We start from the raw sequence: 72089 nt of genomic DNA on the forward strand, positions 1-72089 counted from the left end.
GATGGCGGCGACCATATGTGACACATGGCGTTTCAAGCCGGAGAGTTCGGCGGTTCTCTCCGACAGAGCCTTCTCCGCCTGTTCGGCCCGGCTTACAAGCGCAGCCTTCTCTTCGGCCCAAGTCTTCCTTTCAGTTTCAAAGTCCTTCTTCAGCTTCTCTTGAGCAGCAATACTGGACACAAATTTGGCGTTGGCTTTCCGGGTTTCGGTTTCCTGCGTCCTCAGGCGGGTCTTCAGATCAAAGATGTCAGCCTCAAGCTTCTTGCAAGCAGCCTGCACAATTTCTGGGTTATAATATAAACAGTTACTATGCAAGTTTAAAGTCCCAAGCGCTTTCCAAGCAAAGACACTTGGCACTTGGGGGCTAATGCATGTTGAAAGTCTCTATCTACAAATTACCGGTTCATGGAAGTAAGCCGGAAGTTAAGTCTACAACATATTCTGTCATAAGTAGTAGACTTGGGGGCTAGAGTATGGTAAAGAGGATTATGCAGTAAGCAGTAGAGTGGTACCTCAGACTTCTGCTATATCTGTTTCACCATGTCGATCTCCAAGTCCCGGCTGCTGTGCACTTGATTGACATAGCCGGAGATGATCTCTCCAATGCTCAGGTTGGTGTAGTCGGTGACGTCCAGCTTGGCCCGGTGGCGCACTAGCAACTCCTCCTTCGCAGAGCACTTAGCCAGCGCAGTGGGTCTCCCCGGCTCGACAAACTCCGTCCGGGTGATTACCACGTCCGGGTTGGTGGAAGTCTCCATGGCCGGCTCATCAGCTGGAATGGTGGCGTCAGGAGCAGAAGCAGCTGGCGGCTCTTGAACTGAAACCTCCGGCTCAGGCAAGACCGTCTCTTCGACCGGCTTATTCTTCTTTGCTCTTTTACTGAGCTTTGCTTGAGCACTGAAAGGACACAAGATTAGTACAAAAAAGTATGAGTAAAGATAAGCACAACAAGAGAGGATCATCATTACCCGGGTACGGTCTTGAAAGCCGGAAGGTTTGATTGCATAGAGTCGCCAGAGGAAGGAGATGTTTCCTGATAATTTGAATCAGAAGAATTGAGAGGTTGACGTATAACACCCGTCAGAGGATGAAAAGGATATAGGTTGGACATAACCTCGGTCCGGCGCTTCCTTGATGCCTCAGGTAAGCCGGAGGAGAGGTCAGCATCCTTGTTGGTCCGGGTGTGCCGCCGGCTCTCATGAATCTGTTGCTTCAAAAGAAATTGAGGATCTTGATAAGCTAAAGGATGTGAAAATCTTACTTTCCGGGTTACCCTTCGGACTTTCAGCCTTGGCAAGGGCTCCGAGTCGGAGGAAAGTGTCATTACCTCTTCAACCACCGGGTTACTTGCTCCGGTGTCATCCTGTTGATGAACAGTATTGATAAAGGTGGACAGAAATAAACAAGAAATGTAACAAGAGCTCACAGGTTCAGGGGTTACCTCTGACTCGGAGCTATCACTCAGTTGAAGCAGCTCTGAGGCAGTGGGCCTGCTTCCCTTCTTGCGGGGAGCGGCTCTCTTGGCGGCTTTCTTAGCCTTCCTGGCCTTCTTGGCCGCCTCATGGTCATATTTGACCTTCCAGAATTTTTCATCAGCCTGAAAAATACAATGATGATTTCTTAAGGTTCAGATGAAAGCTATCTACAGAAGAAAATAAGATGTTCAGATCAGCGGCTTACCGCTGGGGCCGGGTTGGTCTTGCAGAAGGGGCTTAAGCCGGTCCTCCCGCAGTCTGCCAAGCTCTCGTTCAAGAGAGCCTTGGTCATGTCCTCAGCAACGTCTTCAGGAAGATCGTTGCGGCTGTGTCTCAGGGGGTCATCTTTCCGGCCCGTGTACTCACACATTAAGCCGGGGCGGCGGCTTAAGAGGATCACCCGCCACGAGATCCAGACTCGGACCAGATCAATGCCATTAAGGCCATTTCCCAGGAGAGCCTTGATTTTGTTGATGGTGGGGATCAGAGGTTGGCGCTCCGCCTGAGTTAACTTGTCTGACAGAGGGTGAGTTGGTTCCAGACGCGAAGGACGAAAGCCGGGCAGCGGGCTCTCGTCAGCCGGCGACGTGTCTTGGCAGTAGAACCACGTCTGGTTCCAGTCCTTTGGGTGGCTTGGCGGCTCGGCGTAAGGAAAAAGGCAGTCTCTCCGTCGCTGAATGGAGATTCCACCAAGTTCTAAGCTCGGCCCGTTGGCGCACTCGTTCTGGCGGTTCAAATAGAACAGCTCTCTAAAGAGCAGAAGGCTGGGCTCCTCTCCAAGGTAGACCTCGCAGAATACTTGGAAGTTGCATATGTTCGACACCGAGTTGGGTCCTATGTCTTGTGGCCGCAGGTCAAAGAAATTCAGTACATCTCTGAAGAACTTTGAGCCGGGCGGTGCGAAGCCCCGGCTCATGTGATCCGCAAATATTACCACCTCCCCGTCCTTTGGCTGTGGTCTCTCCTCTGACGGGTCAGGGGCGCGGTAAGACATGACGTCCTTCTTGGGCAGGTAACCCGTCTTCACAAAATCTGCTAAGGTTTCGTCGGAGACGTTGGACCTCATCCAGTTGCAAGTGATGGGTGCTTTGGGAGCTTTGGGAGGCATGGTGAAAGTCGGAAGCCTATGATAAAAGGAAATGTCCGGTTTAATTATAAGCCGGAGGGAATTTACAGTTCAATGTTTAAAAGTGGCGGCTTATGAAGGGGCCTAATGACATATGGCTAAATACATCGGGTTATCTAAGCCGCTGCAGGTAGCGAGAGTAATACAAATTGTCTACAGCTTTATCATAAATGAGCCGGCAAAATTTTATGGTGCGTGGCTTCTTTTGAGCTGGAAAGTTTTACGGCGCGTGGCTTCTTTGAGCCGGAAATGTAAACCGCCATGACTCAGCAGGTGCAGTTTTTTACTAAGTGTGGTGAAAACAGGTTTCACACATCGCAGTAACTAATTTGGATCAAAACGGTCGGCTAAAAAGGAAAGTTTCTAGACCTAAAACAGACGCAAAGGAAGTTCTTGGGTTCGAACGGAGCCTTTATGCAGTGAAAAGAGATCTATTTGCATTTGAAATGGGTGCCAAACAGCTACCGCGTTGTTTTTATACTATCTTAAGATCAAGAAAGGGCGGTGGTGGTGAAATCTATGAAGAGTTCATGACGAACAGCGAAGAACACCGGTGAACTCGAAAATCTTAATGCAGATCTGAGGAACGGAGAGGAAGGAACTTACAGATGCAGACGTGCTGTGAGGGTTCGCCGCGGTTCTCTGGACGGTTTAGGGTGATGCAGCGGCCAAGGTCGACGAGGACGCGGAGCTCTGTTGCGGCGGCGGCGGCGGCGGAGCTCGAGCAGCACAGGAGTAGCGAGAGGAAGGAGATGACAGAAGGGGGAGAATGGAAAGGACCCGAGGGTCGGGTTATTTATAAGGCCAGACTCATAAGTGGGCGCGAGAAACGAGGAGGTCACGGCGTGATTATCTCGCCCGAGAGGCGCCTCGATTTTCGGGATGGCAGTAAAGATAAGATCCGTTGCGGATATGGTGGAGTAAAAAATGGACTTAATGGAAGATGACATCACGGCGGATTACCCGGAATCCAGAGGATGACGTCACGCCGGGTTATGGCCTTCACACAATTGTAAGCCGGAGCTTTTCTGTCGAAAGAGTTGAAGATTGACATGAGCCGGCTCAAATCAATCTGGGGCCTAATGTTGAGGATATAAACCTTGGATTCACCCGCCCGGTGGGGCCGGGTTACTCATACGGGTCATCACCTGAAGCCCGGCGCCAAGCTTGAAGATGGTGGGCCAAAAGATGGGCTTAAGACCCGGAGATGGCTTAAGGCCCGTAGTTACAACCGTCATCATGGTAGAACTTGTAGTGTAAGGCAAGAATAGTTGAGGGTCCGAGCCGGACACTCTTATGAGCCGGCCGGGACTCTCAGAAGCTGCTAGGCGTCAACCTCTCTATATAAAGGGACGACCCGGCAGCGGTTTAGGGGTAAGAAAGATCTTGTCGAGAGCCAGGCATAGCAGTTAAGCTCCCTGGTCATCGAAACCCTAATCAATACCACCTCAACTGGACGTAGGCTTTTACCTTCACCGTAAGGGGCCGAACCAGTATAAACCCTCGTGTTCCTTGTCCCGTTTAACCCCTTCAAGCTTCCTAGCGGCGATGGCTCCATGACTAAGTCCTAGCTTGAGGACATCTGCCGTGACAATTCCACGACACTTTTGTCCAGAGAGAATATCACATGTGGTTCATACTCAAGAAAGGTACAGTTTTATCTCTGTAGCTGTTTATGGATGAAACTGATTACGTTCTACACATAGTGTCTTGAGCTGCTATTTTTAAATGGTACATTGTCTGTTAGATCTTTCTCATTGTTAGCTTCTTACCAAGATACTGTGTGGTTGATTGCTACCAAGAGTGCAAATATTTTGATCCCAAGTTTCAAATAGGCAAAATATTCCAAAAACAAATCAAATCCCTCTATATTTTGTGAAAATCCTGATTTTTTCCTACATGTAAATCTCCATTACGTATATATTTAGAATAAAAAATATATTTTATTTCTCTTTCGGTGTAACATACAAAGTAATTGTAATGAACTTTTAAGTTAGGGAGTACACATCTAAATGTACAGTTTTATGGAACTTAAAAAAACACTTTTTTGGTATTTTTTTAGCCGAGCTGAAAGGAGCCATTCAGGGTTTCCGCCAAATATCATCATATATTAATGTGACTGAGTAGTAGGTACTGGAGTTGGCAAGCACACGTAGTTTTAATTGCACTATTAATAAAAGGAGAAAGATAGTATTTTAGTGATGAAATGTACAATCAAGTTTTTAGAGTAAGCCCGGTTACCAAATAAATTAGCGCTGGAGGAGATCCAATTAGTACATATTCAGATGAAAAAATGGGTGAATATCGTAATATTGTCAAAGCACATGTGCAATTGGATGTTTTAACTTGAATACATTACGTCAAGCATGTTTCACTTGGAGTACAAAGAAATCTTTCTAAATGCGGGTACAGAACGCTTGAGCCAGACATTGCCGTTGGTGATCCGTGGAGGCTAGGCAACATCACCATCAACTTAAAGATAACCTAAAATTAGGTCCATGAGCAGTAGGTCTTTAATCTGCAGTCTTGATACAAACACATCAAAACATGTACTACCCTCTATTGATGCATGGAGACCAGGTTACAATGGCTGCACTGACACCAATATTTTTTATCCATAGATTGATCTATAATTTCCTTTTTCTATAGAGGGTTGATCTATAGTTTCCCTTTTTTCTGTCAGTGCTTGTGGCAAAATTTAAGTTCTTCATGTGTCGACTTCACATGCGTTGTGTTTTGCTGCAGCACATTCATGGCAAGGACACACTGCTGATTGATGCTTAGCTGCTGGAAGGATGCCCACATGACTACTGGAATAGTACATAAGAACGAAGCTAATCAAGTATGTGAAATTATCTATGAGAAGAACATTTTTAGCACGGTAAATGTTCACACATCATGAACTAAAGGGCTACAATCCAAGGGTGTCGACGAGGATGACCATCAACACCATGGCGCTTTTTAGCTCGCATGGTTATACGATAGAAAGCACTTCGAGCCTATATAAACTTATAAATGCACTTAGAGGTTACATTCATCGACAAGCAGTATTAGACTTTCAAAGTACACCTCTGAAAATGTTACGCAACTACAACTCACAGTTTAGAAAATATCATATGAAATACCCGTGTTTGTGTACTAAATAAACTGTGTAGTAACAAGCACAATGATATATTACATATATAGTTCTTGGATATGTGTGAAACAACATTTTGCTTAGTATAACTACTAGGCTGACAAGTACTTAGCATTTTCTCTTACCAATAAGTGGCTGACTTTTCTACAATAAATCCATGTTCATACCATGAACCCGTTAAAGTGGCCTCTAAAGCTTTTGTTCTTCTTGGTGGTAACGCACCGAGTACCTAATGGTTAGATGACATAAGACCCAACTCCCAATAATATGAACCTATTTGCCCTTCTAACTCATGATTATCTTTAGACGCAATAAAAGTTAAATAAGTTCAACAAACAAAACGAAGAATCTTATGTTTTGTTTTGCTACTACCAGTTAATCTAACTCTGCCCTAAAAAGCAACCTTACTTGTACACATGTAATCTAGCTAAATAATAATTTGATATAATATATTGATTTCTAATTAAACATGTAAAACTGTTAAGAGTATACACTTAATTTATCTGACATGGTTATTATATACATAGAAATGCATGAATGTCATATGTCATGCTTCTATGGTCCAAGAGAAAAATTGTCATGGATCGACCAATTTAGTATGTAGGCATATCATCCCCATATATATTTCAAGTAGTTTATACAAGCATGAAATCACTGATTTCGAATAAATCTTCTCTCCTTTCAGTCTTCGTATTCACTTGCTTCAAATTCCTATAGTATGTAATAACTTTGACACTGAAAAAACTTAAACATAGTGAAAATAAATTATAATTATATTGTCCGGCACATATTCGATATACAAAGAAGCAAGGTTACACAAAATAAAATAGAATAAAATAAAAATCAAAGAGTCAGAAGACACTCTTCTAATGATATTTTTAACTTAGAATCGAGCTAATTAAAAAACAAAATAAAATTGGAAACACCCTACATGTGCTTCAGGTTGAAGTGGATTGATGGGTGCTTCAATTTATTCCTTTCATGATAGATATTATTAATGCCAAAATAAGTTCATAAGACTTATTGACTAGCCCGTGCAAATGCACGGGTTGATGACTAGTTCTCCTAATGATGTGATCCCGTTCATCAAATGACAACACATGTCTATGGTTAGGAAACTTAACCATCTTTGATAACGAGCTAGTCTAGTAGAGGCTTACTAGGGACATAGTGTTTTGTCTATGTATCCACACATGTATCAAGTTTCCGGTTAATACAATTCTAGCATGAATAATAAACATTTATGATGATATAAGGAAACATAAAATAACAACTTTATTATTGCCTTTAGGGCATATTTCCTTCAGTCTCCCACTTGCACTAGAGTTAATAATCTAGTTCACATCGCCATGTGATTTAACACCAATAGTTCACATCGCCATGTGATTTAACACCAATAGTTCATATCTTTATGTGATTAACACCCATAGTTCACATCGCCATGTGACCAACACCCAAAGGGTGATTAACGAGCTAGTCTAGTAGAGGCTTACTAGGGACACAGTGTTTTGTCTATGTATCCACACATGTATCAAGTTTCCGGTTAATACAATTCTAGCATGAATAATAAACATTTATGATGATATAAGGAAACATAAAATAACAACTTTATTATTGCCTCTAGGGCATATTTCCTTCAGTCTCCCACTTGCACTAGAGTTAATAATCTAGTTCACATCGCCATGTGATTTAACACCAATAGTTCACATCTTTATGTGATTAACACCCATAGTTCACATCGCCATGTGACCAACACCCAAAGGGTTTACTAGAGTCAATAATCTAGTTCACATCGCTATGTGATTAACACCCAAAGAGTACTAAGGTGTGATCATGTTTTGCTTGTGAGAGAACTTCGGTCAACGGGTCTGCCACATTCAGATACGTATGTATTTTGCAAATTTCTGTTGGGGTACATAGTAATTCAAAAAAATTCCAATGATCACACAAGATCTAACTAGGAGATGCATAGCAACGAGAGGGGAGTGTGTGTCCACGTACCCTCATAAACCGAAAGCGGAAGCGTTTAGTAACGCGGTTGATGTAGTCGAACGTCTTCATGATCCAACCGATCCCAGTACCGAACGTACGGCACCTCCGTGTTTAGCACACGTTCAGCACGACGACGTCCCTCGAGCTCTTGATCCAGTAGAGGGACGAGGGAGAGTTCCGTCAGCACGATGGCGTGGTGACGGTGATGATGAAGTTACCGACGCAGGGCTTCGCCTAAGCACTACGATGATATGACCGAGGTGTTAAACTGTGGAGGGGGCACCGCACACGGCTAAGAGATTGTCTTCTGTGCTTTGGGGTGCCCCCTGCACACGTATATAAAGGAGGGGGGAGGAGGAGGCCGGCCAAGGGGGAGGCGCGCCAAAGGGGGGGAGTCCTACTAGGACTCCAAACCTAGTAGGATTCGCCCCCCCCCCCCTTTCCGGAAAGGGGAAAGGAGGGAGAGGGAGAAGGAAAGAGGGGGGCCGCGCCCCCTCCCCTTTTCACATTCGGATTGGGGCAAGGGGGCGCGCCCCACCTCCTGTGGCCTACCTCCTCTCCTCCACTATGGCCCATTAGGCCCAATAACTTTCCCGGGGGGTTCCAGTAGCCTCCCGATACTCCGAAAAATCCCCGAACCTTATCGGAACCATTCCGGTGTCCATATATAACCTTCCAATATATCAATCTTCACTTCCGAAACATTTCGAGACTCCTCGTCATGTCCGTGATCTCATCCGGGACTCCGAACAAACTTCGGTCATCAAATCACATAACTCATAATACAAATCGTCATCGAACGTTTAAGCATGCGGACCCTATGGGTTCGAGAACTATGTAGACATGACCGGGACACATCTCCGGTCAATAACCAATAGCGGAACCTGGATGCTCATATTGGCTCCTACATATTTTACAAAGATCTTTATCGGTCAAACCGCATAACAACATACGTTATTCCCTTTGTCATCGGTATGTTACTTGCACGAGATTCGGTCGTCGGTATCATACCTAGTTCAATCTCGTTACCGGCAAATCTCTTTACTCGTTTCGTAATGCATCATCCCGTAACTAACTCATTAGTCACATTGCTTGCAAGGCTTATAGTGATGTGCATTACCGTGAGCGCCTAGAGATACCTCTCCGATACTTGCAGTGAAAAATCCTAATCTCGATCTATGCCAACTCAACAAACACCATCGGAGACACCTGTAGAGCATCTTTATAATCACCCAGTTACGTTGTGACGTTTGATAGCACACAAAGTGTTCCTCCGGTATTCGGGAGTTGCATAATCTCATAGTCAGAGGAATATGTATAAGTCATGAAGAAAGCAATAGCAATAAAACTAAACGATCATAATGCTAAGCTAACGGATGGGTCTTGTCCATCACATCATTCTCTAACGATGTGATCCTGTTAATCAAACGACAACACATGTCTATGGTCAGGAAACTTAGCCATCTTTGATTAACGAGCTAGTCAAGTAGAGGCATACTAGGGACACTCTGTTTGTCTATGTATTCACACATGTACTAAGTTTCCGGTTAATACGATTTTAGCATGAATAATAAACATTTATCATGATATAAGGAAATAAATAACAACTTTATTATTGCCTCTAGGGAATATTTCCTTCAGTCTCCCACTTGCACTCGAGTCAATAATCTAGTTCACATCGTCATGTGATTTAGCACCAATAGTTCACATCACCATGTGACCAACACCCAAAGGGTTTACTAGAGTCAATAATCTAGTTCACATCGCCATGTGATTAACACCCAAAGAGTACTAAGGTGTGATCATGTTTTGCTTGTGAGAGAAGTTTAGTCAATGGGTCTGCCACATTCAGATCCGTATGTATTTTGCAAATTTCTATGTCTACGATGCTCTGCATGGAGCTACTCTAGCTAATTGCTCCCACTTTTAATATGTATCCAGATTGAGACTCGGAGTCATCCAGATCAGTGTTAAAGCTTGCATCGACGTAACTCTTTACATGAACTCTTTATCACCTCCATAACCGAGAAATATTTCCTTGGTCCTCTAGGGATAATTTTGACCGTTGTCCAGTGATCTACTCCTGGATCACTATTGTTCCCCTTTGCCAAACTCATGGCAAGGTACACAATAGGTCTGGTATACAGCATGGCATACTTTATAGAACCTATGGCTGAGGCATAGGGAATGACTTTCATTCCCTCTCTATCTTCTGCCGTGGTCGAGTTTTGAGTCTTACTCAACTTAATACCTTACAACTTAGGCAAGAACTCCTTCTTTGACTGATCCATTTTGAACTCCTTCAAAATCTTATCAAGGTATGTACTCATCGAAAGTCTTATCAAGCGTCTTGATCTATCTTTATAGATCTTGATGCCCAATATGTAAGTAGCTTCACCGAGGTCTTTCTTTGAAAAACTCCTTTCAAACACTCCTTTATACTTTCCACAAATTCTACATCATTTCCGATCAACAATATGTCATTCACATATACCTATCAGAAAGGTTGTAGTGCTCCCACTCACTTTCTTGTAAATACAGGCTTCACCGCAAGTCTGCATAAAACTATATGCTTTGATCAACTCATCAAAGCGTATATTCCAACTCCGAGATGCTTGCGCCAGTCCATAGATGGATCGCTGGAGCTTGCACACTTTTTTAGCACCTTTAGGATTGAGAAAACCTTCTGGTTGCATCATATACAACTCTTCTTTAATAAATCCATTAAGCAATACAGTTTTGACATCCATTTGCCAGATTTCATAAAATGCGGCAATTGCTAACATGATTCGGACAGACTTTTAAGCATCGATACGAGTGAGAAAATCTCATCGTAGTCAACACCTTGAACTTGTCGAAAACCTTTTGTGACAATTCGAGCTTTGTAGATAGTAACACTACTATCAGCGTCCGTCTTCCTCTTGAAGATCCATTTATTCTCAATGGCTCGCCGATCATCGGGCAAGTCAATCAAAGTCCATACTATGTTCTTATACATGGATCCCATCTCTGATTTCATGGCCTCAAGCCATTTCACGGAATCTGGGCTCATCATCGCTTCCTCCTAGTTCGTAGGTTCGTCATGGTCTAGTAACATGACTTCTAGAACAGGAGTACCGTACCACTCTGGTGTGGACCATACTTTGGTTGACCTACGAGGTTCAGTAGTAACTTGATCTGAAGTTTCATGATCATCATCATTAGCTTCCTCACTAATTGCTGTAGGAATCACTGGAACTAATTTCTGTGATGAACTACTTTCCAATTCGGGAGAAGGTACAGTTACCTCATCAAGTTGTACTTTCCTCCCACTCACTTCTTTCGAGAGAAGCTCCTTCTCTAGAAAGGATCCATTCTTAGAAACAAATATCTTGCCTTCGGATCTATGATAGAAGGTGTACCCAACAGTTTCTTTTGGGTATCCTATGAAGACGCACTTCCCCGATTTGGGTTTGAGCTTATTAGTTTGAAACTTTTTCACATAAGCATCGCAACCCCAAACTTTAAGAAACGACAGCTTTGGTTTCTTGCCAAACCATAGTTCATACGGCGTCGTTTCAACGGATTTAGATGGTGCCCTATTTAACGTGAATGCAGCTGTCTTTAATTCATAATCCCCAAAACGATAGCGGTAAATCGGTAAGAGACATCATAGATCGCACCATATCTAATAAAGTACGGTCACGACGTTCGGACACACCATTACGCTGTGGTGTTCCCGGTGGCGTGAGTTGTGAAACTATTCCACATTGTTTTAAATGAAGGCCAAAACTCGTAACTCAAATATTTGCCTCTGCGAGCAGATCGCAGAAACTTTATTTTCTTGTTACGATGATTCTCCACTTCACTCTGAAATTCTTTGAACTTTTCAAAATGATTCAGACTTGTGTTTCGTTAAGTAGATATACCTATATCTGCTCAAATCAACTGTGAAGGTTAGAAAATAACGATACCTGCCACGAGCCTCATCACTCATCGGACCGCATACATCGGTGTGTATTATTTCCAATAAGTCAGTGGCTCGCTCCATTATTCCGGAGAAAGGAGTCTTAGTCATCTTGCCCATGAGGCATGGTTCGCAAGCATCAAATGATTCATAATCAAGTGATTCCAAAAGTCCATCCGCATGGAGTTTCTTCATGCGCTTTACACCAATATGACCTAAACGGAAGTGCCACAAATATGTTGCACTATCATTATCAACTTTGCATCTTTTGGCATCAATATTATGAATATGTGTATAACCACGATCGAGATTCAACAAACCATTCACATTGGGTGTATGACCATTGAAGGTTTTATTCATGTAAACAGAACAATAATTATTCTCTAACTTAAATGAATAACTGTATTGCAATAAACATGATCGAATCATATTCATGCTCAACGCAAACACCAAATAACATTTATTTAGGTTCAACACTAATCCCAAAGGTAGAGGGAGTATGCGATGATGATCTTATCAACCTTGGAATCACTTCCAACATACATCGTTGCCTCGCCCTCAACTAGTCTCTGTTCATTTTGTAACTCCTGTTTCGAGTTACTAATCTTAGCAACTGAACCGGTATCAAATACCCTGGGGTTACTATGAACATTAGTAAAGTACACATCAATAACATGTATATCAAATATACCTTTCACTTTGCCATCCTTCTTATCCGCCAAATACTTGGGGCAGTTCCGCTTCCAGTGACCAGTCCCTTTGTAGTAGAAGCACTCAGTTTCAGGCTTAGGTCCAGACTTGGGCTTCTTCCCGGGAGTAGCAACTTGCTTGCTATTCTTCTTGAATTTCCCCTTCTTCCCTTTGCCCTTTTTCTTGAAACTAGTGGTCTTGTTAACCATCAACACTTGATGCTCCTTTTTGATTTCTACCTCCGCAGCCTTTAGCATTGCGAAGAGCTCGGGAATTGTCTTTTCCATCCCTTGCATATTATAGTTCATCACGAAGTTCCAGTAACTTGGTGATAGTGACTAGAGAACTCTGTCAATCACTATCTTATCTGGAAGATTAACTCCCACATGTTTCAAGCGATTGTAGTACTCAGACATTCTGAGGACATGCTCACTGGTTCAGCTATTCTCCTCCATCTTGTTGGCAAAGTACCTGTCAGAGGTCTCATACCTCTCGACTTGGCCATGAGTCTAAAATACCAATTTCAGCTCTTGGAACATCCTATATGCTTCGTGGCGTTCAAAACGTTTTTGAAGTCCCGGTTCAAAGCCGTAAAGCATGGCACACTAAACTATCAAGTAGTCATCATACCGAGTTTGCCAAACATTCATAACATCTACATCTGCTCCTGCAAAAGGTCCGTCACCTAGCGGTGCATCAAGGACATAATTCTTCTGTGCAGCAATGAGGACAATCCTCAGATCACGGATCCAGTATGCATCATTGCTACTATCATCTTTCAACTTATTTTTCTCTAGGAACATATCAAAAATAAACGGGGAGCTATAATGTGAGCTATTGATCTACAACATAATTTGCAAATACTATCAGGACTAAGTTCATGATAAATTAAAGTTCAAATAATCATATTACTTAAGAACTCCCACTTAGATAGGCATCCCTCTAGTCATCTAAATGATCACGTGATCCATCTTACCTAAACCAAGCCCGATCATCACGTGAGATAGAGTAATTTTCAATGGTTAACATCTCTATGTTGATCATATCTACTATATGATTCACGTTCGACCTTTCGTTCTCGGTGTTCCGAGGCCATATCTGCATATGCTAGGCTCGTCAAGTTTAACCCGAGTATTCTGCACATGCAAAACTGGCTTGCACCCGTTGTATGTGAATGTAGAGCTTATCACACCCGATCATCTAGTGGTGTCTCGGCACGACGAACTGTAGCAATGGTGCATACTCACGGTGAACACTAGTACCTTGAAATTTAGTGTGGGATCATCTTATAATGCTACCGCCGTACTAAGCAAAATAAGATGCATAAAGGATAAACATCACATGCAATCAAAATATGTGACATGATATGGCCATCATCATCTTGTGCCTTTGATCTCCATCTCCAAAGCACCATCATGATCTCCATCGTCACCGGCTTGACACCTTGATCTCCATCGTAGCATCATTGTCGTCTCGCCAACTATTGATTCTACGACTATCGCTACCGCTTAGTGATAAAGTAAAGCAATTACATGGCGATTGCATTTCATACAATAAAGCGACAACCATAAGGCTCCTGCCAGTTGTCGATAATTTTTATAAAACATGATCATCTCATACAACAATTTATATCTCATCACGTCTTGACCATATCACATCACAACATGCCCTGCAAAAACAATTTAGACGTCCTCTACTTTGTTGTTGCATGTTTTACGTGGCTGCTACGGGGTTCTAGCAAGAACCGTTCTTACCTACGCATCAAAACCACAACGATTTTTTGTCAAGTGTGATGTTTTAAACTTCAACAAGGACCGGCCATATTCAAACTCGATCCAACTAAAGTTGGAGAAACAGACACCCGCCAGCCACCTGTGTGCGAAGCACGTCGGTAGAACCAATCTCATGAACGCGATCATTTAATGTTGGTCTGGGCCGCTTCATCCAACAATACCGCCGAATCAAAGTAAGACGTTGGTGGTAAGCAGTATGACTATTATCGCCCACAACTCTTTGTGTTCTGCTCGTGCATATATCATCTACGCATAGACCTGGCTCGGATGCCACTGTTGGGGTACGTAGTAATTCAAAAAAAATCCTACGATCACGCAAGATCTAACTAGGAGATGCATAGCAACGAGAGGGGAGAGTGTGTCCACGTACCCTCGTAGACCAAAAGCGGAAGTGTTTAGTAATGCGGTTGATGTAGTCGAACGTCTTCACGATCCAACCGATCCAAGTACCGAACGTACGGCACCTCCGGGTTCAGCACACGTTCAGCACGATGACGTCCCTCGAGCTCTTGATCCAGTAGAGGGACGAGGGAGAGTTCCGTCAGCACGACGGCATGGTGACGGTGATGATGAAGTTACCGACGTAGGGCTTCGCTTAAGCACTCTGATGATATGACCGAGGTGTTAAACTATGGAAGGGGGCACCGCACACGGCTAAGAGATTGTCTTTTGTGCTTTGGGGTACCCCCCTGCCCACGTATATAAAGGAGGGGGGAGGACGCCGGCCAAGGGGGAGGCGCGCCAAAGGGGGGAGTCCTACTAGGACTACAAACCTAGTAGGATTCGGCCCCCCCTTTCCTTCCAATGGAGAGGGGGAAAGGGGAAAGGAGGGAGAGGGAGAAGGAAAGAGGGGGGCAGCGCCCCCTCCCCTTTTCCAATTCGGATTGGGGCAAGGGGGCGCGCCCCACCTACAGTGGCCTGCCTCCTCTCCTCCACTAGGGCCCATTAGGCCCAATAACTTTCCCGGGGGGTTCCGGTAGCCTCCCGGTACTCCGAAAAATCCCCGAACCTTATCGGAACCATTCCGGTGTCCGTATATAGCCTTCCAATATATCAATCTTCACTTCTCGACCATTTTGAGACTCCTTGTCATGTCCGTGATCTCATCCGGGACTCCGAACAAACTTCGGTCATCAAATCACATAACTCATAATACAAATCGTCATCGAACGTTTAAGCGTGCGGACCCTACGGGTTCGAGAACTATGTAGACATGACCGAGACACATCTCCGGTCAATAACCAATAGCGGAACCTAGATGCTCATATTGGCTCCTACATATTCTACGATCTTTATCGGTCAAACCGCATAACAACATACGTTATTCCCTTTGTCATGGGTATGTTACTTGCACGAGTTCGATCGTCGGTATCATCATACCTAGTTCAATCTCGTTGCCGGCAAGTCTCTTTACTCGTTCCATAATGCATCATCCCGTAACTAACTCATTAGTCACATTGCTTGCAAGGCTTATAGTGATGTGCATTACCGAGAGGGCTCAGAGATACCTCTCTGATACTTGGAGTGACAAATCCTAATCTCGATCTATGCCAACTGAACAAACACCATCGGAGACACCTATAGAGCATCTTTATAATCACCCAGTTATGTTGTGACGTTTGATAGCACACAAAGTGTTCCTCCGGTATTCGGGAGTTGCATAATCTCATAGTCAGAGGAATATGTATAAGTCATGAAGAAAGCAATAGCAATAAAACTAAACGATCATAATTCTAAGCTAACGGATGGGTCTTGTCCATCACATCATTCTCTAATGATGTGATCCCGTTAATAAAACGACAACACATGTCTTTGGTCAGGAAACTTAACCATCTTTGGTTAACGAGCTAGTCAAGTAGAGGCATACTAGGGACACTCTGTTTGTCTATGTATTCAGACATGTACTAAGTTTCCGGTTAATACAATTCTAGCATGAATAATAAACATTTATCATGATATAAGGAAATAAATAACAACTTTATTATTGCCTCTAGGGCATATTTCCTTCAATTTCTATGTGTACAATGCTCTGCATGGAGCTACTCTGGCTAATTGCTCCCACTTTCAATACGTATCCAGATTGAGACTCAGAGTCATCTGGATTGGTGTAAAATCTTGCATCGACGTAATTCTTTACGACAAACTCTTTATCACCTCCATAACCGAGAAATATTTCCTTAGTCCTCTAAGGATAATTTTGACCGTTGTCTAGTGATCTACTCTTAGATCACTATTGGTACCTACATGCCAGACTTATGGCAAGGCACACAATAGGTTTGGTACACTGCATGGCATACTTTATAGAACCTATGACTGAAGCATAGGGAATGACTTTCATTCTCTCTCAATATTCCACCATGGTTGGGTTTTGAGTCTTACTCAACTTCACACCTTGTAACACATGTAAGAACCCTTTCTTTGACTAGTCCATTTTGAACTCCTTCAAAATTTTGTCAAGGTATGTGCTTTGTGAAAGTCCTACCAAGCATGTTGATCTATCTCTATAGATCTTGATGCTCAATACGTAAGCAGCTTCACCGAGGTATTTTATTGAAAAAATCTTATTCAATTATCCTTTTATGCTATCCAGAAATTCTATATCATTCCTGATCAACAATATGTCATCCACATATAATATTAGAAATGCTACAGAGCTCCCACTCACTTTCTTGTCAATACAGGCTTCTTCATAAGTCTGTATAAAAGCATATGCTTTGATCACCTTATCAAAGCGTATATTCCAACTCCGAGATGCTTGCACCAGTCAATAGATGGATTGCTGGAGCTTGCACACTTTGTTAGCACCTTTAGGAGCGACAAAACCTTCTGGTTGCATCATATACAACTCTTCTTTAAGAAATCCATTAAGGAATGCAATTTTGACATCCATTTGCCAGATTTCATAAAATACGGCAATTGCTAACATGATTCAAACAGACTTAAGCATCGCTATGAGTGAGAAAATCTCATCGTAGTCAACACCTTGAACTTGTCGAAAACCTTTTGCGACAAGTCGAGCTTTGTAGACAGTAACATTACCATCAGCGTCAGTCTTCTTCTTGAAGATCCATTTATTCTCTATGGCTCGCCGATCATCGGGCAAGTCAACCAAAGCCCACACTTTGTTCTCATGCATGGATCCTCTCTCGGATTTCATGGCCTCAAGCCATTTATCGGAATCTGGGCTCATCATCGCTTCCTCATAGTTCGAAGGTTCATCATGGTCTAGTAACATTACTTCCAGAACAGGATTACCATACCACTCTGGTGCGGAATATGCTCTGGTTGACCTACGAGGTTCGGTAGTAACTTGATCTGAAGTTTCATGATTATTATCATTAGCTTCCTCTCTAGTTGGTGTAGGCATCACTAGAATTGATTTTTGTGATGAGCTACATTCCAATTTGAGAGAAGGTACACTTACCTCATCAAGTTCTACTTTCCTCCCACTCACTTCTTTCGAGAGAAACTTCTTCTCTACAAAGGATCCATTCTTAGCAACAAAAAATTTTCCTTCGGATATGTGATAGAAGGTGTACCCAACAGTTTCTTTTGGGTATCCTATGAAGACGCACTTCTCCGATTTGGGTTCGAGCTTATCACTTTGAAACTTTTTCACATAAGCATTGCAACCCCAAACTTTAAGAAACGACAGCTTTAGTTTCTTGCCAAACCATAGTTCATACGGTGTCGTCTCAACGGATTTAGACGGTGCCCTATTTAACGTGAATGCAGCTATGTCTAATGCATAACCCCAAAACGATAGTGGTAAATCAGTAAGAGACATCATAGATCGCACCATATCTAATAAAGTACGGTTACGATGTTCGGACACACCATTATGCTGTGGTGTTCCAGGTGGCGTGAGTTGTGAAACTATTCCACATTGTTTTAAATGAAGGCCAAACTCGTAGCTGAAATATTTGCCTCCGCGATCAGATCGTAGAAACTTTATTTTCTTGTTACGATGTTTCTCCCCCTACCTTCTTGTAATGGATTGAGTTTTCCCTTTGAAGTTATCTTATCGGATTGAGTCTTTAAGGATTTGAGAACACCTGATGTATTCTTGCATGTGCTTATCTGTGGTGACAATGGGATATTCACGTGATCTACTTGATGTATGTTTTGGTGATCAACTTGCGGGTTCTGTGACCTTGTGAACTTATGCATATATAGGGGTTGGCACAAGTTTTCGTCTTAACTCTCCGGTAGAAACTTTGGGGCACTCTTTGAAGTTCTTTGTGTTGGTTTGAATAGATGAATCTGAGATTGTGTGATGCATAGCGTATAATCGAACCCGTGGATACTTGTGGTGACATTGGAGTATCTTGGTGACATTAGGGTTTTTGTTGATGTGTGTCTTAAGGTGTTATTTTGGTACGAACTCTAGGGTTGTTTGTGACACTTTTAGGAATAGCCCAATAGATCGATCAGAAAGAATAACTTTGAAGTGGTTTCGTACCCTACAATAATCTCTTCGTTTGTTCTCCGCTATTAGTGACTTTGGAGTGACTCTTTGTTGCACGTTGAGGGATTTTTATATGATCTAATTATGTTATCATTGTTGAGAGAACTTGCACTAGTGAAAGTATGAACCCTAGGCCTTGTTTCTAAGCATTGCAATACCGTTTTCGTTCACTTTTACCACTCGCTACCTTGTTGTTTTTATATTTTCAAATTACAAAAACCTATATCTACCATCCATATTGCACTTGTATCACCATCTCTTCGCCGAACTAGTGCACCTATATAATTTACCATTGTATTGGGTGTGTTGGGGACACAAGAGACTCTTTGTTATTTGGTTGCAGGGTTGTTTGAGAGAAACCATCTTCATCCTACGCCTCCCACGGATTGATAAACCTTAGGTCATCCACTTGAGGGAAATTTGCTACTGTCCTACAAAACTCTGCGCTTGGAGGCCCAACATGAGTCTACAAGAAGAAGGTTGCGTAGTAGACATCAATATGGGCATCAGCTGTAGATGGCATGCGAAGTTCTTGGTGATCCCTTCTGAACTCCAGCATGTGATGGATGATGTAGAATCCATCCTTCTTACTTGTTGTCGGTTGTTGGATGTAGCAGAAGTCAGTATTATGGCCGAAACACGGCATATGCCCATCCTTTGTTTCTTGATCTTAATGTTGCCACCCCTCATGCCCAAGCCTACAAGAGCACGATCCAGAACATTCTATATGTGTGTGTAGTCTTTCTTCTCCGTGTTTATGGACGAGTCCAAATACGGAGCGTAGTAGACCTGCGAGTAAAGAACGATAAGGACAACACACCCCTAGCTGCATAAAATAAATATACCTCAAATTAGCCTCCATACGTGCTAAGGAATTATTGAAATGTATGAAAGGGTGTGTTATAGTGGCTATCTGGGAATGACTTACAAAGGATGATAAGGCAGGAGAATCGTTTCCCTGTCCTGATTCGTGACCATGAAGTCTTCGATGTACTTCTTCGCAGCTTCATGTTCCACGCCGATGTTTCCCAAGAAGCCCTCATGCACATAGCAGGGTTCCGCTACCGCGATTTGTGAGATTTGTTCTTTCCTGATGAGTATATAGTTCATATGTAGCGCATTAAGGAAGATGAACGTAAAATCGAGCCGCCTCATGAGATACATCTCGAAGATGTAATCAACCCGCAGGAAGAACAGGTCCGTGGGGCTAGTGTCGACAAAGCCTCTTCCAGTCGGCACATCAACCGCGCAAAGTGGGTATCCTGGTTCTTCCGATCGGAGAAGGTCCAACTCTGACAACAGCACACGGTCATGCAGTCTCCTGAGATCCCCAATTATGGCCTCGAGCGCTTTCTTTGGTAGCATCGGTGTAACATCCCAAATTTTCAATTTGCAATGTTATGCATTAGATCATCATTGCATATCATATTTTATTGCATTTTGGCTTGATCCTAGAAATTCTACGAAACTCAAGGACCCACGGAGAGAGTTGGGAGTTTTGTTATTTTCATATTTGAGTTTTTCTCAAATTTTGAAAAGAGGATCGTTTGATTTTAATTATTTTCTCTTCGAATATTTCTTTTACGAAAATAACAGAGAGAGGGTAAAATGACTTCCTCGAAATAAAGAAATATTGGAGATTTAATATTAAAATCAAATAAGAATTTTATTCGGAATTTTATCGCTATTTTATTTGAATTAGGGAAAAATATGCGTTCTTCAAAATTGCATTAGAGTCCCAAATAAATGTTCACCTTGTCCGGTAGATTTTTAGAGGACGGGAAAAATTTATTTCAGGATATTTGGAGTCCGTTTAGTATTTCTTTTATTTGTTTTTCTGCGCAGAATATTAAAAAAAAGGAAACCGACTTTGGGCCGTATCCGCCCGGGACTCCGCCCGGGGGGAGGCTTTATAAGCCGCGCCACCCGAGGCCGCAGCCCACCAGCCCGACCTCGCCAACACTAGCCACCGCGCAGCCCCGCCGCCGCCGCCGTTCGCCGGACCTCGCCGGAGGTAGCCGCCACCGCCGCCTCGGTTTTCGCGAGAAAACCGATAGTTTTTTTCGAAACCCTAGATGCGTTTTTTTATTTAGCGAACGCCCGTTCGTTCGTTCGTTTTAACGAACCGTTTTCACCGTTTAGCCGCAGACAGCGAACGTTCATTTGCTAGTCTGTTCGTCAGTTTTTCTTTTTCTCGGATTTTCCGCGATTATTTTCGATCGCGATTTCTGATCCGATTTTTGTTTTAGTTTATCTTTTCGCTCGTTTATCGGAATCAGGCGATTCAAGCGCCTAGAGTTTCGTCTTGAAGCCCTTTTTCTGTTTAATCAACTTAAACAAGTTTTTGCTACTGTAAAATTTGACTTTAGTCCAGAATAGTAAACGAAGCTTGTTTCTTTCGCCGTTTGAGTTCTGTTGCTTTGTTTGATTTGATTCTTTTTGCAGACCGGAGTTCTTAAGTTGAACTTTCTGGTTAGATCTCTTATTTGAGTTTTACCCTTGCCCTTTCTTGATTGCTTATTGTATGCTTGTTTGTTTGCGATAGAGTACCCGGAGTGCGAAGCGTGCTACTACGAGTCTCTAGGTTTCACGGATCATCAGCAAGGCAAGTAACACTTTGATCATACCTCTTTACTACCCAGTTTTACTGCATTAGATCAATTCTCAAACAATTGCATGGTTAGGATCTGATTAAATTGTGGGTTTGGGAAGTAGTTGAGGTAGTACCTATTCACCTGTATATTATCAAACCTTTGGGAGTTACTTCTACGTTGCTTATATTGCTATGCTATGCTCATAGACGTGGATTTGGGTTTGAGCGCATTCATGATAGATGTGAGTATTGTTAATTAATGGTTAACTTAAGGTGGCAACTTTAATACACATCTGGGTGGATTGAGGCACCTGGGGAACCCAGTGTTGTCTGTATTTTTTGGAATCCCGGGGTACCGTGTGATTCTCCTATGGACTGCCACCCAGGCTCAAAGGGATCATAAGATTATTCATGCTAGAAACTTCCGTGTGCAGCCACATGCCATTATGGGCTCTGGCATAGTTGAGTAAGTTGTGGGAAACCTTTCCATGATGGGCTAGACGATGTAGGGGATTGTAGGTGTACAGGCCTATCTATCGGTTAAGGGGACCTGTTCGGAAAGACTGTGTCTCGGTCATCCGTTTCTCAATCATTATGTAGTGCGAGAAATCCAACGGAGGAGATCGAGTCTTGTGGGGAAAAGTGTGCAAACCTCTGCAGAGTGTACAAACTAATCATGGTTAGCCGTGTCCCCGGTTATGGACATCTTGAGTATCTAGTTCTTGGATTATCATGTGGATCTCATCACTCTAAATTAATTTTGTTGGGGTTATTAATTACCTTTTAATTGGGATTGAGATGGGGTTTACCATTCTCAATGTTTTCAACCAACTTTGTAGTTAAATAAAATATATTCCTTTGTTGTAGGGAAAAATTGGCTTTCCGCAAAACATATTAACCATACAGCCTCCACCAGCCAAATATGCATGTAGTGGTAGCTATTATTCTGTTCATTACTCTTGTGTTACCTTGCCAGCATATTCCATGTGCTGACCCGTTTTCGGGCTGCAACGTTCATGTTGTAGACTTTTCAGACGACGAGTAAGGTGCCTTAGGTCGTGATCTTTCACTCAGTGATGCCGTTGGAGTTGATGGACTCACTTTATCTTCTAAGCCTTCCGCTGTTATCGTATTAGATGGCCTTAAGCCATATTTATTGTAATAAGTTATCTTTTAAGACATTCGATGTAATAAGTGTGTGATTGCTACTCTGTTATAAATCCTCAAGTATTGTGCGTGTCAGCATTACCGATCCAGGGATGACACTGATGCACAGAGATCAGACTATTTGAGGTCTGGTCGCTACAAGATGATATCAGAGCACACGCTGACTATAGGACACGACCACTAAGCTAAAGCCCTAGATCACTACTCTCTTCTCATTTCTGACTCCTCTCCCTTTTCTACTCTATAGGATGGCGGATGCAAGGATCAAGTTCACTCAATCGGATGAAGAAACACCTTTTGGACGACACTTGAAGGAAGTCACTAAATACCTGAACATTGGAATACCAAGCTTCACCGGGACCTACAACGCCACTTTACAGAAGAGGAGCGCTGGATGATTCAAGTTCAAGTTCCAGGAAGGACATTCACGCCAGTTACTGAGCCCATAGAGTTTTCCTTCGATGCACCCACCTGGAGTCTAGGCAAGAGCATGGCAGCCCACATCACCATGGGACGCATTGGAGAAGTTTACCACAGGGATCTCAGGGATACTATTTACCAGATTTGTGGGCGCCGAGATGAGCAATGGGAGATGATCAGCACCAGGAAGGATAGATCGATTGCCGCTTTCATCCAGGAGTTAAACCAGCACATTCGTCGCCAGGAGAACCAGATGTGCGCAGACATGATAGATCTGAAGAAGGCAATGACCAAGATCACGGAGCTGGAAGAAGAACTCAAGTCTACACGCGATGGATATGAGGAGGAAATGACGATACTCGTGGAGAAGAATGATGATCTGAAGAAGAAGCTAGGAGTGTTCATGGGAGACCCCGCGCCAGGAGGGGAAGACGACGATTCCACTTGCCCGGAGAACTACATCATCATCGACGACACCGACTCGGACCCTGACGATAGCGATGATGACTATGTTGATGAAGCTGGAGCGGATATCATGGAGTCTTCGACCAATCAATTTTTCTAGTCGACCACCATATCAGTAGTAGTATTTCCCCATGTACATAGTAGTAGTCCGAGCACTTTTAACGATAGTTCTAGACCGATTGTATGCCCTTGCTTGATTGATTGAGTGATATGATTGTGTTTGTCTCATGTGCATATGGGTAGTTCTTTCTCACTAGACCTCTTTTCTATTCTAATCTCTCCCCTCTAAACCCATTAGATGCCTCCGAGACGTGACACCGGATTTGTTTTCCCACCGGAGATCACCCAGTTGATCCAGCAGCAGAATGCATTGATGTAGATACTAGTCCAGGATCAGAATCAGGGGAACAACAACAACAACAAAAACAACAACAACAACAACAACAACCCACCACCACCACCACTTGTTGATCACTTAGCCCGTTTTCTAAGGCTGAATCCGCTGGTGTTCTCCAGTAGCACCGAGCCGATAGTTGCAGATGATTGGCTCCGCAAGATTGGAAGGGAGTTGACCACTGCAGGATGCACAGATGCGGAGAGAGTGCGATTTGCCGCACATCAGCTTGATGGACCCGCAACATCATGGTGGGAGAATTTCACAGCCACTTACCCCATCGACACTGTTACATGGGACCAGTTCCAGCAGGCTTTTTGCACTGCCCATGTATCAACTGGAGCTATGATCATGAAGAAGCGTGAGTTTCGCAACTTACGCCAGGGAAACCGTACTGTAGCTCAGTACGTGGATGAGTTTAGCAAGCTATCCCGTTATGCCCCTGATGATGTGGCCACAGATGCCGCGAAGCAGGAGAAGTTTCTGGAAGGACTGAATGATGAGCTGAGCATGCAGTTGATGGTTGCAACTTTCAACAGCTACCAGGAGTTGGTAGATAGAGCTCTCATGATTGAAGGGAAGCAGCAGCAGATTGACAGCCGCAAGAGGAAGTATGGACAAGGGAAGTATAATTCTGGAGCTCAGCAGAGACCCCGTTTTACCCCGAACTCGGGAGGACCTTTTCAGAATAACCATGGAGGTCACAACCACACTGGAGGAAGTTCGCACAACCATAGTGGCCCCAAGAATGGGAATGGTAATGGAGGAAGCAACGGCCAGAATCGTTCCAACCCAGCAACGCCCGCTAAGAAAGATCTAAGCCACGTTACTTGCAACAAGTGCCAGAAGACTGGACATTACGCCAATGAATGTCCTGAAGCAAAGAATGGAAACGGCAATGGGAGCGCTGGGAAGAAGCCCAACCCTTTCAATAGGGGACAAGTGAACCACGTTAGCGGGAGGAGGTTGAAGCGCAACCCGATGCAGTAATAGGTAAGTTTTTGGTTAAGTCATTTACTGCAATCGTTCTTTTTGATACTGGTGCATCACATTCATACATATCAAGGGGATTTGTGGATAAGTATAAACTGCCCACCAAAGTTCTTAGTACACCTATGTTAGTGAACTCGCCAGGAGCGGAGTATATGGCAAGCCAAGGATGTTTTCAGATGCCATTGACCATAGGTAGGCATGTTTTCCCCTCAGACCTGATAATTTTGGAGTCGCAAGGTTTGGATGTGATTCTGGGTATGGATTGGCTATTGATGTATGGAGGAAACATAGATTGTGCCAGTAAGTCGATTTTGCTCACCACCCCAGAAGGAAGAAGGATCAAGTATGTATCCCGGCATGTGCCGAATAGGACTCAAGTAAATTCCTTATCAGGAGTAGGAGGAAGTACCAGTGGTGAAGGATTTCCCGGATGTATTTCCAGAAGAGTTGCCAGGCATGCCACCGGATAGAGACATTGAGTTTTTGATCGAGCTTTTGCCAGGCACAGGGCCAATATCTAAGAGACCGTACAGGATGCCCGCTAAGGATTTGGAGGAAATTAAGAAGCAGATTAAGGAGTTACTGGATAAAGGTTATATTCGCCCAAGCTCGTCACCTTGGGGATCACCAGTGCTTCTAGTGGAGAAGAAGGATGGATGGTTGTTGATTATCGTGGATTGAATGAAGTAACGATCAAGAACAAGTACCCACTGCCAATGATCAATGATTTGTTTGATCAGCTGCAAGGAGCTAAAGTGTTTTCCAAGATCGATCTGCGATTAGGGTACCACCAGCTGAAGATTCGAGAGCAGGATATACATAAGACAGCTTTTACCACAAGGTACGGGCTATATGAGTATACCGTTATGTCATTTGGCCTGACTAACGCACCTGCCTATTTTATGAACATGATGAACAAGGTGTTTATGGAGTTTTTGGATAAGTTCTCCGTGGTGTTCATTGATGATATTCTAGTCTACTCGAAGAATGAAGAGGAGCATAAAGAGCATTTGCGTTTGGTACTTGGTAAGCTCAGAGAACACCAGTTATATGCCAAGTTCAGCAAGTGTGAGTTTTGGTTGAAGGAAGTTGGATTTCTAGGACATGTTATATCCGGAGAAGGAATAGCAGTAGACCCCACCAAAGTTGTCACTGTGACAAATTGGGAGGCACCCACGTCAGTTGGAGAGATCCGGAGTTTTCTTGGACTCGCAGGATACTACCGGAGGTTCATTAAGAATTTCTCGAAGATTGCAAAACCCATGACGGAGTTGTTGAAGAAAGACACCAAGTTCAAATGGATTGAGGAATGTGAGGCCAGTTTTCAGGAGTTGAAGAAACGTTTGGTTACATCACCAGTGTTGATTCTGCCAGATCAACGCAAGGATTATGAAGTGTGTTGCGATGCTTCTCGTCGAGGACTTGGAGCCGTACTTATGCAGGAGGGAAGAGTTGTTTCATATGCCTCACGACAGCTTAAACCCCATGAGTTGAATTACGCTACCCATGATTTGGAGTTAGCAGCCGTAGTGCATGCGTTGAAGACTTGGAGACATTTTCTCATCGGAAACCATTGCGAGGTATACACGGATCACAAGAGTTTGAAGTATATCTTCACGCAGAAGGAGTTGAATCTCAGGCAGAGGAGATGGTTGGAGCTCATTAAGGATTATGATATGAAGTTGCATTATCATCCCGGAAAGGCTAACGTAGTAGCCGATGCGTTGAGCCTCAAGAGTCATGTCAATACACTCATGACCGGAGAGTTACCCAAGGAGTTAGCAGAGGATCTTCGCGAGCTATGTTTGGAGATAGTTCCGAGAGGCTATGTAGCAGCATTGGAGATTCAGTCTACGTTGATGGATAAGATCAGAGAAGCTCAGAAGACGGACAAGGAGATTGCTGAGATAAAGGAAAGGATGAGCAAAGGAAAGGCTAAAGGATTTCATGAGGATGAGCACGATACCTTATGGTTCGAGGACCGCGTATATGTGCCAAATGATCAGGAGATCAGGAAGCTGATTCTGCAGGAGGCCCATGATTCGCCATATTCGATTCACCCAGGAAATACTAAGATGTATCTGGATTTGAAGGATAGTTTCTGGTGGACCGGAATGAAGAAGGATATTGCGGAGTATGTAGCAGTTTGTGATGTATGTCAGAGAGTGAAGGCAGAGCATCAGAAGCCAGCAGGATTGCTACAACCATTGCCGATACCCGAATGGAAGTGGGATAAGCTAGGCATGGATTTCATCACGGGATTGCCTAGGACTCGTTCAGGCTATGATTCGATATGGGTTGTAGTCGATCGTTTGACGAAAGTAGCTCATTTCATCCCAGCGAAGACCACTTACACCAGTGCTAAGTTGGCAAAGATATACATGAACAGGATCGTATGTCTACATGGAGTTCCGAGGACCATTGTATCAGATAGAGGAACCCAGTTTACCTCAAAAGTTTTGGAATCAGTTGCATGAAACTTTGGGAACCAGGCTAGAGTTCAGTACAGCTTTTCACCCGCAGACGGATGGACAGACTGAGAGAGTCAATCAGATTATGGAGGACATGTTGAGAGCTTGTGCATTAGACTATGGATCTAGTTGGGACGACAATTTGCCTTACGCAGAGTTCTCTTACAAAAACAGCTATCAAGCCAGTTTGAAGATGGACCCTTTCGAAGCTTTGTACGGAAGGAGGTGCAGGACACCGTTGTTGTGGGATGAAGTTGGAGACCGTCAGTTGTTTGGACCATATTTGATTAAAGAGTCTAAAGAGAAGGTTAAGCTGATTCGCGATAGACTCAAGGTAGCCCAGTCCAGGCAGAAGAGTTATGCGAATTCTAAACGCAAGGAGAAAGTTTACGAAGTCGAAGACAGAGTGTATCTTCGTGTATCACCACTTCAAGGAGTGAAGCGCTTTGGAGTTAAGGGAAAGTTAGCACCACGTTTTGTGGGACCATACAAAGTTTTGGAACGTATGGGAGAAGTTGCTTACAAATTGGAATTGCCCGAAGGATTGTCAGGAGTTCACGATGTGTTCCACGTTTCTCAGTTGAAGAAGTGCCACGCAGAGATGTCTGATATTCCTCTGAGAGATACAGTGCCACTGGAGGCGATACAATTGGATAGCGATTTGACCTACGAGGAGAAGCCAGTCAAGATTCTCGAGTTTGCCAGCCGAGTCACATGCAACAAGGTTATCAAGCTCTGCAAGGTTCAGTGGAGCCAGCATACCGAAGATGAAGCCACCTGGGAACGCGAGGAAGACCTACGGAAGGATTACCCTCACCTATTTTCTAGCCAACCCGAATCTCGAGGGCGAGATTCATCTTAAGGGGCGTAGGTTTGTAACATCCCAAATTTTCAATTTGGAATATTATGCATTAGATCATCATTGCATATCATATTTTATTGCATTTTGGCTTGATCCTAGAAATTCTACGCAACTCAAGGACCCACGGAGAGAGTTGGGAGTTTCGTTATTTTCATATTTGAGTTTTTCTCAAATTTTGAAAAGAGGATCGTTTGATTTTAATTATTTTCTCTTCGAATATTTCTTTTACGAAAATAATAGAGAGAGGATAAAATGACTTCCTCAAAATAAAGAAATATTGGAGATTTAATATTAAAATCAAATAAGAATTTTATTCGGAATTTTATTCGGAATTTTATCGCTATTTTATTTGAGTTAGGGAAAATATGCGTTTTTCAAAATTGCATTAGAGTCCCAAATAAATGTTCACCTTGTCCGGTAGATTTTTAGAGGACGGGGAAATTTTATTTCAGGATTTTTGGAGTCCTTTTGGTATTTCTTTTATTCGTTTTTCTGCGCGGAATATTTAAAAAAAAAAGGAAACCGACTTTGGGCCGTATCCGCCCGGGACTCCGCCCGGGGGAGGCTTTATAAGCCGCGCCGCCCAAGGCCACATCCCACCAGCCCGACCCCGCCAACCCTAGCCGCCGCGCAGCCCCGCCGCCGTCGCCGCCGCCGCCGTTCGCCGGACCTCACCGGAGGTAGCCGCCATCGCCGCCGCCTCGGTTTTTGCGAGAAAATCGATCAATTTTTTTCGAAACCCTAGATGCGTTTTTTTTATTTTAGATTGTTTTTTCGGTTTAGTTATTTAGCGAACGTCCGTTCATTCGTTCGTTTTAACGAACGGTTTTCACCGTTTAGCCGCAGACAGCGAACGTTCGTTCGTTAGTCTGTTCGTCAGTTTTTCTTTTTCTCAGATTTTCCGCGATTATTTTCGATCGCGATTTCTGATCCGATTTTCGTTTTAGTTTATCTTTTCGCTCGTTTATCGGAATCAGGCGATTCAAGCGCCTAGAGTTTCGTCTTGAAGCCCTTTTTCTGTTTAATCAACTTAAACAAGTTTTTGCTACTGTAAAATTTGACTTTAGTCCAGAATAGTAAAGGAAGCTTGTTTCTTTCGCTGTTTAAGTTTTGTTGCTTTGTTTGATTTGATTCCTTTTGCAAACCGGAGTTCTTAAGTTGAACTTTCTGGTTAGATCTCTTATTTGAGTTTTACCCGTGCCCTTGCTTGATTGCTTATTGTATGCTTGTTCTTTTGCGATAGAGTACCCGGAGTGCGAAGCGTGCTACTACGAGTCTCTGGGTTTCACGGATCATCAACAAGGCAAGTAACACTTTGATCATACCTCTTTACTACCCAGTTTTACTGCATTAGATCAATTCTCAAACAATTGCATGGTTAGGATCTGATTAAATTGTGGGTTTGGGAAGTAGTTGAGGTAGTACCTATTCACCTGTATATTATCAAACCTTTGGGAGTTACTTCTACGTTGCTTATAGTGCTATGCTATGCTCGTAGACGTGGATTTGGGTTTGAGCGCATTCATGACAGATGTGAGTATTGTTAATTAATGGTTAACTTAAGGTGGCAACTTTAATACACATCTGGGTGGATTGAGGCACCTGGGGAACCCAGTGTTGTCTGTATTTTTTGGAAATCCCGGGGTACCGTGTGATTCTCCTATGAACTGCCATCCATGCTCAAAGGGATCATAAGATTATTCATCCTAGAAACTTCCGTGTGCAGCCACATGCCATTATGGGCTCTGGCATAGTTGAGTAAGTTGTGGGAAACCTTTCCATGATGGGCTAGCAGATGTAGGGGATTGTAGGTGTACAGGCCTATCTATTGGTTAAGGGGACCTCTTCGGAAAGACTGTGTCTCGGTCATCCGTTTCTCAAACATTATGTAGTGCGAGAAATCCAACGGAGGAGATCGAGTCTTGTGGGGAAAAGTGCGCAAACCTCTGCGGAGTGTACAAACTAATCATGGTTAGTCGTGTCCCCGGTTATGGACATCTTGAGTATCTAGTTCTTGGATTATCATGTGGATCTCATCACTCTAAATTAATTTTGTTGGGGTTATTAATTACCTTTTAATTGGGATTGAGATGGGGTTTACCATTCTCAATGTTTTCAACCAACTTTGTAGTCAAATAAAATATATTCCTTTGTTGTAGGGAAAAATTGGCTTTCCGCAAAACATATTAACCATACAGCCTCCACCAGCCAAATATGCATGTAGTGGTAGCTATTATTCTGTTCATTACTCTTGTGTTACCTTGCCAGCATATTCCATGTGCTGACCCGTTTTCGGGCTGCAACGTTCATGTTGCAGACTTTTCAGATGACGAGTAAGGTGCCTTAGGTCGTGATCTTTCACTCAGTGATGCCGTTGGAGTTGATGGACTCACTTTATCTTCCAAGCCTTCCGCTGTTATCGTATTAGATGGCCTTAAGCCATATTTATTGTAATAAGTTCTCTTTTGAGACATTCGATGTAATAAGTGTGTGATTGCTACTCTGTTATAAATCCTCAAGTACTGTGCGTGTCAGCATTACCGATCCAGGGATGACACTGATGCACAGAGATCAGACTGTTTGAGGTCTGGTCGCTACAATCGGCTTGCCCGTGAGATGGAGGAAAGGCGCATTTACGATCGGTACACTATCCTGAACCCGAAGCGCCGAAGGCGGCTGGCTGCTGGAAGCTTTGGCGGCAGCAGAGCCTTTCTTCGACGGTCTCTTCCTCTGCTTCTTCCTGGGTTCAGGTAGTGAGCCTATAGGACCCTCCTTGACCGTCGTCCCCAATGTGGTCGGGCATAGCACTACACGACGCTCAGCTTGTTGACCCTGGGCTGAGGCGGCATCTAGAGGTGTTTTCTGGGAGGATTGCATGAACAGGGACTTTTTGCACTCAACCCGAGGACATTCCTTCTTTGGTACATCATCATGCATCTCAGCATCCTGATCTTCTCGCTCATCACGGTGGTCATAGCCTGAGTCATATGGCTGACTCATCATTCCTCTGTCGTCATAGCCAGTATTGATGTACCAGAGAGGGTCCTCCTCCTCCATGACATCATCCATATATTCATCCACGGGGGCGGCGTGATCAGCCATCGAAACGGTTCGACCCTCTTCTTCGTGTGGTCCGCTCTCACCTAGCACGACAGATGGTGGTAATTACGTAGGTGGGATGATCATACCTTGCATCGGTATTGCCGTTGGTGTTCTTCCGGCCACCTCCACACGAAGAAGATTCTTCGACCACAACATCAGCCAATTCTTGCATTGGCCAAGATGCATCAGTCTCTCATCATCCTCTCCCCCAGTTCGTAGTGGAGGATCCAAACCCTCGTAGCCCGCTTTCACACTTGCGGGCGGCTCAGTGTTGACCATGGTTCTAGATAGTGGGGGCACTGTGCCATTGCCGAGTCTGTAGGTGTTGAATGGCAGCTTCGGTTTTTTTGATGTATGTTTTTTTCATGTCTTTATTAATAATTTAATAAAGATGGATGTGTGCATCTTTGGATGCAGATGCCAAGGGTTCAACCTCCTTTTAAAAAAAAAACTTTTCTTGTAATCGGATCTTTGCGTGTTGTGTGCATTTTCGGTGTGGAGAAGTAGGATATGAACTATTTATGGTTGTATCGCCTTATCACCTTTTGATTCAATAAAATTTCTTGTATAAAAAGAAAATATAATAAAATCTAGTATTGTAGAATAATAATAGTTATTGAAACCTATTTTAAAATATAAAAATTAATAGAATATAATCAGCCTTGAAGAGTTGCACATTTTCTGAAATACAGATGTAGTATGCATGTACGAATTAGACTTAAATTGAACGAATATCCAATATGTTTTGTTGTTGAACACACATCGCACATCAAATAGATTAAAAAGTGATTTGTAATTTATAAGTTCTAATACATGGTAACAAGATTCAGAAGGAACGTAGATATTACACATTGTAACAAGGTATAGAAGGAACATAAGTATCTTCGGTAGGTTTAACCGATTACAATACATGTTTTCCTCACCTTGCATAATAGGAACTTCTAGGGTTTATGGGTTGGTTCTCACTCTCGCCCATAGGATAACCACTTAATTCTATTTCATACCCACCAGTAGTATCTCCTCCAAGAAGGTTTTCTACTTCAGTCTCGACGCCGAGCCGTACCCAGGGATGCAGTGAGAGTTTCCTCAATCTGTTGAGTTCATCGGCGACCTCTTTCATGGAGGGTCTGTTGTCGCCACACATGTCTAGGCATTTCTTAGCCAGGTCTGCAAGTCCTCTCAACAACTCCATGCTCTCTTGGCCTTTCACGTGGTTCACCAACACAGCTTCTAGATTATTCTCCTTCATTGCAGACAAGAAAATCAATGACAAGCTTCTTTGCTTCTCAGACCCCTCGAGCTTCAGTGGCAGCTGGCCTGTGAGAATCTCTAGAAGAATAACTCCAAAACTGTACACATCGCTTTTGTCTGTTAACTGGCATGTTTGCATATATTCGGGATCAAGGTAACCGCAAGTACCTTGAACCATTGTGACAAATTGCTCTTTGTCAGATGGCGCTAGTATGGAGGCTCCGAAGTCTGACACTTTGGCCATGTGGTTATCATCAAGCAGGATGTTGGAACTTTTCACATCACCATGAATTATTGGGGGAGATGCATACAAATGCAAGAAGCTGAGTCCTTCAGCTGCTTCATGAGCAATCCTTAAGAGAGTGTTGAAAGATATTTGCAATGCTTGGTTCTTGCCATGGATAAGCTCAAATAGTGTACCATTTAGGACAAATTCATATACTAGAATTGGAACTTCCACCTCAAGGCAACAACCCAAGAGTTTGACAACGTTCTTGTGATTGATTTGGGACAAAATGAGCATCTCCTGGCCAAATTCCTTCTTCTGTCTCTCGTCAACTACTGCACATCTTTTAATTGCAACCGGCATGTTCTTTATTATACCTTTATAGACCGTCCCATGGCCTCCTTTTCCAATTATTCTGCTACTGTCGAAGTTGTCGGTGGCATGTATGAGTTCTGCTTCTGAAAATACATTGAAAGCCAGACCTTTCTCCGATTTCATCTTATCAAACAAAAGCACGCCTCCATGCTTGCGGAAATACTCCTGCTTAACTTTATCCAGGTTTCTCTTTTGAATTATCATTTGTCCCCAGAAGATAGTGATCATGACGATAACCATCAAACCAAATAGTCCCATTGTAACTCCTGATAATGTCGTTAGATGAGACAATTATGTTGTAGATTGAGGTGATGAATAGTGTAAAACATAGTTAAAGTACATTAACCAAGATTAGATGCATGGCTTTCATGGCATTGCAAAAAGTGTGACAAAGTTAATGGTCTAGCTAGGTGACCACACTTGTTTGGATGTTACCTATTATGAAGCCGATATTAGGGTTGCATGTATTGCTTTCAGTGACATATTTTTTGCCAATCGACAAGAACACCGGTATTTTCCAACAATATTGCGACAAAAGCCATCTGAAGGGCATGGATTGTGGTTGCATTCATTCACATCTGTAGCAAATTTGCAAAACAAAATTTTAGATAAGGTAAAGGGACCCCTACACCCAAGATGCAGTTTGATGGAAGTAGTGCATATATACATTGACAGTCGAAATTAATATGTACCTTTGCATCCGTCTTGAAGATAAGGGTTGCCTTCATAACCATCGGTGCAATTGCAGGTGTACCCTTGGTCATTGGTGGAATCCACACACTTGCTGTTGGCGCTGAGGCATGCGTAAGTACCGGTTGTATTCTGTTTTGCAGCATCACATGACTTCACATCTCTTATAGCCCAGTCAAGAATCATAGGCACCCGTCCATTATATGTGTCATTGAATTTGTTTGTGTTCACATACATAGTGCTGAACTCAAATGCTGCTGCCTCCATTAGTACTGCATAGCTGCAGCGGTTGAACTCCCAAATTTGACTTGTGTTAACCGATGCCGAGAAAGTTGTGTCGTAGTAGTACATCCTTTTTGGTATTGTGGTCTGGGAGCAGCCCATACCTGAGCAGGATCCGTCCACCAAGTCTGACAAATTGCGGCATGTTGCGACGCCCAAGCCCTGGTAGCCCGTGCCATCGTAGTCGGATATCAAGGCGAGGGCGCTGCACCCGATGACCGTGAACCTGTTCTGGGTGTGGGAGAGCCGGTAGGGAGAAGAAGGATCTCCTCCGAACCCCCCGGACCAGCCAAAATACTCCATGCTCCCGGTGGAGGTGTTATAGCAGTAGCCCAAGATGTAATTCAGCACCCGCGTTGTGCCTTGAGTCAAAGAAATGTCGAGCACCTCAAAGGCGCCACTGAATGGCTTTGGGATGCCATCTTGGACCTTACAGCTGAGGTCGAAGGCTTGTGTTAGCGAGCAACCAGGATCGATTCCAAATGGGTATGGTATCTCGACATTTCCACACTGTCGTCGGCACTGTGAGCTAGGAGCCGCAATTCCCGGTGCATACTGTGCTGCAAGCAATAGGAAACCAAGGCCAAGCTGGAAGAGCATTTGCATATTGTTCGGCTGCAGAACAAGTAAACAGGAGACTGTCAACTAAATCGACACCTCGTTTCAGAAAATAAAACAATCGGTTGCACGAAAAATGGAGGCCATGTGGCCAGTTAAATTTGGGGATCACTCTAAATATACAGGCACGAGTCTGACCTAGTATCCTGAGAGAACAGAAATGATTTTTTTTTTTTTTTTTTTTGCTATGGAAGTCTTAACAAATTAGGATCTGCTGTTCGAAGCAAGAACAGATTCAGTCAAGCAAGTCCTAACGAACGCTGTTGTTTCTATGTTAATGAATGAAGCAGGGAGCGAGCCTCTGTTTGTCTAAAGATCATCTAAGTCCTAGTTAAAAGCTTGTTGCGTGAAATGCTTGACTCTGCTTTAAGAAAGTCTACTCACAGTCACAGGTCGTAACACAAGGGTGAGGAAGTTAATTTTAGATAGCTATTTAGTGTTTGCTGTTAGCTGGCGGCGGCAATTCAGAGTCTTGGGAACAAAATGTATTCGACTCGTGTTTCTAGCATTCAAACTTCACGGAAATTGAAAAACAAACTGAAAGCTTGTAAAAGACAATTTTTAGAGAACATACTGATGTAAAATTCACCTGAAACATGGAGGGATTCAGTGCTCGTCGAAGAGAAGAAGTGTCTCGAGCGATTTACTTGTGCTTCAGATCTGCCTTTCCTAGGACACCGAGAGGCGAGAGTACCATGCCAGTTTCGAGCTTTGCTTTCTGTAGTTGTGTGATGAAGAACTGCCAACGACGGCTCGAGTTTTCTATGTATGCACACGGAGAACTCTTGACGTCGATGGTCCGTCGGGAACTAGTCAAGGACAGCAACATGGCCCAATGGCAGACTCGCGGCGGTCAAGTCTTTGCCGTATAGTAGACGTACTATTCCGGACGCGACTCGCGGCGGTCAAGTCTTCCCCAATGCAGAACTATCTCTGAATCTTCTTAGCTAAAAGATTCACCGAGATACACTATCACTCTTATTTTCATGAAATCATGAACAATTTTTGAAATCATGACGATTTTTTTAAACATGTGGACATTTTTGAAATCATGAACATTTTTCAAATTCGTGAAGACTTTAACAATTTTTCAAATATTTTATAAGATCAAGATTTTTTTTAATTCATAAACATTTTATACTATTTGAAAATATTTTAGAAAAAACTGTGAACATTTTTTAAACAAATTTCTTGAATCGGCAACATTTCTAGAATTGATGAACATTTTTTTGAAAATTGGAGGAACAATTTTTGAAATTCATGAATATTTTTTTATTTAACGAACATTTTTTGAAATGCATGATCATTTTTGGAATCAGCGAAAATTTTATGTATGAATAAACTATTTTGTAAGTTAGGAACAGTTTTGAATTTTTAGGATATTTTTTCGTTCATGAACATTTTTTGAATTGGCGAAATTTTGTTCAATTTCATTAATATTTTTTTAATAAACGAACTTTTCACAAAAAATGGTGAACATTTTTTGATTTCCTGAATATTTATTTTCAAAATTTCGAACATTTTTAATAAGAGAACACTCTTTTATAAAAACGCGAAAAAATTTTGAATCCACAAACATTTTATGATTTATTAAACATTTATTTCAAATTTCTCATTTTCTAAATTCCCAGAGCTTTTTTTAAGTCCCAAATTATTTAAATTAAAAAAACAGAAAAACAAACGAAATTTGTAAAACAGGCCACCCGGACATGGGTCCGTCCAAACGGGCACGCTGCGTCTTCTCCCCCGGCGCAGAGCGCAGTATAGGACGTCCCTACTACATGGGCCGGCCCAAGCGGGTATTTCCTGGTGTGAAACACTTTTTATCACTTATAGGTGGCATTGATGGGTAATATTTTATAATTTTAGAGGCAATTTTCGTGACGTACCGCTAGAAGCAATAGCGCTTTATTGTTAGGTATAGACTCTCTCCGTTTACGTTTGAGCATCAACTATTTGAGCGTCAAACAGTCAACTAATACGGAACAGAGATAGTATCCTTCAAACAGGCTTTCGTCCTATTTTATAAATAAAACCAAGACACATATAACCGTATCATCATACATCTTGTCAGGAATATGTACTCATCTAGCCCTAGTGCAAATTGTGACTTTGGAGATGGTGCTACACAACACTTCCACGGTTTTGCCATCAGACTCTATTCAACTAGAGTTACTGCACATATTTCTGGGTAAATGTTAATCAGCTGACATTCACTGGGAACAAGATTCCGGCGAACGACACTAGGGTTGTTAGACCGAGAGCACCAATCTTAATGCATGCTGAGTTGCCATGTTAGAAAAAAAAAGTTCGCTCTGGAGTGGTCTACGCGTGAACGCTCCCAAATGAAATGGACGTGCCCAGCCAATGTACGGACAATTCTATTCCTCATCCAAATCACGACCACAGGGAGGAACTCTAGCCGGAGAACCGCGCTCCTCCTTGTGAGCGACCGTGACTGGGTTACTCACGCCGACGTGCACGGTGGGAGGCGACGGTGGCACGGCTCCGGCGGAGGTCGTCGTTGTGGCGCTCCACCGCCAGCCTCTCGGGGTGGCTCCTGCAGGGTATGAGAAGCATGTTTGGGTTTGCTTTTTTTTGACCGGTCAATGACCAGGCCGTCCGTCTAAATGTTTGAGGTGTCAGGCTGTAGATGCTTCAAGTATGGGTCTTTTGCCCCACTTTACTTCTTCATTTGATCATTTGCCCCCCCCCCCCCCCCCGAGAGGCTACCGGGTGGGACCTGGGGCCACTGTCATTGAGACAATCACAGGGCAAATCATCCAACCCCTTGTAAAGTGGGGCAAATCATCCAATCCCCCGCAGCACACCACAATGACGAGATACTATAGAAATCAAGAACTCGAAATGCACCCCGCAACCTTCATGTCAAGATGATAATACTGCAAGGCATGAAGCAGCATGACCTCGCAAACGGCCGGAAGCATTTCGTAGTTATGGAATGCAACCTTTGTTCTGACCGATGGCTCTTGATCGAATGAATCCATCCTCGTACAGCATGTATACGCATGTGAGGTAGCGCGCCTGTCTGCCGCCATGCGTCGGCCATGTCGCTTCCATGAACGGCTTTGGACCCTCGGCGATTCAGCCGACCAAAAGAGAGGGACATTGCGTGTGGGAAGCACCCACAATGTGCTCCGGCCCTTGCTTCTCTTTTTAAAAGGAAAAAACCAACAGTTCGATCTGCAGCGTAGAGTGTAGACGCTACCGAACTTTTAGAAGTCTTTGATTTAAGGCCTCTTTTGATATAGAGGGATTTCCAGCCCCAAAGGGGATGGGGATTTCAGAGGATTGGGTGAATCCTTCTCTTCCATCCAATCCCCTCAAATCCCTTTGAATCCTCAATCCCCCTTCAACCACAATATTTCAGAGAATTGGGTAGTGTTGTTTCCTCCTGTCTCGCCAAGAAGGAGCTGCTGCGAGCGGCAGCGACGAACGAGCTGCGAGGAGGCGGGGGTCTCGTTCCCGGAGGGGCTACGCGAGGCTGTTGAGCCGCGTGGGTCGGGAGGGGTTGGTTGGGATTGGAGTGGTTTGGCCCGTTTAATACCTGCGAATCAAATGGGCTAATGGGGTCTCTGGGGGATTCTGGGCCTGCTAGGCCTAAAGGATTTCCGTGGGAAGCTTAGGGGATCGGTATCCTTAAATATATTTTTCTATGTTGTTATGATTCGCATTATTACTATTTTCTACGTTGTTTGTCTGCTTCACACGATTGAATCCCTTGGAAATTTTTCATAAGGAATTCGTTGCAATATCTCATATGAAAATTTACATCCACTCAAACCTCTTTACAAATAACTTTCTGTTTTTTCTACGGTGCAATCAAACACACTTCATCGCAAACAAAAACATGTACGAATCAAAGAGGCCCTTAAGGCATGCCAATGCAATCTTGTGCTTTTTCCATTCCGGCTTTTTTCCAATCCTGCGAAACAAAGAGGCCCTTAGGGCATCTCTAATTAAACTCTAAATAAAGGCTAACTCCTCGAAAAAATTGTTTTGAAGAGTTAAGTCATGATCTTCTTTTAGTCTGTAGCCACCCCTTGCCCACTAATGACATGACCTAGGTATTCTATCTGTGGTTGAGCAAATGAACATTTATTCAACACCTAGCCGAACCATCAAACCGTTAACTTCTCAAAAATTCGAGACTTAAGCCCAAAAATCTTTCACCCTCAATCTACAGACATTCCAGTTGAAAAAGGGCCCGCAAAAAAAAGTTGCACATGTGTAACTGAAACTGAGACAACAAAGTTTTGCCACAAGATTTTGCCATATCATAGAATGTAAGATTCAAACTGTGGCACACACTTGGCATGTACTACAATACTCTTGGATTTTATTTCAGGCGGTCGCTTTTGAACGCCGTCGTGTTTCCCCTCCACTGTCATAACCATGGCCTTCCCTTGATTACCATAACATTGGCTTCTAAGGCAGAACATCATTAACATTAAAAAAACACTCAAGTGAATTAGTTGTCGAAAACTCACACTCCTAATATATCATCCATATTGCAAAACTCTAAAAGAAAATCACCATGTTCGGCATGTTTACTCACCTCCTAATTGAAGTCAATTGTTTCCCATGTCTAACACCAAGGGTACAACCTAGAATTATAGAGAAATGTTTGGCATCTTTTACGGTATTTGCAAGAGGAGAAATTAACTCATTCTGAATCTTATGGCCCAAATAGTTATGGTGATTACTAATTCTGAATCTTATGGCCCGAAAAAATAACTTTCTTGAGTAATAGTATAAGCTTGTGAAAATTGTGTAGAAGTATTATTTGAAGGAAACAAGATATTCCCTTGTAGGCCCTTTTTCAACTAGAATGTCTGTAGATTGCCGGCCACAGTTACTACGTACCGGAATTAATCAGAACGAAATACAGTTATGTAGCAGAGACAGAGGAGGCAGGAGGGGATCCACTGCTTGCTTCAGTTGTGTCGCCGGCAGTTTGCTCGGACCTCGCCGGGCTGGTTGAGCGCGCTCATCCTCAGCATGGAGCTCACGAACGCCCTGAAGAAGGCGTCCTGCCGCGCCGCGTACAGCGCCACGAACCGCCGCGTCTTGGGGTGCGTCAGCAGCACCTCGTCGGAGGACAGCAGCCCGCGCCCGCTCTGCAGCATCCGGTAGTAGGCGTTGTCGAAGGCCGCCGACGTGGGGTCCATCCCCGACCCGGCGCCCCTGGCCGTGTTGTTGGCCGGGCACGCCCTGCGCAGCGCGGCCGCGAAGGACGGGTTCAGCGCCGGGTCCACGTCGGCGCCGGGGCGGAAGCCGTGGATGCGGCCCTGGAAGGAGGAGCAGTGCGCGAACCCCAGCGTGTGGCCGCCGGAGAGCACCACCAGGTCCTTGACCGACATCCCCAGCGCGTGGAACGCCTGCCTGAGCTGGTCGAAGCTGGCCCCGGGGCCCGGCAGCGCCGAGGTGGTGTCGCTGGCCAGCGACACCCGCCCGTCCCCGCGCCCCAGCAGCGGCGACCAGGACGGGCCGCCGGAGAGCGCGACGGCGTCCCTGGCGGCGAGCGCGAGGATGTCGGCGCAGGAGACGACGCCCGGGCACATGGCCTCCACGGCCTGCTTGGCGTTGTCGATGACGAAGAAGGCGTGCAGCGAGGCGTTGGGCGGGCCGTCCTTCTCCGCCGTGTTGCCGGCCGTGGAGTCGATGAGGACGGAGGCGTCGCAGCCCCTGACGAAGCAGTCGTGGAAATGCAGGCGGAGCAGGCCGGCCGGCACGGTGCGGTCCTTGGCCACGGCCTGCCGGACCGCCGCCGTCACGGCCGCCTCCGCCCTCGGGCAGCTCTGCCGGTAGTGGTCCAGGCTCAGGGCATCGCCGCCGCCGCCGCCCAGGCTCACTATAGCTAGTGCTAGAAGTACTGTGCCGAGCGGCGCCCGTGGCCAGGTGCGGCAGCGATCAGGATGCGGCTGCGGCGCCATTAAGTGTGCTGGCTTGTCTGACCAGCTGCTGCTGCTGCATGTGTCTGGCAGAGAGGGTGAGCTAGCTAGGAGGATATATCCGATCGCCGCCGCATGGTGGTGGCCTAATCGAACAATCAATGAACCAAATCTGTGAGTGCAACGCATGCATGTGATGTATGCCCAGCCAAGCTATCTATCTGGGCTGTGTGGTACTCCAAGTGGTAGGATCTGGTATGTATACTGTACAAGAGAGGCTGGGGCGCGCAATTTCTTTTTCTTCGGATTTTATCTTGCCTCATCAGATAGGCCGGCAATATGGATACAACGCGTCGGTACATAACAGTAGTCAAAGGCACAACTCTCTGTTGCCACAGCTACATTTACGAGTAAAAGTGAAATCTGAAGGATTTTCATATTTGTCACCACCACCGCGCTCACTATCATTGTCAATTGCCATTCTTACAGTACGGGGCTGACCACAAATAAGTCGCCTGAAAATTGAATTGCGCAAAGTCGATTTTGTGGGGCTGTTGGATGAGGCTCCGTCATCTTATACCTCGAGTTGGTCCCTTCTCTTCTCCCTCCTCCACCGCCTGACAGCCTACAACGTCCCTCCCTCCCCTCAGCCCCCCCCCCCCCCCCCCAACCCTCCCACCACAACCACACACACAGTCGAACTTGTCATCGTCCAAGGCCTTCCCTCTAAGCGCCGTTGACCTCCAGTTCCGATGTCGACTACATCCACACCCGTCAACCTTCTAACTCGTCTCTGCCGGCTATGACTCGTTACTGGCCGAGGCCATGCCGGCGCCACCGGCAGCCGGGTGTTGCGCATCTTCCTTCTCCCCCGAATTGACTCTCCCAATTCTAAACAACTTACCTCTGGCTAATTAGCTTTTCATAAGATGTTTGAAACATACAATGTAGCGATTACGTTCAGAACACCAAAATCTTCTCTACATATCGACATTTCTCTAAGAGAAAACAAAATTTGACATCGGAAGACATCATAAGATGTTTGAAACATACAATGCACCCCAATATCTGACTAAAACATCCCCAAGACATCATGCGAATTAGTCACCACAAACAGATCCGTCTAATAAGAGCATCTACCACCGGATATATCTCATCCAGCCCTCAAACATCCGTACACATGTCCGGGCGCATGTGTGGGCACTAATCGGTCATCTCTCGTTTGGCTGCTGCCACAGTTGTCTTCCTTATGTCCGCTAAATTTGAACCCTCAAATTTATGCAACCCATGCAACATGAACTAGCAAGTACGTAGATGAACGCTTAGCGGACATAATTTCGCATACTAACTTAGCGGACATGGTCAGCTGACACAAAATGGTCAAAGTTCATCACCGGACATTGCAAATACATATTAAACACTAAAAAACATAGATAAAACGGGGTGAATAAGGGCGGAGGAAATCACCATTTCCTCACTTGCCCCTTCCCCTTGCGATTGCTGGTGCGGCTATACCCCTCCGTGTAGGTCTCCGTGGTCGAAGTGGCGTCATCGTCGAAGTTGGATTCGTCGGAGGTGTGAAAGAGGTCGGAGCCATCGTTAGAAAAGATGATGCCGGTCATCCTATGGGCAGCTAGCACGTTCCTGCGCCTTGGTCATCCGGGGCGCCTTCTCCTTGGCAGCCACTTCCGTCGTGGCCTCGAGCTCCGACTGCTCGATGGCGACCCGAAGCGCTTTCGTGTTCTTGCGGCGGAGCCAGCGCGCATCGGTCTTCGCCATCATGACAGAGCGTGAGGAGCTGGTCCTCCGGATCCACTGGCGCACACACGCAGTCCAGGCTCACAACCAACGCCTCCCCTGCCGCTGCCCTCTTTTTGCCCGCTGCTGCTCTCGACGTGTTGCTCGTGCCTTGGATTCGGGCGTCCTCGTCCGGCGCTAGGGCTGGCCCGGGCACGAGGACCTAGTGGCGCCGAGGTACGCCATTCGAAGCAGGTTGAGCGAGCGGAGAGGGGCGCGGTAGCCAGAGTACCTGGATAGGGACGGAGTGGGCGTGGCTGCGTGAAGGACGGGTTTGGGCTAGGTTTGAGGAGTACCGATCAGCCCGGATTTTATGGCCGGACGAGAAGTGCGATTATTTTGACCGATGAGTGAGAGGGTGTTCGGACGTACATGGACGATCGGGGAGCCCGGCTGCATATGCTCCATCCACAGGCACAAATCCTATCTAGGGAGCATGAAGAATAACCTAGCCTGCCCATTTTGTCCCAGCCAGTGCGTGTCCACCTGGCTCATACCGTCATACGTACGTAGTATACCGCCACTAGTCCACTACCACTGGCTAAGCTACAAAGAGCAAAGGGTATAGATGTTTCGAGCGTGACACCGAACTACACTTCGCACATGGGGCTCGTCCCAACTTGGAGGCGGTTTCGTCGTGTCGTTTTCTCGCATGCGTGCACGGGCCGCGCCACGTACGAACAATCACGCTAGCTTTCAGTCCCGAGAGAAGGCGGGAGGGAGAACACTTCCCTCAGTTCCATGCTAGAATTCGCATTGTATTCGCGCGCTTTCCGACGGCTACACATCTGTCCCTCACGGACGGGAGCACGCACACATGTGAATCTGCTGCCCTGCTGCGTGCCGTGCCGGCTGCGAGCGTATGTATCTAGCGGCCACAAGGCATGGACAGATCTGGCTATGGAGATGCCTGACACGACACCTACCACCGTGCATGCGTGCAGACACAAAGCTTGCATGCATGGTCTTGCCCCTCTCCCTAAAAAAAAAAAGCTTTGCATGCATGCATGCAGCCAGCGATGCGTGAAGCCACGGCCCGGCACCAGCAGGAAAGACGCATGCATGTTACTCTCCGGTGTCTTGTTCTACTTCCATCAGTGGCTCGGTGCAGTGCGCGCGGTTGGTGGCGCTGGCGCTGGACCAGAGACGAGACGGCCGGAGGCCATGCGCGCGGATCGCTATCCATCCATGGCAGCGTGCCTAGCTTTCCCATGATTAACCACTAACTTTTCTCGGCCCATCCTGCACCGAAACAAGATCTTGCGCCACCTCACACGCAAGTCGGCAGGTGATTAAGGAGTAGTAACAAAGCTTATTTTCCATTTCACCGGCCGGTTTCCTTGAAATGGCAAGTGATGGGATCCAGTCGGACCATCCTTGGCTCCATATCTACCCGAGAGCCAAAAGCCCCGTGCTCCACGTCGGGTGGCGTCACGACTCACGAGCCACCCAGCGCGAGTGCAGGCGCCCATGAGTAAAGATGGTATTTTCCAACGGCTGGCATCACCGAAGTAGAGAACTCATGATCTGCGTCCTCTCTGGATCTTGCAGGGTCGACGATGGCGCATGAACTTTTTTTGCTGAAAAAAAATCCAGATCTACTATAATAAATACAAATAACATCAAACATAATAAAAATTACATCAAGGTCTTCAGACCAGAACGAGGCGCCGACGCGTCGTTGTGGCCACTTCCCTACCGGAGCTGGTTTGATCTTGTCGATGAAAGCCAGAAAGTCTTCGTGCAATCTGGACCAATGCCTTGAAGCTGCAGTCGTCGCCGTTGAACCCTTAAATGAATCTGAAGCAATTGTCACTAAATCTCGCTGTCGCGCACACACGGTGAGGAACCGTAACTTCGCCGCCGCAAGGAGACGGCATGAATCTACATCGAAGCTTCGTCGAGTACGTCCAGATGGACAAATTCAAGAAGGATCGGAGTTAGGAAGACTCGGACAATGGCATGACCTCACTGTGGGGGTTGCCATGAAACTGCAATTCAGAGTTGATATATACAGTGGCAGGGCTAGCTAGACATAACTAAGGGGATAAATGACGAAATATAGTTTTCATAAGGAGCAAAAAAGACTTCATTTCTATCATAGCCCTAGAAGAAATACACATAGCTTTGCCATTCGATATATAATCCATCACTATGCATGCTTGGACTCCACACCAACGGAATTGGTGCGGTAAGGGCATCTCCAATTTCATCTCCCAAATGGGACTCAATATCTGTCCACGGGCATGCACACCGGAGCCGGCTATCCAACCCTGTCCATCAAACGTCCGCCCTTCTCCGCACCAATTCTTGGTTTGTCAAAAGTTAGCAACACTCAAAATAACTATAGATGAGCAAAATTTAAATATTAAAATGCAACACTAGTTCAAAATTAATATTAGAAATCCAACACATTAAGTTTACAAATAAAATACTCAAACTTGAATTCAATTTTTCTAGTTGTCTCCTTTAGGCATCCACAGATGCTCAAATTACATCATTCTTGAACTGTTCATGAGTTCCTTGATGCCGAATATGTTGATGTATTTGGACAAATTCCTCAAACATGACCGAACTCTGAGCTGGAAGTTGGATAGGATCACTCATATCTCAAATTCTAGACCTCCGACGGCTCCATCATCCTCACCCTCTACAACCATGTTGTGCATGATCACACAAGCTGCAGTCACCTTTCAAAGGGGCTCCGGATCCCATATATTTTCCAAGTCCTCGAACAAGTGCAAAATGGGCTTGGTGAACTCCAAATGACGGCTCCGCATCCTTTTTAGCTCCTACTTGTCTTCTGGTAAAGTGAGATTTTTTCTGATCAACTGGCTAAGAGATGGTCTTGACGAAAGTCGCCAACGGAGGAGAGATACCATCAACCAGATAGTAGTCCTTCTTGTAGCCATGGCCATTAATGGTATAGCTGCATAGAGGAGCTTGTCCTTCAGTCAGTCTAGCAAACACTCGAGACTGCTACAATATTTTGATGTCATTGTGAGACCTGGGCATGCCAAAGAAAGCGTGCGAAATCAAGAGGTACTCTGATGGAATTGCTTCAAAATGATGGTATGCTTCTTAACATTGCCCTCATATTGCACTTGTAGAGCATACGACAGTTCTTCCATCTTCAGCGCATGCAATCAAGTGATCCGAGCGTACCTAGACACCATCTTGCTTCTGAGAGTGCCATGAGACTTTTGATGTCTGCGATAGTTGCTTATTTCAAGTACAGCTATCCGAACACCTTAACCACCGGAGTAGCAAACCAAACCATGGCAACTCCATATATGCTTTCAGACATCCGGGGTACTCATCTCACGAATTTGTGGTCATGCCACATGAAAGCATTCTCAATGCAGCCATGCACTTCTGTTAACAAGAGACTCCAATTTTTCCAATGACACCCTTTTTCATCAAGATGAAGTAGTCATCATAGGTCCGGAAACCATTGTAGAGGCGATAAAAAAATCCGCAACGGAAAGCGTAAAACAATTGTCCGTTAATAGGGCATCGAGTGAAGGAAATATGCCCTAGAGGCAATAATAAAGTTGTTATTTATATTTCCTTATATCATGATAAATGTTTATTATTCATGCTAGAATTGTATTAACCGGAAACTTAGTACATGTGTGAATAAATAGACAAACAGAGTGTCACTAGTATGCCTCTACTTGACTAGCTCGTTGAATCAAAGATGGTTAAGTTTCCTAGCCATGGACATGAGTTGTCATTTGATTAACGGGATCACATCATTAGAGAATGATGTGATTGACTTGACCCATTCCGTTAGCTTAGCACTTGATCATTTAGTATATTGCTATTGCTTTCTTCATGACTTATACATGTTGCTATGACTATGAGATTATGCAACTCCCGAATACCGGAGGAACACTTTGTGTGCTACCAAACGTCACAACGTAACTGTGTGATTACAAAGGTGCTCTACAGGTGTCTCCGATGGTACTTGTTGAGTTGGCATAGATCAAGATTAGGATTTGTCACTCCGATTGTCGGAGAGGTATCTCTGGGCCCACTCAGTAATGCACATCACTATAAGCTTTGCAAGCAATGTGACTAATGAGTTAGTTGCGGTGCACTACGGAACGAGTAAAGAGACTTTCCGGTAACAAGATTGAACTAGGTATTGAGATACCAACGATCGAATCTCGGGCAAGTAACACACCGATGACAAAGGGAACAATGTATGTTGTTATGCGGTTCAACCGATAATGATCTTCGTAGAATATGTAGGAGCCAATATGGGCATCCAGGTTCTGCTATTGGTTATTGACCAGAGAGGTGTCTCGGTCATGTCTACATAGTTCTCGAACCCACAGGGTCCGCACGCTTAATGTTCGTTGATGATATAATATTATATGAGTTATGTATGTTGGTAACCGAATGTTGTTCGGAGTCCCGGATGAGATCACGGACATGACGTGGAACTCTGGAATGGTCCGGAGGTAAAGTTTAATATATGGGATAGTAGTGTTTGATCTCCGGAAGGGTTCCGGAATTCACCGGAAGGGGTTCCGGATGTTTCCCGGGATGATTGGGTATGAGAACACGTTATTTGGGCCAAAGGGGAAAGCCCACGAAGCTTTTGGAAAGTGCAAAAGGAAGTTTTGCGGAGACCAGAGGCTAGACGCCAGGAACCCTGTCGTCTAGGGGGTAGACGCCGGGAACCCTGGCGTCTAGCCCTGGAGTCCGTGTAGGACTCTTGCCTTTCGGGCAAAACCGACTTTGAGGAGGCTTTTACTCCAAGTTTCGACCCCAGGGCTCAACATATAAATAGAGGGGTAGGACTAGCACCAAAGACATATCAAGAAACACCAAGCCGTGTGCCGGCAACCCCGTCCCCTCTAGTTTATCCTCCGTCATAGTTTTTGCAGTGCTTAGGCGAAGCCCTGCGGAGATTGTTCTTCACCAACACCGTCACCACGCCGTCGTGCTGCCGGAACTCATCTACTACTTCGCCCCTCTTGCTAGATCAAGAAGGTGAGGACATCATCGAGCTGAACGTGTGCTGAACGCGGAGGTGTCGTACGTTCGGTACTTGATCGGGACGGATCTTGAAGGTGTACGACTACATCAACCGCGTTGTCATAACGCTTCCGGGTACGTAGACAACACCCCCTCTCTCATTGCTATGCATCACCATGATCTTGCGTGTGCGTAGGAATTTTTTTGAAATTACTACGTTCCCCAACAGTGGCATCCGAGCCAGGTTTATGCGTAGATGTTATATGCACGAGTAGAACACAAGTGAGTTGTGGGCGATAATAGTCATACTGCTTGCCAGCATGTCATACTTTGATTCGGCGATATTGTTGGACGAAGAGGCCTGGACCGACATTACGCGTACGCTTACGCGAGACAGGTTCTACCGACGTGCTTCGCACACAGGTAGCTGGCGGGTGTCAGTTTCTTCAACTTTAGTTGAATCGAGTGTGGCTACGCCCGGTCCTTGTTGAAGGTTAAAACAACACATACTTGACGAAAAATCGTTGTGGTTTTGATGCGTAGGTAAGAACGGTTCTTGCTTAGCCCGTAGTAGCCACGTAAAACTTGCAACAACAAAGTAGAGGACGTCTAACTTGTTTTTGCAGGGCATGTTGTGATGTGATATGGTCAAGACATGATGCTAAATTTTATTGTATGAGATGATCATGTTTTGTAACAAAGTTATCGGCAACTGGCAGGAGCCATATGGTTGTCGCTTTATTGTATGAAATGCAATCGCCATGTAATTGCTTTACTTTATCACTAAGCGGTAGCGATAGTCATAGAAGCAATAGTTGGCGAGACGACAGCGATGCTACGATGGAGATCAAGGTGTCGCGCCGGTGAAGATGGTGATCATGACGGTGCTTTGGAGATGGAGATCAAAGGCACAAGATGATGATGGCTATATCATATCACTTATATTGATTGCATGTGATGTTTATCCTTTATGCATCTTATTTTGCTTAGTTCGACGATAGCATTATAAGATGATCTCTCACTAAATTTCAAGGTATAAGTGTTCTCCCTGAGTATACACCGTTGCTACAGTTCTTCGTGCTGAGACACCACGTGATGATCGGGTGTGATAAGCTCTACGTTCACATACAACGGGTGCAAGCCAGTTTTGCACATGCAGAATACTCGGGTTAAACTTGACGAGCCTAGCATATGCAGATATGGCCTCGGAACACTGGAGACCGAATGGTCGAGCGTGAATCATATAGTAGATATGATCAACATAGTGATGTTCACCATTGAAAACTACTCCATCTCACGTGATGATCGGACATGGTTTAGTTGATTTGGATCACGTGATCATTTAGATGACTAGAGGGATGTCTATCTAAGTGGGAGTTCTTAAGTAATATGATTAACTGAACTTTAATTTATCATGAACTTAGTCCTGATAGTTTTTGCATATCTATGTTGTAGATCAATAGCTCACGTTTAGCTCCCCTATTTTATTTTTGATATGTTCCTAGAGAAAACTAAGTTGAAAGATGTTAGTAGCAATGATGCGGATTGGATCCGTGATCTGAGGATTATCCTCATTGCTGCACAGAAGAGTTATGTCCTTGATGCACCGCTAGGTGACAGACCGATTGCAGGAGCAGATGCAGACATTATGAACGTTTGGCAAGCTCGATATGATGACTACTTGATAGTTTAGTGCACCATGCTTTACAGCTTGGAATCGGGGCTTCAAAGACGTTTTGAACGCCACAGAGCATATGAGATGTTCCAAGAGTTGAAATTAGTATTTCAGACTCATGCCCATGTCGAAAGGTATGAGACCTTTGACAAGTACTTTGCCTACATGATGGAGGAGAATAACTCAGCTAATGAGCATGTACTCGGAATGTCCGAGTACTACAATCACTTGAATCAAGTGGGAGTTAATCTTCTAGATAAGATGGTGATTGACAGAGTTCTCTAGTCACTATCACCAAGTTACTAGAACTTCGTGATGAACTATAATATGCAAGGCATAACAAAACGATACCCAAGCTCTTCGTGATGCTGAAATCGACGAAGGTAGAAATCAAGAAAAGCATCAAGTGTTGATGGTTTACTAGACCACTAGTTTCAAGAAAAGGGCAAAGGGAAGAAGGGGAACTTCAAGAAGAACGACAAGCAAGTTGCTGCTCAAGTGAAGAAGCCCAAGTCTAGACCTAAGCCTGAGACTAAGTGCTTCTACTGCAAAGGGACTGGTCAGTGGAAGCAGAACTGCCCCAAGTATTTGGCGGATAAGAAGGATGGCAAAGTGAACAAAGGTATATTTGATATACATGATATTGATGTGTACTTTACTAGTGTTTATAGCAACCCCTCAGTATTTGATACTAGTTTAGTTGCTAAGATTAGTAACTCGAAACGGGAATTGCAGAATGAACAGAGACTAGTTAAGGGTGAAGTGACGATGTGTGTTGGAAGTGGTTCCAAGATTGATATGATCATCATCGCACACTCCCTATACTTTCGGGATTAGTGTTGAACCTAAATAAATGTTATTTGGTGTTTGTGTTGAGCATAAATATGATTTGATCATGTTTATTGCAATACGGTTATTCATTTAAAGTCAACGAATAATTGTTGTTCTGTTTACATGAATAAAACCTTCGATGGTCATACACCCAATGAAAATAGTTTGTTGGATCTCGATCGTAGTGATACACATATTCATAATATTGAAGCCAAAAGATCCAAAGTTAATAATGATAGTGCAACTTATTTGTGGCACTGCCGTTTAGGTCATATTGGTTTAAAGCGCATGAAGAAACTCCATGCTGATGGGCTTTTGGAATCACTTGATTATGAATCATTTGATGCTTGCGAACCATGCCTCATGGACAAGATGACTAAAACTCCGTTCTCCGGAACAATGGAGCAAGCTACTGACTTATTGGAAATAATACATACCGGTGTATGCGGACTGATGAGTGTTAAAAATCGCGGCGGGTATCGTTATTTTCTGACCTTCACAGATGATTTGAGAAGATATGGGTATATCTACTTAATGAAACACAAGTCTGAAACAATTGAAAAGTTCAAGGATTTTTAGAGTGAAGTGGAGAAGCATCGTAACAAGAAAATAAAGTTTATACAATCTGATCGCAGAGGCAAATATTTGAGTTACGAGTTTGGCCTTTATTTAAAAACAATGTGGAATAGTTTCACAACTCACGCCACCCGGAACACCACAGCGTAATGGTGTGTCCGAACGTCATAACCGTACTTTATTGGATATAGTGCAATCTATATGTCTCTTACTGATTTACCACTATCGTTTTTGGGGTTATGCATTAGAGACAGCTACATTCACGTTAAATAGGGCACCATCTAAATCCGTTGAGATGAATCCGTATGAACTATGGTTTGGAAAGAAACCTAAGCTATCGTTTCTTAAAGTTTGGGGTTGCAATGCTTATGTGGACAAGTTTCAACCTGATAAGCTCGAACCCAAATCGGAGAAATGCGTCTTCATAGGATACCCAAAAAGAAACTGTTGGGTACACCTTCTATCACAGATCCGAAGGCAAGATCTTTGTTGCTAAGGCTGGATCCTTTCTAGAGAAGGAGTCTCTCTCGAAAGAAGTGAGTGGGAGGAAAGTAGAACTTGATGAGGTAATTGTACCTTCTCCCTAATTGGAAAGTAGTACATCATAGAAATCAGTTCCAATGATTCCTACACCAATTAGTGAGGAAGTTAATAATGATGATCATGAAACTTCAGATCAAGTTACTACCGAACCTTGTAGGTCAAACAAAATATGTTCCGCACCAGAGTGGTATGGTAATCCTATTCTGGGAGTCATGTTACTATACCATGAGGAACCTACGAACTATGAGGAAGCGATGATGTGCCCAGATTCCGTGAAATGGTTTGAGGCCATGAAATCTGAGATGGGATCCATGTATCAGAACAAAGTATGGACTTTGATTGACTTGCCTGATGATCGGCGAGCCATTGAGAATAAATGGATCCTCAAGAGGAAGACGAACGCTGATAGTAGTGTTACTATCTACAAAGCTCGAATTGTCGCAAAAGGTTTTCGACAAGTTCAAGGTGTTAACTACGATGAGAATTTCTCACTCGTATCGATGCTTAAAGTCTGTCCGAATCATGTTAGCAATTGCCGCATTTTATGGAATCTGGCAAATGGATGTCAAAACTATATTCCTTAATGGATTAATTTAAAAAGAGTTGTATATGATGCAACATGAAGGTTTTTTCAATCCTAAAGGTGCTAACAAATTGTGCAAGCTCCAGCGATCCATCTATGGACTGGTGCAAGCATCTGGGAGTTGGAATATATGCTTGATAAGGTGATCAAAGCATATGGTTTTATACAGACTTGCGGAGGAGCCTGTATGTACAAGAAAGTGAGTGGGAGCACTACAACATTTCTGATAAGTATATGTGAATGACATATTGTTGATCGGAAATAATGTAGAATTTTTCTGCAAAGCATAAAGGAGTGTTTGAAAGGAGTTTTTCAAAGAAAGATCTCAGTGAAGCTGCTTACATATTGAGCATCAAGATCTATAGAGATAGATCAAGACGCTTGATAAGTTTTTTTTCAATAAGTACATACCTTGACAAGATTTTGAAATAGTTCAAAATGAAACAGTCAAAGAAGGAGTTCTTGCCTGTGTTACTAGGTGTGAAGTTGAGTAAAGACTCAAAACCCGACCACGGCAGAAAATAGAAAGAGAATGAGAAGTCATTCCCTGTGCCTCAGTCATTGGTTCTATAAAGTATGCTATGTTGTACCAGACCTATTGTGTACCTCACCATGAGTTTGTCTAGAGGGTACAATAGTGATCCAGGAGTGGATCACTGGACATCGGTCAAAATTATCTTTAGTGGAATAAGGAGATATTTCTCGGTTATGGAGGTGATAAAAAGTTCATCGTAAAGAGTTACGCCGATGCAAGCTTTGACACCGATCCGGATGACTCTAAGTCTCAATCTGGATACACATTGAAAGTGGGAGCAATTAGTTAGAGTAGCTCCGTGCAGAGCATTGTAGACATAGAAATTTGCAAAATAAATACGGCTCTGAATGTGGCAGACCCGTTGACTAAACTTCTCTCACAAGCAAAACATGATCACACCTTAGTACTCTTTGGCTGTTAATGACATAGCGATGTGAACTAGATTATTGAATCTAGTAAAACCCTTTGGGTATTAGTCACATGGTGATGTGAACTATTGGCGTTAAATCACATGGCGATGTGAACTAGATTATTGACTCTAGTGCAAGTGGGAGACTGAAGGAAATATGCCCTAGAGGCAATAATAAAGTTGTTATTTATATTTCCTTATATCATGATAAATGTTTATTATTCATGCTAGAATTGTATTAACCGGAAACTTAGTACATGTGTGAATACATAGACAAACAGAGTGTCACTAGTATGCCTCTACTTGACTAGCTCGTTGAATCAAAGATGGTTAAGTTTCCTAGCCATAGACATGAGTTGTCATTTGATTAACGGGATCACATCATTAGAGAATGATGTGATTGACTTGACCCATTCCGTTAGCTTAGCACTTGACCGTTTAGTATATTGCTATTTCTTTCTTCATGACTTATACATGTTCCTATGACTATGAGATTATGCAACTCCCGAATACCGGAGGAACACTTTGTGTGCTACCAAACGTCACAATGTAACTGGGTGATTACAAAGGTGCTCTACAGGTGTCTCCAATGGTACTTGTTGAGTTGGCACAGATCAAGATTAGGATTTGTCACTCCGATTGTCGGAGAGGTATCTCTGGGCCCTCTCGGTAATGCACACCACTATAAGCCTTGGAAGCAATGTGACTAATGAGTTAGTTGCGGGATGATGCATTACAGAACGAGTAAAGAGACTTGCGAGTAACGAGATTGAACTAGGTATTGAGATACCAACGATCGAATCTCGGGCAAGTAACATACCGATGACAAAGGGAACAACATATGTTGTTATGCGGTTCGACCGATAATGATCTTCGTAGAATATGTAGGAGCCAATATGGGCATCCAGGTTCCGCTATTGGTTATTGACCAGAGAGGTGTCTCGGTCATGTCTACATAGTTCTCGAACCCGTAGGGTCCGCACGCTTAATGTTTGTTGACGATATAGTATTATATGAGTTATGTATGTTGGTAACCGAATGTTGTTCGGAGTCCTGGATGAGATCACGGACATGACGAGGAACTCTGGAATGGTCCGGAGGTAAAGTTTAATATATGGGATAGTAGTGTTTGATCTTCGGAAGGGTTCCGGAATTCACCGGAAGGGGTTCCGGATGTTTCTCGAAATGATTGGGTACGGGAACACATTATTTGGGCCAAAGGGGAAAGCCCACAAAGCTTTTGGAAAGTGCAAAAGGAAGTTTTGCGGAGACTAGAGGCTAGACGCCAGGAACCCTGGCGTCTAGCCCTGGAGTCAGTGTAGGACTCTTGCCTTTTGGGCAAAACCGACTTTGAGGAGGCTTTCACTCCAAGTTTCGACCCCAGGGCTCAACATATAAATAGAGGGGCAGGGCTAGCACCAAAGACATATCAAGAAACACCAAGCTGTGTGCCGGCAACCACGTACCCTCTAGTTTATCCTCTGTCATAGTTTTCGTACTGCTTAGGCGAAGCCCTACGGAGATTGTTCTTCACCAACACCGTCACCACGCCGTCATGCTGCCGGAACTCATCTACTACTTCGCCCCTCTTGCTGGATCAAGAAGGCGAGGACATCATCGAGCTGAACGTGTGCTGAACGCGGAGGTGCCGTACGTTCGGTACTTGATCGGGATGGATCGTGAAGGTGTATGACTACATCAACCGCGTTGTCATAACACTTTCGCTTACGGTCTACGAGGGTACGTAGACAACACTCCCCCCCTCGTTGCTATGCATCACCATGATCTGCGTGTCCGTAGGAATTTTTTTGAAATTACTACGTTCCCCAACATCAAGGGCAAAGTAGTCATCCATAAGCGGCAAATGCTTTCATACCCTCTTTCTATTCAACATTCGATGTCCCTTTATTGATCCCTTGAAATTCAGGACATGTTCCTTCGCGCGCTCCACCTCTGCAAGGTGTTGGGGAACGTAGCATGCAATTTCAAAAAAAATCCTACGATCACGCAAGACCTATCTAGGAGATGCATAGCGACGAGAAAAGGAGAGTGTGTCCACGTACCCTCGTAGACTGAAAGCGGAAGCGTTAGGTTAACGCGGTTGATGTAGTCGAACTTCTTCACGATCGAACCGATCTAGTAGTGAACGTACGGCACCTCCGAGTTCAACACACATTCATCTCGATGACGTCCCTCGAACTGTTGATCCAGCAGAGGGTCGAGGGAGAGTTTCGTCAGTACGACGGCATGATAACGGTGATGGTGATGTGATCTGCGCAGGGCTTTGCCTAAGCACTACAACGCTATGACCGGAGGAGTAAACTGTGGAGGGGGGCACCGCACACGGCTAAGACAATAACTGTTGTGCTTTGGGGTGCCCCCATATATAAAGGAGGAGGGGAGGTGGCGGCCGGCCTAGAGGGGGCGCGCCAAGGGGGGAGTCCTACTAGGACTCTTAGTCCTAGTAGGATTCCCCTTTCCTTCTCCGGAGTGGGAAAGGGGGAAAGTGAGAGGGAGTAGGAGAGGGGAATCGGGCGTCGCCCCCTCCCCTAGTCCAATTCGGACTCCCATGGGGGGGGGCCACCCCTTGTGGGTTGTCTCCTCTCTCTCCCGTGGCACATGAGGCCCATGACATCCCCCAGGGGGTTCCGGTAACCCCTCGGTACTCCGATAAAATACCCGAACCACTCGAAACCATTCCGATGTCTAAATACCATATTCCAATATATCAATCTTTACCTCTCGACCATTTCGAGACTCCTAGTCATGTCCGTGATCTAATCCGGGACTCCGAACAAACTTCGGTCACCAAAACACATAACTCATAATACAAATCATCATCGAACGTTAAGCGTGCGGACCCTACGGGTTCGAGAACTATGTAGACATGACCGAGACACATCTCCGGTCAATAACCAATAGCGGAACCTGGATGCTCATATTGGTTCCTACATATTCTACGAAGATCTTTATCGGTCAAACCGCAATGACAACATAAGTTATTCCCTTTGTCATTGATATGTTACTTGCCCGAGATTCGATCGTTGGTATCATCATACCTAGTTCAATCTCGTTACCGGCAAGTCTCTTTACTCGTTCCGTAATGCGTCATCCCGCAACTAACTCATTAGTCACATTGCTCGCAAGGCTTATAGTGACGTACATTACGAGAGGGCCCAGAGATACCTCTCCGATACTCGGAGTGACAAATCCTAATCTTGATCTATGCCAACCCAACAAACACCTTCAGAGACACCTGTAGAGCATCTTTATAATCACCTAGTTAGGTTGTGACATTTGATAGCACACAAGGTGTTCCTCCGGTATTCGGGAGTTGCATAATCTCATAGTCAAAGGAGTATGTATAAGTCATGCAGAAAGCAATAGCAATAAAACTCAATGATCATTATGGTAAGCTAACGGATGGGTCTTGTCCATCACATCATTCTCTAATGATGTGACCTCGTTCATCAAATGACAACACATGTCTATGGTCAGAAAACTTAACCATCTTTGATTAACGAGCTAGTCAAGTAGAGGCATACTAGGGAGAGTGTGTCCACGTACCCTCGTAGACCGAAAGCGGAAGCGTTAGCTTAACGCGGTTGATGTAGTCGAACGTCTTCGCGATCCAACCGATCAAGCACCGAACGTACGGCACCTCCGAGTTCTGCACACGTTCAGCTCGATGAAGTCCCTCTTGATCCAACAAAGTGTCGAGGGAGAGTTCTTTAGCACGACGGCATGGTGACAGTGATGGTGATGTGATCTGCGCAAGGCTTCGCCTAAGCACTACGACAAAATATGACCGGAGGAGTAAACTGTGGAGGAGGGCACCGCACACGGCTAAGAGAACAATTGATGTGCTTTGGGGTGCCCCCTTGCCCCCATATATAAAGGAGGAGGGGAGGAGGCTGCCGGCCCTAGGGGGCACGCCATGGGGGGGAAACCGACTAGGACTCCTAGTCCAAGCCGCCCCCACCCTTCCTTCTTTTGGAGGTGGAAAGGGGGAAGGAGAGGCAGAGGGGGAAGGAAAGGGGGGCCGCTCCCCCTTCCCCTTGTCCAATTCGGACAACCCATGGGGGGGAGCCACCCCTTGTGGGCTCCCCTCTCTCTTCCCTATGGCCCATATAGACCCATTACTTTCCCCGGGGGGTTCCGGTAACCCCTCGGTACTCCGATAAATATCCGAAATGCTCCGAAATCATTCCGGTGTCCGAACACTATCGTCCAATATATCAATATTTACCTCTCGACCATTTCGAGACTCCTCGTCATGTCCGTGATCTCATCCGGGACTCCAAACAATCTTCGGTCACCAAAACACATAACTCATAATATAAATCGTCATCGAACGTTAAGCGTGCGGACCCTACGGGTTTGAGAACTATGTAGACATGACCAAGACATATCTCCGATCAATAACCAACAACGGAACCTGGATGCTCATATTGGTTCCTACATATTCTACGAAGATCTTTATCGTTCAAACCGCAATGACAACATACATCATTCCCTTTGTCATCGGTATGTTACTTGCCCGAGATTCGATTGTTAGTATCCTCATACCTAATTCAATCTCGTTACCCGCAAGTCTCTTTACTCGTTCCGTAATTTTGGGGAACGTAGGATGCAATTTCAAAAAAATTCCTACAATCACGCAAGATCTATCTAGGAGATGCATAACAACGAGAGGGGAGAGTGTGTCCACGTACCCTCGTAGACCGAAAGCAGAAGCATTAGGTTAACACGGTTGATGTAGTCGAACGTCTTCACGATCCAACCGATCTTAGTACCGAACGTACGGCACCTCCGTGTTCAGCACAAGTTCAGCTCGATGACGTCCCTCGAACTCTTGATCCAGCAGAGGGTCGAGGGAGAGTTCCGTCAGCACGACGGCGTGGTGACGGTGATGGTGATGTGATTTGCGCAGGGCTTCCCCTAAGCACTACAACGCTATGACCAGAGGAGTAAAGTGTGGAGGGGGGCACCACACACGGCTAAGAGAACAATTGATTGGCCTTTGGGGTGCCCCCCGCCCCCGTATATAAAGGAGAGGGGGAGGAGGTGGCCGGCCAGGAGGAGGCGCGCCAAGGGGGGAATCCTACTAGGACTCCACTCCTAGTAGGATTCGGCCCCCCTTCCTTCCAATGGAGAGGGGGAAAGGGGAAAGAGGGGAGAGGGAGAAGGAAAGGGGGGGCTGATACAACCATTTTGCATCATGCTTTTATATCGATATTTATTGCATTATGGGCTGTTATTACACATTATGTCATAACACTTATGCCTTTTCTCTCTTATTTTACAAGGTTTACATGAAGAGGGAGAATGCCGGCAGCTGGAATTCTGGGCTGGAAAAGGAGCAAATATTAGAGACCTATTCTGCACAACTCCAAAAGTCCTGAAACTCCACGAAAGTCAGTTTTGGAATATATTAAAAATATTGGGCGAAGAAAGCACCAGAGAGGGGCCACCCACTTTCCACGAGGGTGGAGGGCGCGCCCCTGCCTCATGGGCCACGTGGAAGCCCCCCGATGCCCATCTTCTGGTATAAGGTGTCTTTTGCCCTGGAAAAAATAAGAAGGAAGTTTTCGGGACGAAGCGCCACCGTCTCGAGGCGGAACCTGGGTGGAACCAATCTAGGGCTCCGGCGGAGCTGTTCTGCCGGGGAAACATCCCTCCGGGAGGGGGAAATCGTCATTATCATCGATCCTCTCATCGGGAGGGGGTCAATCTCCATCAACATCTTCACCAGCACCATCTCCTCTCAAACCCTAGTTCATCTCTTGTATCCGATCTTTGTCTCAAAACCTCAGATTGGTACTTGTGGGTTGCTAGTAGTGTTGATTACTCCTTGTAGTTGATGCTAGCACTACAAAAAAATACACTTCCGTGATGATACGTGCTTGTCACAGTAGGTCACGTTTTCTGTCATGCATGTACATCCATGACAAATTTATGACAGAATCAAGATAGTCATACCTGTGCTATCGTAGAAGTGTTCCATGACATTACCAAAATTATCATCACGGAAGTGTCCACTTCCATGACGATAAATCGCGCGTCACAGAAGTGCTTTCGTCAAGGGTGACCGACACGTGGCATCCACCATAACGGAACACCGTTAAGCTATCGGGTCCGGTTTTGGATCCGATAACCCGTTAACAGCCCCGACCAATGGGGATTTTCCACGTGTAAAATCATCATTGGCTGGAGGAAACACGTGTCGGCTCACCGTTGGGACAGATGTCATCCCCTCACTGGACGCGAAGCGCCTATGATACGTCGACACGTGGCACGACCCAACAGAGGCCCATTCCTATGAAAAGGCCGGCCCGTTTGACTTGGTCAAAAGGTGGCGGGCCGGCCCACGGCAAGCCTGTTAACGGCCTGTTCGCATATAGCCCATTTACAACCCGCTAACCCAGGGCCCGTTTACGGCCTATCCGAATTAGGCCCAGTAGCGACATCTGGGCCGTCCAATATAATTCCAGCCCGTTTTAACTTCCGGCCCATGTATGGCCCATGACGTCTTTCGGCCCATATGAGGCCCTTTGTAACTCTCGGCCCATTAACGGCCCGTGGTAAAACTGGCCCGTAATGAATAGTGTGTGACTTTATACCCATTAACGGCACGTGGTGAAACTGGCCCGTAATGAAGAGTGTATCACTTTATACCCATTAACGGCCCGTTATTCCGTTGGGCCATTTCCAGCCCATGTTATCTTTCGGCCTTCTCAGGGCCCATTTTTTCTTGGGCTCATTTCCAGCATTCGTTTACTTATGGCCTGTGACTGTCATTTTCTGCTTGTGGGCCAAATTCAGCCCGTGGTTACAGTCGGCCCATTTGTGGCCCGTTAATACATTAGGCCGTTTTCATAGCATCATCAAATACGGCCGATTAATGACAGCCCGTTATGGTCGGCCCATAAACGGATGATTTCAACTCTATCCCATTTACGGCCATAATGTGGTCTGTTATTGGCCCATGTTTGGCCAACCGATCATACGGCCCATAGAAGGCCCATTGATGATACGGCCCGTAGAAGGCCCATCGTGTCTATGGCCCGTATAAGGCCCATTGTTCCTACGCCCCGTAGAAGGCCCATTGTTTCTACGACCCGTAGGAGGCCCATGTTAACTACAGTAAATGTGTAGCCCATGGTTATTGTGGCATGGTTTTAAAAAATAGGTTATTGCGGCCACTAGCAAACCGCGGAAAAAGAACTGCACTGACTACAAGAAAACAAATAAACAAGACAATAAGGAAATAAATTAGAAAGAAACTTATGCTAGGGTATCACGGCTATTACACATATTACATCCACTGGGCATTACAGTTCGCCACCTGTGCAAATATAGGGAACAAAGCAGCATATAAACGCCGCAGCAAAACAAGTCCAGAACTGAAACCACTTCAGAAGAGCTCAAGAAACAATATCCTGGGTACCCATAATGCTGGCAAGATGCTTAGCAAGCTTATTAACTTTCTCTTGTTTGGCGCTTAAATCCTCCGGCACTTGCTGTTGCACCAGAAAGTATGCATCTGAATTCTGCAGGGACTTCCTCAGTCCTTCGGCTTCCTGTCGCATAACATCTGATCGATGTCTTCCAACTTGAAGTTGAGAGTCAAGAAGCCAAACTGATTCAGGCAGCAAGTTCGAAGAGCTGGTGCCAGCAGTAGTAGCCAGTAACTCGAACACTACATCAAGACAGGACTTTGGGGGTTGTCTCAGTGTCTTCAATATAGTTTTTATCAGCTTTCTTGGAGACCAACAGGGATGTCTCACTACCTTGAACCTTATCTGCATTACTTACTTTACCATTGCATAACGGGGTACTCTTCTCCAATATTTTATCCGCGTTCTAAAAGAGAAACAAACAAACACATCACATGTTTACAATGTAGTATATGAAACTCATTTTGGTAAACCAGTTCAGTAGTAAGGTGGACAGGATAACAGCATGAAACAAACATATATCTATGTAGTATGGTCACTGTATGGTCTATATCATTCTAGTTTATGTTGCCAAATCAAGATAGATACAGTTCGAATCATATCTATTTAAGACAAAGCAGCATAGACAGAATATAAGTGTGGGAAACTACACAGCAATAACAACACTTGTAATTTGCATGGCATGAGAACATAACTGTTTATTCAATTGAAACTGAAACCAACATAGAGCAAGTTACAACAGCAAACACGTTCAAGAAACAGGTTTAAAACATACCTGTTGCGCCATTGGAGTTTCAATTGCATCCTTCAAAATTGAAATTAGTTGGTATGAGTAAATACAGTGATGCAAGAGCAAAGTAGTATGAACCATAGCTACGGAACCTGACTTGAGAACAATTCTTCTTCTGCTTTAAGCGTTGACTTGGGGTTCGGAGTGGTGGTCCTCGTGCTTTGGGCACTGCAGTTGCCTTACTAACTGCTCGTATTTGGGTGCTCTGTGGTGGAGACGGTGATGTGTCAACGGGAACTGGGTTACTATCTGCTGGGGTTGGGGTGAGAAGGGGTGTAGCTGGTTCTCTGTACAACTGGGTAGGGGTACAATCTGCGTGAGTCTGGTTTATGTGTGGTGGGGTTGGTTCTTGGGCAAGTACAACCGTGGTTCTATCTCCATCGACAGGTAGCACGATCTTTTCTGAAGATCGTGTTTTTACTCCCACAGATACTGCCATCACCCCCTCCAATTGAAATGGCTGATAGACAAGAAAAGTAATTGAATGTATAGACATTGTATGATAGACAGGTGCAATGGATAGTAGGGAAGAAAACAGGGCATGAAATAATTCACATTTATGTTGTCTAACCAAACAGAATAGCAGGACATAATTTCACATATATGATGGTTAATTAAACAGGATAGCATGACACAATTTCACATGTATGATGGCTAACTAAACAGGATAGAATGACATACTTCAAAATATGGTGACTATGTAAACAGATGACATGATATAACTATACGATGTGTCTATTAAAGTGGTTGGCATGCCATAAATCACAAACATGCCGTCGATGGAAACATGATGGCATGATATAATTCACGGATAGAATGACATAATTCAAAATATAATGACTATGTAAACAGGATGAGATGATATAACTATATTATGTCTTTAGAAAATGGGTTGGCATGCCATAATTCAGATACATGCTGTCTATGTAAACATCTGGCATGATATAATTCAAATATATGATTTATATACTAAGGAAGTGAGCAGAGGGCAATCGCATATATGATGTATCAACTAAGGAGATGGCATTCAATATCGTGTATATGATGTAAAAACTAAGCATTGCAATACAACATATGCATGATGTGAGTAATATAACCCTGCCAAGTTTGAGCATACACCTCAGGGGGATAATAGGACTGGTCATCTGCCTCTGAATCCTCCTCTGAAGAGCTATCTGTAACCAGCAAGATATCTGCTTCAGCATGTAGCATTGTCTGCTCTGAAGACCTTGTTTTCACTCCAGATTTCTCCATCACCAATTCAAATGGCTGATGCACAGGAAGAGCAGTTGAATATACAAACATTGTCGACAAAAGCAATGAGAAATACAAAAAAAGGACGGCATGATATAATTCACATATATGACGCTTGGCTAAACAGCATGGCATTGCATAATTCACATATATAATGTCTTGCAACAAGATGGCATTGCATAATTCACATATATGGTAATTAGACACTAAACAGGTGGCATTCACACAAAGCATGTCTAAACTAAGCAAATGACATAGCAATGCAAGATACTATACGCACGATATGAGCAACATAACCCTGCCAAGTTAGAGCATGCACCTCAGGGGGGGAATAGGACTGGTCATCTGTCTCTAAATCCTCCTCTGAGGAGCTATCTATAACCAGCAAGACATGCGCTTCGTCAGATAGCATTGTCTGCTCTGAAGACCTTGTTTCCACTCCAGATTTTTCCATGACCGTGCCGAATGGCTGATGCACAGGAAGAGTAATTGAATGTACTAAAATTGTTGAAAAATTTAACACGTAATAAAAAAATGATGTTATGATATAATTCACATATAAGATGACTGGGTAACCAGGGTGGCATTGCAAAATTCACATATATGATGCCTGGCTAAACAAGATGGCATTGCATGATTCACATATACGATAAAGAAACTAAATAGATGGCATTGACACAAAGCATGTCTAAACTAAGCAGATGACATCTTTGATGTATACAGTAAGCAATGCAAGGCACCATATGCATGATATTACCAACATCAGCATGCCAAGTTAGAGCGAAGACCTCATGGGGTAAATAGGAGTGGTCTTGTGCTTCTGAATCCCCCTCAGAATAGTTATCTTCCTCTTGATTATGATCCGAAATGGGTGGATGGGGGCTGCCTTTGCGCCCACCATGGAGCGACGTCTGCATGAAATTTTATTGCCACGCAAGGCTCGTCTCTTTTGCTCTACATGTTCAGTTCCATTGTGTACAATAACTGACATGCATAGGAATAAAACTTAGTGAGATTATGTAAGGAGTGCATGCACAAATCCAGAGTGATGGTAGCAAACTGTGGATAGACCCAAAACCAATGATAGCAGGCAGATAATAGCTTTAGTTAAAAAATACAGATAATGGCTCCTTTAATGTTTGTTTGCACCGAACATGAAACTCATAGTAGACACCCGAGATTAACCAGATAGTAGATAGATAGTACTGATTGCTGCCCCAATATGTACCCCACGACCATTTAAAAACTCAAGTTTCAGCATAAGTTTGGACCTGACTCGGAGTCTAATAGGTGAACACGACGATAAAGTAGCATGTCATCATATTAAGCGATGCATAACGTAAGCAGACACGGAAGAGTGCGACCTCTCTTGCGGACCCATGTAGTCCTCAAGGTCATCTGCTCAGTTGATGATGGCAATGCAGTTGTCGTGGCTGCCGGCGGCGGGGAAGAAGATCTGAGGCGGCGGAAGACAGTCTGGAGAGCGGATCCCTGCTGTGGTGAACCCTTCGTCGTTGGAGCAGCTGAGCTGGGGTGGAACACAACACCGCAGGAGCAGGACAAACCACACATGGTTTTCTTTGACACATATCTGTAACGGAAGTAATTGTGTAAGGGCTTGTTTGAATTTGAGGATTCTAACAATGCAGGGATAGGAAATAGACAGGAATAGGATAGGAATGCACGTGCAAAACAGAGAATTTAAAAACACAGGATTACTGCCAATCTGGGTGTTTGGTTCACAAGAATTGGAAGATCACAGGATGCAAAGAAGCATGGTGAGATTAAGTCAAACCACAAGAAGTCTACAACCTCTTTGGCGAAGCCATGTCGATCTCACCGTGATTGGGTTGGCCGGTGAGGATGCTCCGGCTGACTTGGCTGTCGGAGGATGGGAAGAAGATCTTAGGCGTCTGGAGATGGAGCCCGAGGTACTGCTCCGCTGTGATGGAGGGTTTCGTCGTTGGAGCAGCTCCGGTGAGTTGTACGACGCCGAGGCTGAAGCAGGACAAGAGAGACAACGTTAACCTGAGTGGAATTCTAATAGCATCTCCAATAGATGACGTAAAATACATAACCACAAAGTGCTAGATGTATACATCAGCCGCTCATCTCTGAACTTAACTGTCGAAATTGAATTTAACTGTCGAAACTGAACTTAACTGTCAAAACTGAATTTTGCTGTCGAAACTGAATTTTACTGTCGAAACTGAACGCACTAGAGGTGAGGCTACACGTCAGTCGACGGACTTTTTCATCACTGGTCAGTCGATTTTGCAGCCTTTGGATACGAAATCAAGGGCATGTAGTTCATCTTCAACCTCCACCCCCCTGAGCCGCCAGCCACCACCGGCCAAACAGCCGCCCGCGGCCGGCGGTGCGGCACCCCGCCCGCCCTAAAAACACTCCCCACCGCCGGTCCGTCGCCGCCCCGGCCATCCCTCTAGCCCCCCCTGTTCCGAGCTTTTTCTCCGGCGATCCCCACGCCACCGCCCCACCACCGCCGGCGACCACCGCCCCCACCCTGAACCCTAAGATAGATAGTGGGGTACCTCTCCGGCGAGCCCCCCTCCCTGCTGCGGCTGGTTCTTCCTTAACTCCAGCGAGCCCCCCCCACCCCCTGAAAATCGACTGACCCAAAAGTCGATTTAGTCGACTGAAGTGTAGCTAAATCAGAGCAGCATCGCAAGCAAGAGCAAGAGCAAGAGCAGACAAGGCAGGGGACCGAGAGCAAGAGCAGAGCAGCAGCGCGAGCGAGAGCTAAAGCAGCAGCAGCTCCTACTGATGTGGACGTCGCCGCCGAGGGAGCGACGCCGTGGAGGAAGTGGCCGGCGATGCCGCCGTGGATGGACTCGGGACCGAGCGCCAGCAGCACCGTGAGATCGAATCAAGAAGAAAATGCGGCGATTAGTGTACAACCTCTTTGGTGGCGCCGATTAGGCCGCAGCTTCATCCGAGGAAACAGTGATGATGATGCTCTTCCGGTGGTGCAGGTGAAGACGGCGGTGTGGGAATGGAGGTGGCGCGAAAGACGAGGGGAACGTCCGAGCAGCTCCTTGGAGGTGGAGGATGGGGTGGCTGAACCGGCGGGACGACCAGATCAACGACGGATCCTCATCCGGTACGGTGGATGAGGGACGTCGAGGTGTTGCTGTGGACGACGTCGTACGGGAAGAGGCTCCGGCTGGGTGGCGGACGGAGGAGGGTGTGGGGCTTCGCGGGTTTTCCCGGCCTCGGTGTACGAATGGGTGGGCGGATGGTATGGGAGTGGGGAACCATGGCTTAGGGACGCGCTTGTCCGAAATGTGGGGTAAGTTACGAAAGTACCCCCACTGATTTGAGGCGGTTCTTTCGATTCAGGGGTATCACGGGTATTTCGCGTGTCGGGATTTCACAGGAGGTGGGAGTTTTCGCGCGCGTTGTAATTTTGGAATAGCAAGGCGCGGGTTGAGATGGAGGGAGTTGTCAGAGCACAACGAGACAAAGATATATCTTAAATATTTCGGGCTAACAAGGCGCGGGTTGAAATTTCTGGACAAGCCTAACGTGTACTGTACCAAATCAATTCTCACTACAAATGTCATTCAAAACTTTGAATTCATGTTATGTTCAATTAAAATATTTCGCTACATGTATAATGCATGCAACCTACTACCCAAAGGAACGTTTTAGTGCATTCCAAACATATATACTACCGCTTCAATATGAACTAAATTTGAATTCATTTCTCTATTTGAATAAGATCTACAATAATGATTGTTGTGAAGTCAGAGCATTTGAATTCGTTTCTCTATTTTAATAAGATCTACAATCATCATTATTGTCAAGTTAAACCATCGTTTGTGTATTATCTTCACAGCACACCACATGATTAGTCTCGAGTTATATATGAACTATGTGTACTATATGAACTCGAACTCAATTTTTTGAATCCACTTTATGTTGATTTCAAATCACAGTACATTTCAAGCTCTAGCTAGATCTTCATAATCTAAACCATGTCTCATATGTATAATGTGTTTACCACATTATGTATGGTGCCCCGCCCCCTGCGCCTACAAGTATTTAGATGTGAGTTGCAAACACCACACATTACCACAAATTCAAATAAAATGTGAGAATGTTCGATATATAGTATTGTTTAGATTGTTCGATATTTAGTTGTAAGCTGCAAACGCCACACATTATCACAAATTCAAATAAAATGTGAGATTGTTCGATGTATAGTATGGTTTAGATTTTTCGACATTTAGCTGTGAGTTGCAAATGCCATGCATTATCACATTATGGTATAACATGTGCAAAACCACAACACGCGTATCACCGCTATATTCATGCATGCATATGTTTAAAACACTATGATCTCCTATTCAAATATATGAATCCACTTTCATATCAAATTATGATCTTTGTTAGTCTCTTACACCCACACAATCCTCTAACCTTTGTAGCTACCACTAACTTTCTCTCGTGCATGCACACGCCCTCCTCGCCCTTCCTCTCCCTCAGCATTCTATCCATCACGCACATTCATTTTTTTTCTTTAGGTCGTTCTCCCACAGTCTCCTTAACTTTTTTCCGACACACACCGATCGATAAACCTCTCCAGCGATGTCTGTCTACAACATACACATGCACCTTCAATCTCCTCCTTTATGTGTCCTTGCCTCGTGTCTCTCATACGGTCCCACACACGTGTAAACTCTCGCCCCTCTTTTCATCTCACAACCGCACACTCCTTCCCCTATCTGGCTAGTAGCTGGGCCTCTCACACCACCTCCTAGCTCCATTCTCTCTGTCTATCCGTCTCGCCGGGCCTTATTTGCCTCTAACAAATGGACGTACACCGACCGATCTCCCGCTATACATATAGCTAGCTAGGTCCTTATAACTCGTTTTTCCCCACGCGTCGATCGATCTACCTCATTAGTTATGTCTCTCCCTTCCTCCGACAAACAACAATTGATCTACCGATCTAGTTAGGTTTGCTTACCAAACACATGGTTCCCCTTCATCATCCATGGATGCGTCCCGACAGATCTATCACGCACAGGCACACAGAGAAACACATCCCACTCTTGTTGATAATATTGCAGTTCCACCCTCAGTTTGTCTAGTAGGCCTCTCCCACCATCTTCGAGAAGCAACTCCATCACCCATCCAGCACTCTACCCCTCTCCCTCCCTCTCTCTCTCTCTCCCCTCTCTCTCTGTCCCATCCTATTTCCCGTCCTTCAGTTATGTATGGATGTCGACCGATATCCCTCAAGACATAGCTGGGTCTCTCCTTCTCAACACATATACGAGTCGTTCTACCTCTATAGTTAGGCCTCTGCCTACCCCTCCCCCCACCCCCTCCCACACACACACCGATACATCGAGCGCTCTAGTCATGTCTGCCTGCCACACACAAACTTGACCTGTGCCCTCTGACATTTCGGTAGGTCAGTCGCCCTATATCTTTGACTTGCACACACACACAATTTCAATGGCTCTCTTCATCGATCTCACACCCACCCACTTGATCCTTGATGTCTACTACACAACCTTCTTCTTGTAGACGTTGTTGGGCCTCCAAGTGCAGAGGTTTGTAGGACAGTAGAAGTTTCCCTCAAGTGGATGACCTAAGGTTTATCAATCCGTGGGAGGCGTAGGATGAAGATGGTCTCTCTCAAGTAACCCTGCAACCAAATAACAAAGAGTCTCTTGTGTCCCCAACACACCCAATACAATGGTAAATTGTATAGGTGCACTAGTTCGGCGAAGAGATGGTGATACAAGTGCAATATGGATGGTAGATATAGGTTTTTGTAATCTGAAAATATAAAAACAGCAAGGTAACAAGTGGTAAAAGTGAGCATAAACGGTATTGCAATGCTAGGAAACAAGGCCTAGGGTTCATACTTTCACTAGTGCAAGTTCTCTCAACAATAATAACATAATTGGATAATATAACTATCCCTCAACATGCAACAAAGAGTCACTCCAAAGTCACTAATAGCGGAGAACAAACGAAGAGATTATGGTAGGGTACGAAACCACCTCAAAGTTATTCTTTGCAATCAATCCGTTGGGCTATTCCTATAAGTGTCACAAACAGCCCTAGAGTTCGTACTAGAATAACACCTTAAGATACAAATCAACCAAAACCCTAATGTCACCTAGATACTCCAATGTCACCTCAAGTATCCGTGGGTATGATTATACGATATGCATCACACAATCTCAGATTCATCTATTCAACCAACACAAAGAACCTCAAAGAGTGCCCCAAACTTTCTACCGGAGAATCAAGACGAAAACGTGTGTCAACCCCTATGCATAGGTTCATGGGCGGAACCCGCAAGTTGATCACCAAAACATACATCAAGTGAATCACGTGATATCCCATTGTCACCACAGATACGCACGGCAAGACATACATCAAGTGTTCTCAAATCATTAAAGACTCAATCAGATAAGATTACTTCAAAGGGAAAACTCCATCCATTACAAGAGAGTAGAGGGGGAGAAGCAACATAAGATCCAACTATAATAGCAAAGCTCGCGATACATCAAGATCGTGCCAAATCAAAAACACGAGAGAGAGAGAGAGAGAGAGAGAGAGAGAGAGAGATCAAACACATAGCTACTGGTAGATACCCTCAGCCCCGAGGGTGAACTACTCCCTCCTCGTCATGGAGATCGCCGGGATGATGAAGATGGCCACCGGTGAGGGATTCCCCCCTCCGGCAGGGTGCCGGAACAGGGTTCCGATTGGTTTTTGGTGGCTACAGCGGCTTACGGCGGCGGAAGTCCCGATCTATTATGTTCCCCGATCGTTTTAGGGTATATGGATATATATAGGCGGAAGAAATACGTCAGGGGAGCCACGAGGGGCCCACGAGGGTGGAGGGCATGCCTAGGGGGGTGGGCGCGCCCCCTGCCTCGTGCCTCCCTCGTTGCTTTCCTGACATGCACTCCAAGCCTCCCGGTTGCTTTCCTTCCAAAAATAACTTCTCCAGAAGGTTTCATTCCGTTTCGACTCCGTTTGATATTCCTTTTCTTCAAAACATTGAAACAAGGGAAAAAACAAGAACTGGCACTGGGCTCTGGGTCAATAGGTTAGTCCCAAAAATAATACAAAAGTGTTTAATAAAGCCCATAAACATCCAAAACAGATAATATAATAGCATGGAACAATAAAAAATTATAGATACGTTGGAGACGTATCAGCATCCCTAAGCTTAATTCCTGCTCGTCCTCGAGTAGGTAAATGATAAAAACAGAATTTTTTATGTGGAATGCTACTTAACATATTTATCAATGTAATCTTCTTTATTGTGACAAGAATGTTCAGATCCATAAGATTCAAGACAAAAGTTTAATATTGACATGAAAATAATAATACTTCAAGCATGCTAATAAAGCAATCATGTCTTCTCAAAATAACATGGCCAAAGCAAGCTATCCCTACAAAATCATATAGTTTAGTCATGCTCCATCTTCGTCACACAAAAATGCTCTCATCATGCACAACCCCGATGACAAGCCAAGCAATTGTTTTATACTTTAGTAATCTCAAACTTATAAACCCTCACGCAATACATGAGCGCGAGCCATGGACATAGCACTTTGGGTGGAATAGAGTATGATGATGGGGGTTATGTGGAGAAGACAAAAAAGGAGAAAGTCTCACATCAACGAGGCTAATCAATGAGCTATGGAGATGCCCATCGATTGATGTTAATGCAAGGAGTAGGGATTGCCATGCAACGGATGCACTAGAGCTATAAATGTATGAAAGCTCAACAAAAGAAACTAAGTGGGTGTGCATCCAACTTGCTTGCTCACGAAGACCTAGGGAACTTGAGGAGGCCCATTGTGGGAATATACAAGCCAAGTTCTATAATGAAAAATTCCCACTAGTATATGAAAGTGACAAAACAAGACTATCATGAAGATTATGGTGCTACTTTGAAGCACAAGTGTGGTAAAGGATAGTAACATTGTCCCTTCTCTCTTTTTCTCTCATTTTTTTGGGCCTTCTCTTTTTTTTATGGCCTTTCTCTCTTTTTTTGGGCCTTCTCTTTTTTTATGGCCTTTCTCTTTTTTTTATTCCTCACTTGGGACAATGCTCTAGAAAATGATGATCATCGCACTTCTATTTATTTACAACTCAATGATTACAACTCGATACTAGAACAAGGTATGACTCTATATGAATGCCTCCGGCCGTGTACCGGGATATGCAATGAACCAAGAGTGACATGTATGAAAGAATTATGAATGGTGGCTTTGCCACGAATACTATGTCAACTACATGATCATACAAAGCAATATGACAATGATGAATGTGTCATGATAAACTGGATGGTGGAAAGTTGCATGGCAATATATCTCGGAATGGCTATGGAAATGCCATAATAGGTAGGTATGGTGGCTGTTTTGAGGAAGGTATATGGTGGGTATATGATACCGGCAAAAGGTGTGCGGTATTTAGAGAGGCTAGCAATGGTGGAAGGGTGAGAGTGTGTATAATCCATGGACTCAACATTAGTCATAAAGAACTCATATACTTATTGCGAAAATCTATTATTTATCGAAACAAAGTACTACGCGCATGCTCCTAGGGGGATAGATTGGTAGGAAAAGACCATCGCTCGTCCCCGACCGCCACTCATAAGGAGGACAATCAATAAATAAATCATGCTCCGACTTCATCACATAACGGTTCACCATACGTGCATGCTACGGGAATCACAAACTTTAGAACAAGTATTTCTCAAATTCACAACTACTCAACTAGCATGACTCTAATATCACCATCTTCATATCTCAAAACAATTATCAAGTATCAAACTTCTCATAGTATTCAATGCACTTTATATGAAAGTTTTTATTATACCCATCTTGGATGCCCATCATATTAGGACTAAATTCATAGCCAAAGCAAATTACCATGCTATTTAGGACTCTCATAACAATATAAGTGAAGCACGAGAGTTCATCTATTTCTTCAAAATAAAACCACCACCGTGCTCTAAAAGGATATAAGTGAAGCACTAGAGCAAATGACAAACTACTCCGAAAGATATAAGTGAAGATCAATGAGTAGTCGAATAATTATGTAGCTATGTGAAGACTCTCTCTCATTTAAGAATTTCAGATCTTGGTATTTTATTCAAACAGCAAGCAAAGCTAAATAAAATAAAATGACGCTCCAAGCAAAACACATATCATGTGGTGAATAAAAATATAGCTCCAAGTAAAGTTACCGATGAACGAAGACGAAAGAGCGGATGCCATCCGGGGCATCCCCAAGCTTAGGCTCTTGGTTGTCCTTGAATATTACCTTGGGGTGCCTTGGGCATCCCCAAGCTTAGGCTCTTGCCACTCCTTATTCCATAGTCCATCGAATCTTTACCCAAAACTTGAAAACTTCACAACACAAAACTTAATAGAAAATCTCGTGAGCTCCGTTAGCGAAAGAAAACAAAACACCACTTCAAGTTACTGTAATTAACTCATTCTTTATTTATATTGGTGTTAAACTTACTGTATTCCAACTTCTCTATGGTTTATAAACTATTTTACTAGCCATAGATTCATCAAAATAAGCAAACAACACACGAAAAACAGAATCTGTCAAAAACAGAACAGTCTGTAGTAATCTGTAACTAACGCAAACTTCTGGAACTCCAAAAATTCTAAAATAAATTGGTGGACCTGAGGAATTTGTCTAGTAATCATCTTCAAAAAGAATCAACTAAATAGCACTCTCCAGTAAAGAGTTGAAGTTAATATCGTGAGCGCTAAAGTTTCTGTTTTTTACAGCATGATCATAAAGACTTCACCCAAGTCTTCCCAAAGGTTCTACTTGCCACAAACACACAAAACCACATCTAAACAGAAGCTAGATGGATTATTTATTCCTAAACATAACCAAAAAGCAAGAAACTAAAATAAAATTGGGTTGCCTCCCAACAAGCGCTATCGTTTAACGCCCCTAGCTAGGCATGATGATTTCAATGATGCTCACATAAAAGATAAGAATTGAAACATAAAGAGAGCATCATGAAGAATATGACTAGCACATTTAAGTCTAACCCACTTCCTATGCATAGGGATTTTGTGAGCAAACAACTTATGGGAACAATAATCAACTAGCATAGGAAGGCAAAACAAGCATAACTTCAAAACTTTAAGCACATAGAGA

The 72089-nt window shown here is 44.4% G+C and overlaps 1 protein-coding gene and 1 pseudogene across 1 annotated transcript; both read right to left on the reverse strand.

Moving 5' to 3' along the window:
- Window positions 1–31867: 31867 nt before the first annotated feature.
- On the reverse strand, window positions 31868–35266 carry LOC109755235 (wall-associated receptor kinase 5-like; annotated as a pseudogene).
- A 4045-nt stretch (window positions 35267–39311) lies between these two features.
- On the reverse strand, window positions 39312–40686 carry LOC109755234 (peroxidase 64). The gene has a single exon (XM_020314132.4). The coding sequence runs from the start codon at window positions 40637–40639 to the stop codon at window positions 39494–39496; it is 1146 nt and encodes a 381-aa protein (XP_020169721.3). The 5' UTR covers window positions 40640–40686; the 3' UTR covers window positions 39312–39493.
- Window positions 40687–72089: the final 31403 nt, after the last annotated feature.

Source organism: Aegilops tauschii, chromosome 2 (assembly GCF_002575655.3).
Source record: "Aegilops tauschii subsp. strangulata cultivar AL8/78 chromosome 2, Aet v6.0, whole genome shotgun sequence".
Classification (NCBI taxonomy): domain Eukaryota; kingdom Viridiplantae; phylum Streptophyta; class Magnoliopsida; order Poales; family Poaceae; genus Aegilops; species Aegilops tauschii.

Coding starts and splice junctions, on each gene's coding strand:
- LOC109755234 (XM_020314132.4), bottom strand. CDS start 40,639: ATGCGTTGCACTCACAGATTTGGTTCATTGATTGTTCGATTAGGCCAC.